General features: G+C 41.2%; 2 protein-coding genes across 5 annotated transcripts; one reads left to right on the forward strand and one right to left on the reverse strand.

Moving 5' to 3' along the window:
- The first annotated feature begins 764 nt into the window (after positions 1-764).
- On the forward strand, positions 765-36976 carry SCG3 (secretogranin III). The gene is made up of 12 exons (XM_046008784.1): positions 765-1181; positions 1868-1920; positions 2426-2471; positions 2566-2781; positions 7370-7512; positions 8543-8692; positions 11100-11286; positions 13816-13932; positions 17058-17141; positions 18822-18953; positions 31197-31277; positions 36658-36976. Exons 1-12 carry the CDS (start codon positions 1091-1093, stop codon positions 36774-36776), a joined length of 1419 nt encoding a protein of 472 aa, XP_045864740.1. The 5' UTR covers positions 765-1090; the 3' UTR covers positions 36777-36976.
- Positions 36977-39788: 2812 nt separating this feature from the next.
- Positions 39789-57355, reverse strand: LYSMD2 (LysM domain containing 2). Of its 4 annotated transcripts, none has more exons than XM_046008788.1 (4): positions 56684-56878; positions 42328-42382; positions 41615-41946; positions 39792-40318 (listed from the first exon to the last, which is right to left on the reverse strand). In XM_046008788.1, exons 1-4 carry the CDS (start codon positions 56746-56748, stop codon positions 40276-40278), a joined length of 495 nt encoding a protein of 164 aa, XP_045864744.1. In that variant the 5' UTR covers positions 56749-56878; the 3' UTR covers positions 39792-40275. The 4 variants fall into 4 exon arrangements, with proteins under 4 accessions (XP_045864743.1, XP_045864744.1, XP_045864746.1 ...); XM_046008790.1 differs by lacking the exon at positions 56684-56878 and adding an exon at positions 56490-56620; XM_046008787.1 differs by lacking the exon at positions 42328-42382 and having other exon boundaries at positions 39789-40318; positions 56684-57355.
- Between the last annotated feature and the right edge of the window lie 6988 nt (positions 57356-64343).

A 64343-nucleotide genomic window follows, 5' to 3' on the forward strand; every position in this document is an offset into this window, starting at 1 on the left:
CCTTAGGCATAATTGAATCCTGGGGAAGAATTTTACAGAATTGCAGGTTTGTTTGTTTGTTTGTTTGTTTTGTGGTGCTGGTGGTGCTGAAGACGGAGCTTTCCCCTTAATGGAGAAGGGGGAGTTTTACAATGAAACTGGCCCTTGATGCTTACTTATCCCAGACAGATGAGGACATCCACGCTTGGGGGAACAGGTAGTGATTTTTTTAGTTCTGCTTCAGCATCTAGGAGAGTGAGAATGTGTAGCAGCAATGTATGTGAAAGAACATTCCTTGAATTTCCCAATTCAAAAGACTGAATAGAGTTAAGACAGAAATAAGAGCACTGAGGGGCGAGGGACATTTTGTATGTCAACCCAAATCACAAAGGCATGGCTTTTTTAAGGATGTAAGTATTATGTCTACCTTTTGGTTAAAGGGGGTGGAGGGGAAAGAAGGGATTCTGGAACAGATATCCCAGAACTATCCCAAGACAGAAACCTTCATGCAAGGTTATCTAGCTCTCCTTGACAGGTGCAAAGGCAGGGAAGGCATTTGGTCCTTGAGGTAACATTTGATTGGGAAGTTACGACAATGACGTCCAAGCTGATAGCAATCCAGGTAACCCTGAGCACAGGAGCACCCGAAAGACTGCGGCACGGAAAATACGCTAGCCTGCCAGTCGCCCCTCCCCCCTTGCATTCTCGGGGGATTGGAGTAGCATTGGAGTCGCTGACGCCATCCCTTACCGCCTCTGGCTCTCAGAGAGCATGCGCTTCCTTCCTCTCACTTCCTCTCAAGGAGGGAGAGAGAGTAAGGCTACGCCCTAGCCGATCCGCGGCTGGCTCCGCGTCACAGGAACTTCAGCACCCACGGGGCGGACAGCGCTCTCCCCCACCTGAGGACCTGACTCCCGAGCGCCCTGAGCCTTTCTAATTCCTTATACAGAGTAGCGGCGCAGAGCTGCCCGGGCCGCTGGGTCCCTGCCACTCTTCCTCGCCTCACCCGCCCTCCTAGCTCTTCCTGTTTTTACTCCTCCTTTTCATTCATAACAAAAGCCACAGCTCTGGGAGACGGCGCCAGGCTGTTTCTGAAGCCAAGCGTGGAAGAATGGGGTTCCTTTGGACCGGCACTTGGATTCTGGTGTTGGTGCTCCAAAGCAGCCCAATTCAAGCTTTTCCCAAGCCGGGAGGCAGTCAAGGTACGTGGGCACTTTTCTTCCCACCTCTCTTTTATTTCGCCGCGAAGAGGTAAAGCTTGGCATAATCCCGGGAACTGTAATCACCTTGCCTCTTTTCTGATCAGATCGTATCGGTGCATATTGATAGAGAAATCAGTCCGAATTCGGAGACAAGAAGACAGATGCCACCGCCCCCCACACACAATTTTTGAGTGATAGAGTAATAACATGGGTTGTTTTGAAATATCTTATTTTGAAACTGGGCGAGGGGGTGGGTTTTTCCGCCTTAAAAAGTGGCATTTTCCCCCTAGTTGTCTTACAACTAGGATATTTTATTCATAATATGTGCAGCATATGATAAAAGAGCTTTTAATATACCAGTAATGTCAATCCAAATTATGCTCTATCTAGCTGGAAACAGCTGGTAAGAGAAGTGTTAGAACTAAATGTTAGATTTCTGGGCAGAAAAATAAAAGTGTAATTCTATTAACTCAGGAAGTGCACCAAGATAATAAGCAAGGCAACGTTGATAATCATTGTTACTGTATAATCTTGATTATCTTTGTTAATACATATTTTTGTTCACAGGCATCCAAAAACATTTCTCCTAATATTTGTTTTTCTTTTTTGGAGATTTTATGTAGTAAGATACATATTGTATCTTTCCACTGTACAATAAAATTTATATTTGTGTTTGGTTATTCTAGAAAAACCCCTACATAATAGAGAATTAAGTGCAGAAAGACCTTTGAATGAACAGGTAGGTCAAAAGAAAAATTATAAATGCTATTTCATTTTATTTTAGTTATTATATTTAATGTAATTAAGCTGTGACATTTTAGCCATTTTGAATTCACAAACTTCAGGAACTTAATAATAAATTGTCAGAAATTAAGATGGAAAATATGTTTTGGGAAATTGTACATCTTAACAGTTACATACATAGAATTCTGTATAATACATAGAACTAACTGTATACTAACCCAGTAAATCCAATATCACATCCGCTCTATTTTAAGACTGTTTAATTTACCAGATTTATCTTTCACCAATATTACAGGAGCAGGGAATTAATGTTTGCAGACCATCTGCCCTTTCTTTTATCTCATTTAATCCTCATGGCAATGCTTTGAAATAGAAATTATTATTTACATTTTACAAATAAGAAAATGAAATCCCACGGAGATTAAATTATTTAGCTGTCATATTTGGTAAATGCTGGAGCAATGATTTAAAACCAGATCTATCTCCAATTTACTTCCCAGATTGCTGAAGCAGAAGCAGACAAGATTAAAAAAACATACCCTCCAGGTAAAAAGAAATTATGTTGATATAATTTAAATAATGTAGGTTATGAAAATCTTAACTAAAATGGATGTGTTGGGCTTGGGGGCTTTTCTTCCAGAAAACAAGCCAGGTGAAAGCAATTATTCCTTTGTTGATAACTTGAACCTGCTAAAGGCAATAACAGAAAAGGAAAAAACTGAGAAAGAAAGACAATCCATTAGAAGCTCCCCATATGATAATAAATTAAATGTGGAAGACGCTGATTCAACCAAGAATCGAAGACTGACTGATGATTATGATTCTACTAAGAGTGGAATGAATCATAAATTTCAAGGTAAATGAGGAAATAAAACTTTTGATTCCTTAACTTGGAGTCTCCCCATTGTGGGTTAAGAGAAAGTCCTGTTTTAAAATAGCCTTTTTATATTCATAGTCCTTTATTAGTTAAGATCAAAAAGTTAGGCAAAGCCCAAATTTTTGTGTGAGGCCTCAGCTTCACAGAAGCTCAAATTTTATTTTCTCATTTTAAGGTTCCTTTACTGATTCTTTGAAAACAGTTTAAATCTGCTATCTATATTTTATGCAATTGAATTCATTTTAACATTCCAGTTTACTTTATAGTACAAAGAAAATATCATAATTCTCAAATAATTACATCAATAAAATGCTCCTTACAAAAGCTGAAATAGCCACTACTTTCTTTTCAGTGGTCTTTTCCTAGTCATATCTTTCTCCCTTTCTAACCTTTCCATGGCCCTAATTATCACCTATAGCCTGATGTCTCATAACACTAGCCCACACTTCTCCTTCTCTGAAATATATATATATGTTACCTATATATACAATAGTTTTGTTCTCTATCCTCGATCACCGCCATCCTTGTCCAAACTCTAATCATGTCTCACTTGAACTACAGCAAAATCTTCTAATGGATCTTCTAGCATCCACTCTGCCCTTCTCTAACTCAGAGCAGCCAGAGTGATCTTTTCAGCACACAAGTACAATCTTGTCACTCTTGCATAAAACCCGTTAGTAGATTCTTATTTGTGTCAGGATAAAAAACCAAATCCTTAATGTGGCTTCCATAGTCCTGGAAGGACAGATTCCTGTGTTCATCCAGCACAAATGATCTTATAGAAACCCCTTTTGTTCATGACACTTAATGTAATTTGTAATTTTACACTCCTAAGTGTGACTACCTATGATTTCACCTTAACTAAACTGGAAATGTCACTAGAACAGAAACATTGTATATCCAGTGTCTGAATCCTTATGAATTCACTGCATGAATATATGAATAAAGGAATGAGTAGTGAGCAAATAGAATAATACTCCAGGGAATAAATGAACTATTGTATCTGAGCATGGAGGAGGAGAGCGTGTTTTCTGTGCTGAGGACCACTGCTTAAAAGTGACTACAAATTTTCTTTAATATTCTTATTTTGCTCCATGGCCACAAGAGAATTATCCTGGCTATCTCTGCCAGAAAACAACTACTGATTAAATATTACTTTCATTGGATATCACAGCCTGAGGAAAATTCAGAAGTGTGTTCTATATGAATGGGGTAGGGGAGATGGTTTGTATTTTGAAACATTTCATATTGTATACTACTCAGAAATGTGTTTCTCTTGAATTCTACTTTTTAACCTAAAATATTTGGACTAGAAATAAATAGGCATTAGGTATAGCTGTGTACAAAATAGTTTAAATTACTTTGATTGAACAGACCATTTAATTTCATAAAATTAAAAAAATAATCTAATGTTTGTTTGACTACCTTTTTTTTTTTTTTTTGGTCAAACTTGTATGTGCAGGCAGAGTTATAGATCAGTTTGTATCTGACCACTAACTTGAGTAACTTATTTTTAAATTGTTTAACATTTTATTACCATCCCAAATGGGTTCAGAACTCTCAAGTCCTACCCCGATGGCTCTAGATTTACCCTAGGAGTCATTTCAAGTCCACTTGACACTACAGAGGAGACTTTTGGAGATAATGGTCTATGAGTGAATTACTGTACTCCTCTTAGACCTTGGAAATCCTGGAACCAGCTGGGTTTGGGATGACCAAGTTAACTGGAACCTCAGAGGCATGCAGACTTACATCCCAGAAGGAGTAAAAAAGTGAGGGAGCAAAACTTCTGCAGGATACTTTTACACCTTTATGAAACCTCCACATGGGCTTGTAGGGCCCATCAGGTGTCCTTTTCTATGTTTGCCACAGTATATGTGATTCAGGATTTTTCCAAGTTTCTTTTATGAAGTAGTGCTTTGGTGTTCCTGTGTGTATTCACCAAACAAATATTCATTGAGCAATTACTATGTTTCAGACTATGAGCTAGACAAAAAGTTCTGTGTAGTTAGGTACCACGCTTAAACTATTTACCAATCTGTTTCCAGTTCTGGCCCATATGAAGACTTTAATAAAAATATGTGTTGGACAAATGAATGTCAGGTGCTGTACATAGATGCCAAGGGTTCAAAAAATAACAGGGCAGATGAAGACTTGGAAGATGGTCCTTTTACATCCACTTAGCATGTTGTAGCTGCTTAAAAAAAGTTATGGATGTTGAACACATGTTTGGTTTCCCTCTGAGGGCATATGTAGGAGGGTAAAATACGATTTCATGAGCAGTAGAGAAGTCACTCTGAGTAATCCTCTCTATTTTAGAGAAGCCAGGGAAAATCAGTGAAGGTATGGAGCAATGCCCAAGTGGTCAACAATTAACACCATCTAGCAAAAGTCTGCTAGGGAAGTCTGAGAGCAGGCAGCAGTGCAGCAGAGCAGAGAGGTTGTTTCTGCCAAGAATTGCTTATGTTTTCCCTGTTATGAAGTAAATGAACTGAAAAAGAGTCATCTCAGTTATTTTCCAGCTCCAGCAGACAACCAGTGCTCTTCCTTTTTTTCAGATCCCGAGGGATTAAGTGGGAAGGGAAATAAATTTTTCCACCTCTGCATAGACCTTGGGTAGTTTCTGCTCCACATGTTCCCGAGAGTCTGTCTTGCAACCCACAAATGGAAGAATCAGACTCAAATAACAATGAGTCTCTGCTCCAGAAAAACATGGATGAAGAACCCAATTCTCAGTCAGTCAGGAGGGAAATCGGTTGTATGTTTTTTTTCTTAGGGTGTTTTCTGTTTATTAGTCACTCTGATACACAGGGGCTCCCAGGGCTCATAGCTAATGGCTTGGTCGACAGCTCAGCAATAATATACTGTCAGGAAGCTTCTAGTCCTCCATGTATAATCATTCTATTCAATTTCCTAAGCTTTTCTTTTTCTTCAAACAACAAGAGTGATTTATTGGGGTGCCTGGGTGGCTCAGTGGATTAAGCCACTGCCTTCGGCTCAGGTCATGATCTCAGGGTCCTGGAATCAAGCCCCGCATTGGGCTCTCTGCTCTGCAGGGAGCCTGCTTCCTCCTCTCTCTCTGCCTGCCTCTCTGCCTACTTGTGATCTCTCTCTCTGTCAAATAAATAAATAAACTCTTAAAAAAACAACAACAACAACAAGACAATGTTCTGCCCAAGATGGCATATCCCTTCAGCTGTATGGACTCTGAAAGGAAGGTTGGGAGAGAAATTTCTTGTTCGAATCCTCAAAGTCATGGAAGAAAAAGGACAGAATAAAAATAGAAATATGAGGCTCTTCTTTCTTTGAGTAAATATGATCAGAATTATTTAGGCAGAATTTGACCAGAGATTCAATTTCCATTTTCTCTAGAAGATAATCACAGTTGGTACAAATCTACTACATATAATACTTTTTTAGCTTTCACATGATGCTGCACACCAGCTTTCATAGAGTACTTTGCAATTTAAGAGGTACATTTACATCTTATTCTATCTGAGCTTCATAATAAGCCTATGAAGCAGATAATCCTACGATCTCCCTTTACAGTGGTCCAAGGATATATAGATAACAAATGGTATGGTGGGCTAAAATTCTGATCTGTCCAATTCATTTAGAGGTGACAGGAAGAGTTAAGTGCCTTGTAAACTTGCACATACTAATATTTGCTCGATGTGCTCTAGGTTAGAAAAGACCAGCTGTTTCCTGAGAGTTGTCTTGGACATGGTGCTGTGTTTCCTTGCCACCAACACGACTGTGCCTTTCCCTCAGGATGGGCTCTTGTTTCCTCTGAAGTAGTGCTGCCAAATGTATTCCCAGGAAAGCCAACGACACATATTTGCAAGCATCTCTGCAGAGATTTACATAGATTTACATACTGCTTTGCACAAATCTGTTGTCTCATTTTAAAATTTTAAATATCAGACACATAAAATAAGTTCCCTGTTCTCTAGAGAAAGGGGCTTATCGCATTAAGCTGTCTTCTGTAAAGGAGTTCAGACACACGTTCATTTAGAAGTAAATATTTATCCCAAATAAGTCATCAAATCTTCAGCACACCCCCTCTGATTCCGAGTGTGAGGCAGGTTCCCTCACCCTCAGGCCAGGAACTTGCCAGTGGAAGAAATACACGTGCAGATATTACCAGTCTACTCTTTGTATGGAAATGGAATATCAAATTACATAGTATATAGAAGGATGTTTTGGACAATATGGCATACTACATAAATATAGCCCACTGTAAAATTTAAAAATACAACCTTGTTTGTATTATTAGTGAGAATAAGAAAGAGGCTTTTTGTGTTGTCTTCAAATCTTCTTTTCACTTAAAATCACATAAGAAGCTTTCAGAATTTCCATTGCCACCTTAGCATCTCACCTTGAAGTAAAATTTTATTTCTAACCAAGGACTTATGTGGACCAAACAACACCATAAATGCATTCCAATCATACCTGAGTGTACAAGAGTTGTATTACATTGTATTACACTTACAGTTTGTAAATGTAATACAATCCGTGAATTAGGCCTATGATAACTATGATGTGGAATTGTGATTATGCCCTCTAGATGATCCAGATGGCCTTCATCAACTAGATGGAACTCCTTTAACTGCTGAAGACATCGTCCAGAAAATTGCTACCAGGATTTATGAGGAAAATGACAGAGGAGTATTTGATAAGATTGTTTCTAAACTGCTGAATCTTGGCCTCGTAAGTCCTGCATGCGAATAAACCCATTTCTTAGGACAGTTTGGAATTTGCTAAGAAGCCAAGCTACATCGTCCAAGTTGTAGCCGAATATTTCTATTATCTCTACTTTATATTAAGCACAATAGGTTGTGAGGACAAATAAGACAACGATCTTCTAGGAACTTAGAGTCTACCAGGGAACTACACAAATATACACAGGACCACCATGCAAGCTGCACCAGAACTGTAAAAGCAGTCCAGCATGCCAGAGGATGGGTTATATGCAGTTGGGCAATAAGGAAGAGCTTCAGAGAAGGAGGTGTTTGAAGTCAGCTTAAAAGGATGGTTAGGATTTAATGAACAGCAGTAAAAGATATGTGAGTTGTAACAAGAGACTAACAGGAGCAAAGATAAGCAACATTTGGGAAACTCTAAGCAATTAAATTAGGTCATTCCCTCAGCCTTACTCCCAGATCTTGTATAGCTCTGTCAGGCCATAGCAGGGGGCTAAATTTGTCTGTTTCAGAGGGTACCTGCCATGACCTGCAGCTGAGGGTTGAGAAAAAATGCTCGAGGGCCACCTGGGTGGCTCCAATGTTTGAGCGTCTGCCTTTGGCTCAGGTCATGAACCCAGGGTTCTGGGTTCAAGTCCCATGTTGGGTTCCCAGCTCGGCAAGGAGCCTGCTTCACCCTCTTGCCCTCTGCTCGTGCTCTCTCTCACTATCTCTCTCAATTAAATTTATAAAATCTTTAAAAAAGAGAGAGAGAGAAAAAAAATAACCCTCAAGCTGTTTCTCAAGATAAATGTTCCGTGGATTCCCAAAGACAGGCCTGATTATTTGTACAGCCCAAAGGCACTGTTTCCCAGGAGGGCTAGGGCAGTCACTAGAATGGCCAGCAACTAATAGAGGCATAAACAAAGGTATTCTAGAAAGAGGGACCACAAGATTCTCTCATCTACTAAAAAATGTATTCAACTAGAGTTTAGTCTAGATTTTTTAATCGTGAGTATGAGACTAGCAGTTATATATCTTTTCACTCTTTATAACAGATCACAGAAAGCCAGGCACACACACTAGAAGATGAAGTAGCAGAGGTTTTGCAGAAATTGATCTCAAAGGAAGCCAACACTTACGAGGAGGAACCCAATAAACCGACAAGCGTGACTGAGAGTCAGGCTGGAAAAATACCAGAGAAAGTGGTATGTATATGTGACTTCATATGCATGTTATGAATGTGTGCATATGCATGTGCATGGATGTGCGTCTGTGTGTATATAATTAACACAATCTGTATATAATTAATATCTTACTTGATGCCAAAGAAGATTTGGGATATGTGACACATTGAACCCACTTAAAATTTATACTCATGAAATACCAGTAAGTTACAAGATATAAACCAAGTCTCAGTTGAAAACGAAGATACAGGTTATATTATATTACCCAGTAAAGGTTACATCTTATACTCCACAGTAAATTAACCCATAATGTTAGGTGGAAATGTCATAACCATTCCACATAACAACTGCTTGTATAATGTCAGTGGACTGGAACCAAATATTTCACAGCTCTTTCAGTATACAAATTCTGTTCACAGAATGTCATCATCTGCCTCCAGAACCCAAAAAAAGAAACTTGGGTTGATTTGATCCTGTGCCACACCAGCCTGTGTTCCCAGAGCTAGTTCCCTGATGCTGCCTCTCTGTTATATCCTGAGCCCTTCCACCTGTTCCTTCCTCTTCACATTGGTTCAGAGGCCTGCAACCATCCTTTGCTTGGACTAGTCCTTCCCCCTTCCTTCCCCTTCCTGGCTCTATGCCTCTTCATCTTTTCTTTGGCCTTGCCACGCTACTAAAATCTTTCTCCCACTTCGAATTCCCTATAAAACTCTAGACAGAGCTGACCACAGAGGGATATAAAAAAATATCAAACTTTTCACCTTCCTTTACTTCTCCACCAGAGAACCTAGACCCCATGGCTCCTCATCCCCTCCAACGCTGTATCCCAAATATAAGGAAAAAGAGTATGTAGGCCTATCATCCTGTTTTAGAGGAGGCTAGAAAACAGAAACTGGGTCTGGGTTTTTCTTTTACTAGATAGCATAACAGCTCCCTTTTGGTCTCCCTACTTCCCATCTCCACCAGCTTCCATTTTTTTAAACAGATTTTAAAGATCTACCCATAACATTCTTGATTTATCAAAGAACTCATGACATTCACTCAAGCTAACCATCTGAACTGAAAGTGACATAACTCCTGTATTTTCCTGATCTTTCATTCCCATTTTGTACTCCTTATTCACCCATCTCTAAAACACCCATATGCTTGACCTGTTCACTGTCAATGCACTAATGCAAATGAAATATTCATTCAGTACATATTTATTGAGGTACCAATTATGAACCAAGTACTGAGGATGTAATGCTCATTTAAAAAGATAGAATCCTTACTCTCATGAAACTTAAGGTCTAATGGAAAAAGTAGATGGTTTTCTTCACAAACAGTCACCTATTTTAACTACAACTGCCTTACGTGCTTGGAGGAGAAAAACATGGTTCTATGAGACCTTGGACTCAGGGAAGTGACTTAAGCCAAAACTGAAGGCTGAATGGGAGTTAACTTGTGGATATGAGAGGTAGAATGTAGTGAAGAATGTGTGGAGTAGCCAAGTAGCTGCTACAAGGGCAAGGTGGCTGACAAACAGAGAGAGCAATGAGAGATTAGCCTGGGGATGTGGACCCAGGGCAGACCAGGCAAGACTGTGGATTCTGATCTTTATTGTAGGACCGTTGGGAAAACACTGGATGATTTTAAGCAAAGGAGTTACATGATCATATTTTTAAAATGATAACTCTAGCTACAACACAGAAAATGCAGTGTTGGGACTAGATTAGAAGTAGTTGATGTACCAGTTAGAAGGTAAGAGATGAAAGTATCTGGACTAGAGCCAGGTAATGGAGAAAAGGAGAAATGTACAAATTTGGGATAGATTTTGAAAGCAGGGCTAACAAGGCTACTGATGGATTAGATGAAGGAAATGAAGAGGAAGAGACAAGAAAGGCTCTTAAATTTCTGTCTAGTCCACTGAATGGACAATAGATCATTAACTAAGATGCAGAACACTGGAAATGGATCAGGTCTGGGAGAAAGAGTCCCATGTACCTTTCCAGATAGCCCTTAAAATTTCACTGAGCAGTCCCCATGGTGTGACTGTTCTGATGGCATTGGATATTCTGACAGGCTTTCCTGTATCCTGTTGTCAAGTCTATGCCTTCAAAGCTCCCCTCCTTGGTAAAAGGCATTTTTATGAGGAGACACTCATGAGAACTGACAGAGGGGGAACTTGGCCAAGTAGGAACCTAGAAATTCCCTGTCTATTCTCCAGGAGCAGGAGCCAGGGTCCTCAGGTGAAGCATATGTCTCTTAGCCCCAATGACCTTTCCATGTGGCTAGATGCCCACATGCCTGAAAAAGGATTTGATCCTGCAGGAGCTTGCAAAGGAGGAGGTATTCCTACACTTCACATTCAAGGACACCAAAGAGGAAAGAATCAAGATGGAGAGTAATTAGTTCTAACAAAATGTTTATTTTTTATTGATTTCTCCAGCCAATGGAGACTCCAATGGCAACAATTCAAGATGGTTTTACTAATGGACAAAATGATGAAACAGTATCTAATACCTTAACCTTGACAAATGGCTTGGAAAGGAGAACTAAAATCTACAATGAAGACAACTTTGAGGAACTCCAATATTTCCCAAACTTCTATGCATTACTGAAAAGTATTGATTCAGGTAAACACTGTGTTTTCTGACCCTGTGAAATAGAAACAGTAATTCCAGGAAATGTATGGGTGGGGTTTTTTCTTCCTGTTTTCAGTTTCTAAATGCAGTCTTCAATGACATATATTATGGCCTCAGGGAAAAGAGTCCACATCAATTTTTTCAAAAGAAGAATACTAGTTATGAAAATATTTAGGAAAGGATAATCAGGAAAGGTGGCGTTTCTGGATAATTCAATCTTCTTGTTAACAGAGGGTTCACTTATTTGTTCAAAAAACAGTCACTGGACATGTGCGGTGTTCGGGACGCTGAGGTAAGTAAGCCCTGTGCAGATGAGGAGAGAAATCAATGTCACTGCCTGACTTGCTCAGCTTCAAATCTTATTGCAAATCTTTTCTTTCTTTAAAGGCTGTATTCATTTTCCTCTCTTGGTAGGAACAGTGTGTCTAACATAATTTAATCTTTTTAAAAATAATTCAGATTTTTGCTTTTTAGACATTTTCAGCTTCAGTCTTGAAATGAGATCAAATGAACTTAACGTTGGACCACAGCAGGTCAGGAGCCCAAAACACACTTGGCAAATGATTTGTTTTTTAAAAACAAAGTCCTCATTGTGTCTTTTCTCTTACATGTACATCAAAATAGGTTAGCTGAAGATTTCAATTCATGTTTACTTTTGATTAATCTTCAAGGAAGATAATAATGAGCAAATTTTCTGTTGTTATTATTGTCCAGACAGGTGCTCTGCACTGCTTTATGGCTTTTCCTCTCTCTGTTCAAAGATTCAGCCCTGGATTGAACATTGGTAATAAATATTTCCCCAAGAAGTGACCTTAGAGTGAGCTTTCATTTCTGGAGAACATCCATTGTCCTTCAATTCCAGACATTGGCCAGATGGCACCAGCCCCTCAGTTGGTGCCTACAGGGCTGGTACATCTTGAGGGTCCATTCTCAGCCATCTTGCCCCATTGGATGGCAAATGCCCAGCTCAGAACCTTTGTCATCTTGGTGAGTCACTTCTTGTCAGGGAAGAACATTAGCATGACGCCAGATAACTTTACAGATGTGACCTTGAACAAACAGTGTGATAGCTGAAGTTATTTACCATTGCTTTTCCAGGATCTCTTCCCCATTTCTTCTCTCACACTTCTCCTCTCCCAACTTTGGAACTTTCATGGTATTTGAAAGATTCCACTCTATGGAATGTTTTTATTTTATTTATCTTTCAATTTCCTTCACCCCAACCCATTCTTAATTTCCTTTTTAATAGAATTTTAATTTAAATCCTTACACTCAGGTCTTTGATAATACCCATCTTTCTCACCCAAAGTCTGAACCAACTGAGAAATAATAAAATGGGTAGAAAACCAAAATATTTCTGATAATTGATAAAGTCTGGGTTGTAAAGGTTATAGAATGCAGCTTAGTGTGAGATCCAACAATAGGCCTGCTCATACCCTGTCCTCAGTCTAGTTCTTGGAATAGCCAATAACAAGGATCATTGGATTCTGCAAAGCAGGTACTTGTCTCAGATCTCTGCCTTCCACTGTTCCAGGGGAGGAAAAAGAAGAAAGATTCTAAATCCCTACCAGTCAAGAAATGAAGACTACTGGCCATTGCCTACCAACCCCATCTGTAGGAAGGATGAAAAGATGGTGGGGGAAAGGCCAGGAGTATTTAGAAGAGAGCCTTCATGGCAGCCAAGAGAATAGGGAAAATGGGCTCTCCTCTAGCACCTTTCTTCAAAAACAGAAATAAACTTTTTTAAATTTTAGAATTTATATATTATATATATATATATATATATATATGTATATACATATATATATAATGACTATGGAATTATCAGCTATTGTCTTCCATTGTCTTCCATTAAGATGCAGAACAGTATGTCAAATTATGAAGAGTTTCCAAGAAAGTGGTTACCTACAGGGAAGAGGAGTTGGGGTGGGGGTAGGAAGAAAATGTTATTTTCACTACTATTTACTTCTGTACTGTCAGAATATTTTTACTACATGCATATATTCTTTCAAGTAAAATAAAGTTTAGAAAGCAATATATATTACTATTAATATTAAAAGAGCAACCCTACATTATAAAAAATAAAGATACATGTGTGTTTTTATTTTCAAATATTATTTGACTAATGAAAACAGGTCATTCTTGCCCTCAAAAACATACAGCCTGAATAAAGAAAAATTGTTGGGTCACAAATTTTCTAACTTTCTTTTTGAGTTCCTATTACCTCAGGTTGTAAACTGCCTCTTTATCATCTACTCTATTAATAAAGTATTTTAGATTAAAGTAAATCTTTTTGGAGAAGTTATAATTGATTGCCCATTTCTGGAAAAGTTCAGTGTGCCTGTACATTATCCTGTATTCTGAATCAAATCTTAGCCTTTCTGTAAATTAAATATATGTGGTTTCAGCTATAAGTGTAGGGAGAAATATTTCAATAAGATGCCTGCTTCATAAATTGACACTGAAAGAGGAAGCTATACTCCACTAGTTTTTTTTTAAATTATTTTTTCTTTTATAAAGAAAAAGAAGCAAAAGAGAAAGAAACACTGATTACTATCATGAAGACATTGATTGACTTTGTGAAGATGATGGTAAAGTATGGCACAATATCTCCAGAAGAAGGTGTTTCCTATCTTGGTGAGAGTCTTATCTGTTTTGTTTTCACTGTAACAGCTTTCATTGTCCAAAGTGAATTAGGGATTTAGCAATAATTACATCACAAACCTGATCATTTATGCCAAAATAGCCTGAAACATCTGAGTAACCGGAATTGACCAGCTTGATAATGCATAGAAATAAAATTAACCAGAAATTTTCAACTCTTTATAGATACGGCTTGAGTGCAAACATTTCACATTTAGTACATTTTGTCTTATTAACATTTTCCAAATATCTCCATGAGAAAATTTTATTAAAATTCAACCCCTCCTTTTGTTTTTTTTTCAATTGTGTTTGCTTTTAAGCAGTGAGGTTTGTGTGTGGTAGGAAGGAAAGATATCAGGACTGAGCTGCAGAAGTGATGCCCCCTGGTCTGGCTCTGCCAAAGACCAGCTCAGTCCCATGGGACGTCCCAAGCATTCACCTTGCTTGACCTTAATTTCTGCATCTGTAAAATAAAGGACTGTGTGATCAGTGATAGGGCTGGTGAACTACAGCCATGGAACCAAATCTGATCCATTGCCTATTTTTGTATAGCACACAAGCTAAGAATTGCTTTTACACTTTTAAAAGGTTGAAAAAAAAAATGCAAAGAGGAATCGTATTTTGTGACACAAGAAAAGTATATACGATTCATGTGGCAGTGCCCATACGTGAGGCTTTATTGGCACACAGACGCACTTGTTTCAATGCTGTCTCTAGCCCCTTCTGTGCCACAATAGCAGAGTTGAGTCATTCCAACACAGACCACAGATGGTCCCAAAGTATTTATTATCTGGCCCTTTACCAAAAAAGTTGGCTGAACTTTGATTCCTTGAACTTTGTGATAAGCTTGAATGTTCTCTGTGCATGCGGGTTGTTTAAAGAAAAAAAAAAAGCCTTTGGTTTTCCTGCTTGGTTTAGTTAATCAACAAATACCATTTATCTCTGGTGTCCTTTGAGCAAGATGACCTCATGACCCCTTACTCTGATCTCTAAGAGAGAAGGAAGAATTAGAAGAGAAAAATCTTGGGGCACATGGGTGGCTCAGTGGGTTAAGCCTCTGCCTTCGGCTCAGGTCACAATCACAGGGTCCTGGGATCAAGCCCTGCATTGGGCTTTCTGCTCAGAGGGGAGCCTGCTTCTCCGTCTCTCTCTCTCTGTCTATTTGTGATCTCTTTCTCTGTCAAATAAATAAAATCTTAAAAAAAAAAAAAAAGGAGAAGAGAAAAATCTCATAGGATAGGATGATCCAGAATTACTCTCTACGAACTCCATTTTTTTCCACATGAAAATAATTTTGCTGGTTTTGTCCTGGTTGGAAGGAGCATATTTATTTTTAAAATATAAGTCAATATAAAACGATGTTAAAAAAGAAGTAAGAAGGGGTGACTGGGTGGCTCAGTCAGTTAAGTGTCTGCCTTCAGCTCGGGTCATCCTCCCAGGGTCCTGGGATCAAGTCCCACATGGGGCTCTTTGTTCAGTTGGGAGCCTGCTTCTCCATCTGCCTGCTGCTCCCCCTGCTTGTGCTAGCTCTCTCTTTCTGACAAATAAATGAATAAATAAAGTCTTAAAAAAAAAAAAGAAGAGGAAAAGGTAAAAAAATCACTCATAGTACTGGCACCCAGGTGACATTCTGGTTTATATCCTTCCAGATGTTTGTCTGTGTTTGCACACATATATAACATGGTTCTTTTTCTTTGTTTTATCTTGTTTAACAAAAAAATGGGCTCATATTATACACAATCCTTCAAGGCCTCCTTTACTCAGTAGATCAAGGTATTGTTTCAGATCAGTCACTATTTCATACCAATACCCTGTGACTCAAATTCCATACTCATCTTTTATCCAATGAAAATAGACTAGAAATGCCACAAGTCTTAGGGGCAAGGTAGGTGTTTCCACTCCTGTTCACAGCTGTGCTATCCAGTATAGTAGTGGAAAGGGAATTGATTGCCTCATGTCACTGAGGAGTCCAGGGGTGAGGATGATCTGACGTTGGGTTTGTGAAGTCTACCAGTAGTGTGAGGAATCTATCCCTCCCCTTGTCCCTGCACTGATTTTCCATGTGTTGATTCATTCCAGAGAAGCTGCCTTGTTATAGGAAAAAGATGGCTGGTAACCTCCATCCTCACAGCACAGCAAACCTGGCAGGAAAAGATCCTCTTTCCCCGTGGTCCTAGCATTGAATCTCATGGTCCTGGCTTGCGTCGGGCTCATCTTTGAACCAATCACTCAGCCCAGGGCGGTCGAGACCCTGAGGAACCAGGCCTGGATTATTAGGCCCCGCCTGAGCCAAATGTGCTGAGAATGGTCTTTTTCCCCCCCTTTTTTAAGATTTTCATTTATTTATTTGACACAGAGAGAGAGAGAGCAAGAGCAGGAAAACAGCAGGGGGAGTAAAAGAGGGAGAAGGAGGTTTCCCATGGAGCAGAGAGCCTGATGCGGGGCTCAATCCCAGGACACTGATCAGATCACAACCTGAGCAGGCAGACCCTTAATGACTGAGCCACCCAGGCGCCCCTAGTCTGGGTTTTCTTTTTTCTTTCTTTTTTTTTTAAGATTTTATTTATTTGACAGAGAGAGATCACAAGTAGGTAGAGAGGCAGGCAGAGAGAGAGAGAGAGGGGGAAGCAGGCTCCCCGCGGAGCAGAGAGCCCAATGCGGGACTCGATCCCAGGACCCTGAGATCATGACCCAAGCTGAAGGCAGCAGCTTAACCCACTGAGCCACCCAGGTGCCCCTGATCTGGGTTTTCTAAAGGAAAATCAAGGTGTAGTTACCAGAAAGTGTTGATGAAGCCCAAACTACAAGTGTCCATTAAAGGCTTCAATCCTAGACATGTTCTAGCAGTGGCCCCAGAGACGAGGAAGAGACTTCTGCAATTAACTGAGTAATTAGGAATTAGACTTCCGTAATTTGCTGAGTTAAGGATCCCGAATAATACAAAATAATAGATTCCTAGAAATAAGATCCATGCCAAACATCTTAACCACAGTGTTAATATTGTGGAATGGCTTTATGATCTGTCTGGTGAGGTTTAAACAGTTGTAGTAGAATTCTGTTTGGTATCATCTTTCAGGAAATAAAATTATATTTCATATTTCTTCCCTTCCTCCCTCCAGAAAACTTGGATGAAACTATTGCTCTTCAGACCAAGAACAAGCTAGAAAAAAATGTTACTGACAATAAAAGCAAACTTTTCCCAGGTATGATTTATTTCACTATGTTTCTACCTTTAGCACAATCATCCTTCATGTAAATAATGATTTCAATAAACATTGATCAACAATTACAGATTTCAGAACTTTTGGAGTCTGGAATCCAAGCATAGGATTAAGTAACTGTAAATTTTGCTATTCTGTGGGTGGTCTTTGCATAGATATCCGATCCCAAGGAGCACTGAAAAGAAAATTCACTGTGAAAAGAAATTCACTCTTCCCTGAAGGTTCTTAACAGGTGGCTGGTGGGACAGGGGGGTAACTGTATATCACAAAACTGAGTCATTCTTCCTGAAATTCTCCTTCAGGCATTTTTTTTTCTCTCCCAAGATCACCATTTCTCCAGAACACTCTCTCTGATCATCTGTCCACTCTGCTGCCCCTCCACTGGTTCTCTCCTCCCAAGACTTCCTCTCTCCTCTGAGAAAGTCTCTGCCCCTAGGTAGTGTGATTTACCCTCTCCTCTTGGTTTTTTTCCTCCTGCATCTCCACCCATCACATCCTGGAACCAAGTGGTACAAAGAAGCCTGCTCTGAGGGAGGAGGGAGAAACAAAAAGAGAAAAGATCACACGTTCTTAGGTGTCCCTGTCACAGAAGTTATGTACATACATTTGATGGAATATTATGCAGCTTTTTAAAATGATGTTTCCAAGTAGTTTCTTATGCTCTGGAAACATCTTTCTATCATGATGTTAACGACAAAAGCAAGGAACAAAATTGTACTGCAACTATGAAAAGAAATTACACATCAAAAAATATATTCAGACCACAGCACTAGAAGCAGATGTTTTCATAATGAGGTAACAACTGACTTCTTTCTTCTTTCCTCTTTTTTTCTATAGTAATAATCCTTTTATTGAAAAAACAAACCTTATGGTTAGGCTGCTTGACATTTCCTATTTTATTTACAACAGGAATGCATTACAACATTTTCAAGTGGTCAGCTACTACAGGGTGTATGACATTTTTAATTCAATAGAAGATTGCTAGAAGGAAATAGAGTTTTTTCCCCCACTCTTGTCCCCTCACTTTTTTTTTTGACGTATAATTGATACAGAAATTAGTTATTTTTAAGTGACAAGTGAACAACTCCCATTCTGACAGCAGGGGTTCAGTTCTCTTCTTTGTATTAGGGTGGCCAGGGATAAGGGAATATGAAGAAAGAGGCAGAAGGAAAGAGTCTTGCCAGAGCCCCAAATTCTTAGGTGCTATCTCTGAGTTCTAGAGTGTTCTTCAAGAGTACATCATGGAGAGATTAAACAACTAAAGAATTACTTTACTTTGGAATGAAGATTCAAATTTACTTTGGGACCTGGCATGTCCTACTTGATTGCCTACATTGATTATAGTAAGGAAAATAGTCTATGCTTTAATGACACAGTAGCAGAAGGGAAAGAACACTAAACCAAAACCTGGAAAGGTGAGGCTTTGTCCCATCTCTTTTGCTCACTCAGTGCTCATCTCTTCCCATTCCGGGCCTCAGTTTCCTCTTCTGTGAAAGAATGGGTGGAAGAGGAAGTTGGACAAGATAATCACTAAGGTCCCTTTCAGCTCAAAAAATGATCTAACCTTAAACAGTACCTTTACAATAAAGTTTATTTCTACATTCTGAATTAATTAATAGATAGGAAATAGAGTGATAACAACAGTACACAATCTGATTACAGCACCATCAGAAAAGAGTCATGAAGAAACAGATAGCACCAAGGAAGAAGCAGCTAAGATGGAAAAAGAATATGGAACATTGAAAGATTCCACGAAAGATGATAACCCAAGAGGAAAGACAGATGAGCCAAAAGGTATGGAATTAACAGCTCTAAGTTGGCAATGAAATTGGAGGAGCAAAAATTGTCATGACACACGGGCTGATCAAAAATGCAAGCCCCAACTAAATCAGCACCATCTGTATAGAAAAGATTCAGCACATGGTATCTTTCCTTGAATAACAATCTTTTTTAATGGTCTTGAGTCTCCTAGAATGGCAAATTGGTTCTGTCTTCTGATGGTCTTTACTGTCCAATGGACTTTTGCACTTGGAGAGGAATACTTGTGACCATTTGTTTAAGGTCTAATTTATAATTTATTAAACACTTTTTTTTTAAGATTTTATTTATGTATTTGACACAGAGAGAGAGATCACAAGTAGGCAGAGAGGCAGGCGGAGAGAGACGAGGAAGCAGGCTCCCTGCTGAGCAGAGAGCCTGATGCGGGACTCGATCCAAGGACCCTGAGATCATTACCTGTGCTGAAGGCAGAGGCTTTAACCCACTGAACCACCCAGGCGCCCCTATTAAACACTTTTTAAAATGTAATTAACATTCCTCTAAATATAATCATATGCTACTATTCAAGAAAGTCATCAATATTTGTGGATTTAGCCGAGCATATTCCCTTAATCATCTATAGTGACTGAAATGAGATAAGCAGTCTTAAGGACCTGATTAAAAATCATAAATCCAATATATCAAATTTCCTTAAATAACTTGAATACCTTAAAATGCACAAAGGCACACATTAAACTAGCCCAATAATTACAAAACTTACGTTTTTATCCTTATTCTTACACATTCCTGTGGTCCAATTTCTACTGCGCCTTACTTAGAGGGTCTATGTCATATAAAATTTACTTTTTCCTGGGATTTTAGAGATTTTACTACAGCATTGAAGAAAAAACCCTGTGCGGGCGAGGGTGGAGGTGGTAGGGAGAAAGAAAAAAGAAAAAGGCCCTATGAGCATGCAAGTTCCAAGTTGCTAACCCTTCTATTTCAGGTCGGGATGTGGGATCTGGTTGCACGGTCCAGTGGTTCAAAACCCTTTTATGACATGGACTAGTTACATCATGGAAAATGTATCTTCCCCTCAGATAGATATTCTTCTTCTGAAACTCAGTGTCTTTACTCGAAGTTGTGAACAGATGGCTTAACCTACATTATTTTTCTGTCATTATGGTATATTTGACCCTTATGGTATAATTAGAATGTCACCTATATCTTATCAGTGTCTTATTAGCAGGGTCTTCTGGAGGTTTTATTCCATAGAAACTGGGGGAGTGGGTTAGTGCTCTTTCGGGGGCAGAGGAGGTGTGACACTCAGTTCATCTATCGTCTGAAGAGACACTACTGGGCTCTCTTGTCATTACTTATTATGTACAATCCTTACTGTCAATGAACGGATGGACTTCGCTTTTCCTTTTTGGATGATATGAGACAAAAGCTGATCGCGTTCACGGTATAGCTCTTACTTTTGAAGGGACTGCTTGGCTACTCACACAGGTTCCTAGTCTCTTCTGTTCCTACAGACAGAAACAAGTTCACATTCCTACTTGATAATAGATCCTGCTTAACAGAGTCTGTATATTAAATCGAAAAGAAGCAAACTAATTATTTAATATCTTCTAACGTCTTAACAGCAAAAACAATTACAAACTACTTTCCATTTATATCACAACTACCTTTGTTAAGACTTACTATCAACCTTTTCCATTTATGTAGGATGTTCTCCTCAATGATGATGATGATGATGTTGATGATAATGAAGATGATTTTTTGCTTGAACTGTTGTAGCTTGGGAGCAGGAGCCCCCGAGCCTCCTTTATCCTTTTTTTTTTTTTTAAGATTATTTATTTATTTATTTGATAGAGATTACAAGCAGTCAGAGAGGCAGGCAGAGAGAGAGAGGAGGAAGCAGGCTCCCCGCTGAGCAGAGAGCCCGATGTGGGGCTTGATCCCAGGACCCTGAGATCATGACCTGAGCCGAAGGCAGAGGATTTAACCCACTGAGCCACCCAGGCACCCCTCCTTTATCCTTTTAACACTGTGCCCGGTAGTTTTTGTTTATTTTGTTTTTTATGTTCCAAGTTTTTATTTAAATTCTAGTTAGTTAACATATAGTGCAATATGGGTTTCAGGAGCAGAACTCAGTGATTCATCACTTACATACAACACCCAGTGCTCATTGCAACCAGTGTGCCTGGTAGTTTTTAAAGCATCTTTGCTCTCTGGCAACAATAGGATATCCTTGACTCACTGAACTTTCTCATCCCAAGACCTAAAATCAACTCCTCTTCAAATAGTTCTACTTCTTTTTTGTAGAGAATACAGAGACCTGAACCTGGGTTAAATGGTTCAAATGAGTAGTAATATGGGCCAAAAGTACTACTTCTAGTTCAATTATCGAACTTTCTTGAGACAGGAAAAATATATTTTTTATTAATATATCAAGTTCATGTTGATTTTTCCAATCTTGTAAAGCTTTATATTATTGTATTTTTTTCCTCTAGTATAGACTTTGTAGACCATCACATTTTTCTCCTACATCAAAAGAACTGACATGTCAACACTAATCATTTGATGTAGTAACCTATGTTGAGAAAGATTATGATGTTGCATCTGGGCTCAGGAGGAAAGAACTTGGGAATGATTAATTGATAATGTTTGTCATGGGCATAAAGAAGGGAGAATTGGTAATATACGTCATGTTTGCTGACTTTGTAGACCAACCAGTCTCACTGCCTTGACTTCGTTAGGTCTACTTTGGATGAGTAGTAAACTCTTCTGAATGTTTTTTCTTTTTTTTTTTTTTCAGTATATAGTAAAATATAGATAACATAAAAATGATCACATTAACCATTTTTAAGGATATAGTTCAGTAGCATTAAGTCTATTCATATTATTTGTGACCATTGCTACCATCCATTTCCAGAACTCTTTTCATCCTGGAAAACTGAAACCCTATACTCATTAAATAAAATTCTCCATTCTGGGGTGTGTGGGTAGTTCAGTCATTAAGCTCCTGTCTTCGGCTTAGGTCATGATCCCGGAGTCCCGGGATCGAGCCTCACATTGAGCTCCCTGTTTAGTAGGGAGTCTACTTCTCCTTCTCCCACCCCCCTTGCCTGTGTTCCCTCTCTTGCTGTGTCTCCCTCTGTCAAATAAATAAATAAAATCTTTAAAAACAAAACAAAACAGAAAACCTCCATTCCTATCCCTCTTCAGCCCTTGGCAACCACCATTCTACATTCTGTCTCTATAAATCTGCCTATTCTAGATACCTCAAATAAGTGGAGTCATATAATATATAACTGGCTTACTTCACTTAATATCCTCAAGGTTTATCTATGTTATAGCATGTGTCAGAATTTCCTTCCTTTTTAGGGCTGTATAATATTCCATTGCATTTATATACCAAATATTTTTTATCTCCCCATTTTTCTATGGATACCTGGGTTGCTTCCACCTCTTGGCTCTTATAAATAATGCTGCTATCAATATGCACGTACAAGTATCTCCTCAAGACCCTGCACTCAATTTGGGGGTGAATATTCTAAGAAGTGGAATTGCTAGATCATATGTTAATTCTGCTTTTAATTTTTTAAGGAGCCACCATACTGTTTTCCATAGTAGCAGCACGTTTTTACATCCCCCCCCCAAAGTGTGCAAGGGTTCCAATTTCTCCACATCCTCATTTATACTAATAGATGTGAGGTGGAAGAGGAGTGGTAAACTTTTAAAAGATAGCTAACCAGAAAAAGAGTGGTCCTGTGGCCTGAGATACAAAGCCAGGAACTAGGCAGCACAGAGCACTGTTGTTCACCCCCACAGAAAACCAGTATGCTTAGGTCATCTCCTCTGGGAGCAACCCATGTGTGATGATTGTTTTTCCCAAAGACAGTAGCCATCATCTAAGACCTTTGACTTGCAGGGGCAGCATGCTCTGTGCTTAAGACAATACCTTCTACTGCCACTATCCAAATAGCCATGGGAATGGATGCTGCCAGGTGTCTTTGCTTATTTTAGGAAAACGTTGTGTAAAAACGGAATATGAAGGAGTTGATTCCTGGTAGCCTACTATCCTGTTCAGAATGTGAGTGTTTAGAGACTAAGGATGAGGTTAGATTTCTTTTCTCCTTAAGAATTCCATCAGATACTAATAGGGAGAGAAGAAAGTAAAACTCCATCCCTGTAGTGTTACTGTTTGTAATGGCTTGCCTGAAATATTAGGAGGAGTGTAGGGATTTGGGACTAACATTATTTCCTTCTCCATTATTTGGAGATTTAATTTATTCATGCTACCCCGACTCCTTTTACTCCGACATAAGGAAAACTAATTTTAGTACAGTTTAGAACACTCCAACCTCAGCATGAGCCAAGGCCAGGATTTCTTGAAAACTATGTCATCCCCAAAGGGCATATTATGTCATATACCTTTGTATTGACAATTGCTTTGCTTTGCTTTGTTATAAAGCCCCCTGAGACAACACGTATTGTCTCAGGACAGAAAAATAAAAGCATCCATGTGGGTAAAAGCAGGATTTACTGGGCTTCCTGAGACATTTATCCAGCTATAAATAAGCATTTATTCTGATGGCATGGCTGGCATCAGGTTCAGGAAGCAGACCTCTAGAAGTAATATAAGAAGTAATGCTTCCCTCCGAGGACTCAAGCGAGCTTCGAAATGATTTGAGAATGATTCTTAACCCATATGCAGCCCAGTGTAACACAAGCTACATATGTGTGCACGTAGCTCCCTGATTGACGAGTCAAGAGTACGTAGAACAGAGAGGTTGGAAGACAGTACAGGGCAGAGCAAAGAAATGAGATAATGGTCCAGCTAAAATCACTTTAAAATATAATTATAAGCAGAACACATTGTCAGGCATATCTGTAAAGAATCTGTTTTGGTCTGGCAATGTGGCATGATGGCCCCCACCAAACCACAGCAAATACTATCAACCATGCCAAGCATATGCTGGATCATCTGAGGAGTAGCGATAATAATGGGAATAGGACGAACAACAATGCCCTGAATTTATATCGCCCTTAGACTTACAGAGCGTCTTTCCATGGCTCTCTTTTTAGGTTTAATGTTAAACCAAAAAATCTGATTTAATTACCAATGATGAAAAATGGCACATCCACCTTTGAATATAGTTCAGTTAGACTATTTGAACTCTTCTATGCTACAGAGACTCATATTAAGAATAATCTTTTAGGGGAGCCTAGGTGGCTCAGTTGTTAAACGTCTGCCCTTTGGCTCGGGTCATGATTCCAGGGTCCCATGATTGAGCCCTCATCAGGCTCCCTGCTCAGTGGGGAGTCTGCTTCCTCCTCTCCCAAATCCCCCTGCTTGTGTTCCTTCTCTCTCTCTGTCTCTCTGTCAAGTAAACCAATAAAATCTTTTAAAAAAAAAATAGAATAATCTTTTGGGGCGCCTGGGTGGCTCAGTGGGTTAAGCCTCTGCCTTCAGCTCAGGTCATGATCTCAGGGTCCTGGGATCGAGGCTCGAATCTGGCTCTCTGCTCAGCGGGGAGCCTGCTTCCTCCTCTCTCTCTGCCTGCCTCTCTGCCTGCTTGTGATCTCTGTCAAATAAATAAATAAAATCTTTAAAAAAAAATAGAATAATCTTTTAAAATACTGATTTCTAATTGGTATAGTCATTTGAATGACGCAGTAATTCTTAAATTTAGGAATATGCCAATGAAATCAAATTTATTCTGATTTCAACTGTATTTATAAAGTTACCTAATTTTTCAAGTAAGTTGCTCTCTGGAGACTAAAGAAAATGACTTTAAACCTTTATTCCATGATCTCAATGTGGGTCTATTTGCCAGTTTGATGTTTACTCATTCACTTTTGCTCTATGAGTCACTGAAAATCTTTTTTTTTTTTTAACTGTCCAAGGGATAAGATAAGCATTATCATAACTCATTCCAAAGCTATCCTCTGTCAAATTTATGGCCAGATAATGGAAATAGGTGAAAAAAGTGATCTCTAAGACACCTTTCGCAGAAATATTCAATCATTCCCTTATCTTCCTAACAGAAACCAGAAAAGAGAAGGTAGCCTGTTTAATTAATAAATTGGCTAACTCATGAGGATGCTGTTATTTTTAAAGCAACACAAGAGGAGAAAAAATCTGTGCCTTTATTCAAGCCCCAAGGCATTCTGCTAAGAATGTCCAAAAATAGTAAGTCCAGTCTTCTCCCCTGTGAGTCAGCAAGTATGCCAGGAGCTAAGCACAGGCACAGGAGACCCCCCATCAACAGAGGTTTTTCGAGGATAGCAAAGGAGAATTTCTTTTTATATGTAGAACCCAGGGGTCTTCTTTTCAGAATTCATCCTTAAATTATAAATAAATAAGCTGAGACTCAGAGAATGAAGGGACTCACCCAAGATCTCCCAGCCAGAGTGGCACAGCCAGGTCTTGAACCCATGCCCCTTGACTCCCATCCAGTACTCCTCTGAGTATTTCTTTGGGGCAGATAAAAATGTCAGCAATGTACTGAAATTCTTGAAGTGAATGGCTCTGAGGCCATGTTGGCATCCATGATACCGTTATCACTGACTTGACTTTATGCCGTTCAAAACTATAATCATGTCATCTTCACAGAATTTTAAGGGTATCAAATTAATATTTTAAAGATTTTTTATTTATTTATTTGACAGACAGAAGTCACAAGTAGGCAGAGAGGCAGGCAGAGAGAGAGGAGGAAGCAGTCTCCCTGCTGAGCAGAGAGCCCGATGCGGGGCTTGATCCCAGGACCCTGAGATCATGACCTGAGCTGAAGGCAGAGGCTTTAACCCACTGAGCCACCCAGGCGCCCCTCAAATTTAATTTTTTATAAACACTCTTAAGCTCTAATATCTTTAGTATGTCCAGTATTCAATAGGTTCTTTCTATTGATTTCTACAGGTTTGTTGTTGCTGTTGTCTTTACGAGGCTGGGGGGACAGATCAGGTTAGCATTTGTGTATAAAAAGGGGTATTACTTTTGCAGTGCTGAAAACCAGAACAGCCAGAAAAGCAGGGCTGCTTCTTGATCCTGGCCCTCTTCCCATCTGCTTCAGCATATGTTTTAAAGATTGTGCCATATTACCTCAGCCATGAGCTATTTGTTTCCAAAGGAAACTGAAATAAATTTGAAAAAAATAGTCCATCTTTCCAAAGTGGACTCCCATGGGCTTTTACTGCACACTGTGTAAATAAAAGATTTGCTTTCCAGCTCCCTGGAAAAGAAAATGTAAATAGAAACCATCTGCTCCTCTTTAAGAGCAGAAGACACCTGATTTCATTCACCTGTCACCAGTGCTCCAGTAAGTGTGTGGAGGGCTCAATGCTGGTGGCAGTGGTTCCCAAATCCCCCCCCCCCCCACACACACACACATGGGAACCTCAGGAACATTTCTTAAAAATCATGCTTGGCCCCTACCCCTGGATAGTCTCATTTAACTGGTATGAGGAGTAACCTTGGCATCAGGATTTTTAAAACCTCCTCTAAGTGACTCTAATTTGCAGCCAAGTTTGAGAACCACTGCCTTGTTGGCTAGTTTGGTAACAATAACAACAGGGACTAAATTGTTTTAGTCTAAAAGGTGGATTTTACCCAGGTATAGTCTGTAGAGGCTCCAGATTCATTCTAGCTCAAGAGCAGGTCCTGACCTTTACTCCAGCTGTGTTCCTTTGGGCGTGTCACTTAACTTCTTTGAGCATTAGTTCCCTTGTGAGTAAATGGGAATGAAATGCTAATTTTTTAGAGTTCTGTGAAGATTAAATGACATATGGATATAGTATGTCTAGCACATTTGTAGGTATTTTAAATTGTTTCTGCTATAACTGTCATTTCAATTCAGAATTCATTATACTTCAAATCTTTCAAAAAAAACTTTTTTTTTGTTAAAAACAGAAATCTGTACCATTTATACTTCTAAAAAGTTAAATTCTTCTGATTACAATTCGGCATCTAAGAAGCCTTTATCCACTCATTTATTTGACAAATATTTATTGATAGACTACTACATGTCAGGCTTTATCAGCAAATAAGAAATATTTCTAAGGGAGGAAGAAAAACAATAAACTTGCATAAATTATATAATTTGGTAGAAAGTGATAGTGTTACAGATAAAAATAAAGCAGAAGAGGAGGATGAGAGTGCTGAGGAAGGGTCTATTTTAAATTAGAGAAACTGTTGGGAACTTGGGTGGCACAGTCCATTGAGCCCAAACTCTTGGTTTGGGCTCAGGTCATGATCTCAGGGCTGTGGATTGAGCCCCGCACTGGGCTCCACAGTTATCACAGAGTCTGCTTCAGGATTCTCTCTCTCCCCTCTCCCTTTACCAACACACCCTCCCACTCAACCTCACTCTCTTTCTCTCAAATAAGTAAATCTTTAAAAATAAATAAATTAAAGAAACTGTCCCAGTCATATGTGGTTATGATCCACAAGATAGTAGTTTAGTTTTAATGGATTACAGAATAGATTCCTTTAAGCTACAGTAAACTCATTTTCGGTTATGGGTTGGTAATATCAATATAGTGGATAAAATTACCTTAAAGCAGTTCATAATTTTTATTTATTTAAAAAAATTTTTATTTATCTATTTGAGACAGAGAGATACAAAGAGAGAGAGAGAGAGCATGATCAGGGGGAGAGGCAGAGGGAGAGGGAGAATCAGACTCCCCGCTGAGCCAAGAGCCCGATGTGAGACTCGATTCCAGGACCCTGGGATCATGACCTGAGCCAGAGGCAGACATTTAACCATCTGAGACACCCAGGCACTCCCATTTCATACTTTTAAAAATTTAACATTTTTTTATTTTTTATTTTTTATTTTTTTTTTTTTTTTAGATTTTATTTATTTATTTGACAGAGAGAGATCACAAGTAGGCAGAGAGACAGGCAGAGAGAGAGAGAGAGAGGGAAGCAGGCTCCCTGCTGAGCAGAGAGCCCGATGCGGGACTCGATCCCAGGACCCTGAGATCATGACCTGAGCTGAAGGCAGCAGCTTAACCCACTGAGCCACCCAGGCGCCCAAAAATTTAACATTTTTTTAAAAGATTTTATTTATTTATTTGACAGACAGAGATCACAAGTAGTCAGAGAGGCAGGCAGAGAGAAAGGAGGAAGCAGGTTCCTCGCTGAGCAGAGAGCCCGATGCGGGGCTCAATCCCAGGATGCTGAGACCATGACCTGAGCCAACGGCAGAGGCTTTAACCCACTGAGCCACCCAGGTGTCCCAAAAAATTTGACATTCTTATAGGAAATCCATTCCTGAGCAAAAAGTAACTAACAAGATGATGCCAGGTCCTCTATTTCAAATTGCCTTAGGCTGGGTTCCTTCTGAAGCAGATCCTGAGAGAAGGATTTGAGGTCAAGTTTGATAGGGAGATGACCCCAGAAAATACTTCTGGGGCTCATAGGTACATGAGACAGGATGAGGAAAGAGTCCCATATAAGTTGGGTTCACAAACTGGCTTCAGTTGTAACTGGAGCACAGTCCTACGGACGATCTCTGGGAGGCTGTGTGGAATGTTCCTGAAGCAAAAGGAAACTGGGTATTTATCTACCATTCTACCTATCATTAGGTGAGGGCCCCTCTATTAGCATATGTGGAATAAAGCAGACAGGAAGTTGGGGAAGCAACAGTTTCTGCTACATTGTGGCAAAAAGCCCATATTTATTCTGTACTCTACTAGTTTCAAAAATAAGGATATGCTTTTTAAAAAGATTTTATTTATTTATTTTATTTTTAGAGACAGCATACGAGAGGGAGAGAGTGGGAGGGGGAAAGAATCTCAAGCAGACTCCCTGCCCAGTTCAGAGCCCAATACGAGGCTCAGTCTCATGACCCCGACATCATGACCTGAGCTGAAACCAAGAGTTGGATGCTTAACCAACTGAGCCACCCAGGCGCCCCTCCTAATTCAGAGTGTGTAACACAGTATTTACAGAGACTAAGCTCAGGTTTTCTTTTTCTTGAATAAGCTTTCCACATTATGCTACATCATAAATAAGATTGTGGGGTGAATGCTTAACATGATTTAAAGAACAAGATCATTTTCTTTTCTTTTTTTTTTTTTAAGATTTTATTTATTTATTTGACAGGGAAAGAGAGATCACAGGCAGGCAGAGAGAGAGAGAGAGAGAGAGAGAGAGAAGCAGGCTCCCTGCAGGGCTCTATTCCAGGACCTGAGATCATGACCTGAGCCAAAGGCAGAGACTCAACCCACTGAGCCACCCAGGCACCCCAAGAACAAGATCATTTTCAATCATTCTTAAAAGTTTCAGAAGCCCTGATTACTTAATGTGCTAATAAATTCTCTATCTGTTAAAGCCCTATATGAGATCCACTAATTGGATTTAAATGCTTTAAAAACAATGAAGCCGTGTTCTTTAGAAATAGTCTCTACTAAGATTTCTTTCTTTGTTCAAAATGCTTTTTCTATACAAATTAATTTGAAATAGAATACACTGTTCTTATGCTACCAAATCCAACTGACCTCAGCAAACAAGCAACAGGCAATGAATATCACTATGTTCATTGTATTGTAACATTATAACTTTAGCCAGGAGGACTTGGTCTTTCATTTGCTCCAACATTCTTAAAAACAAAACACTGAAACCAAGACTTCTTCCGCACAGGCGATTACAGTGAATTGGGGGAGAAAAGTGTGAATCTCTTCTCTTGTCCACTCATCCCTTTGGCACAGGAACTTCCCTGTGCTTCTTTGGGTCCCGGTAACATGAAGCCCCAGTGGTGAGGCAAGAGTTTGGGCTTACAAGATTAGGAAGAAAGATGCCCAGGAGGTCACTTAGGTCAATGCAGAGGCGGAAACTGGAGCATCAGCAGATCCTTGGGCAGTGTTGTCATTCATGGACTGTAGTCAGATGAACCCGGGTTCAAGCTTGGCTCCACAGCTGACTAGCCATCTGACCTTCAACATGTTACTTTGTCTCTCTCTGCATCAGTTTCTTCATCTGTAACATGGGGAGGAAATGGGAGCACCTGAAGAGGGTGTGGTGAATAGTGAAAGGGATAGTGCATTTTGGAGCACAAAGCACAGCCCTTGGCACGTCCTAAGCATCCTAACTCAGCCAGGAAGTCCGGGCAGTACACTAGAGGTAGCAGGGCTAGACTAGACGAGGCTAGACTAGACTTCACTAGAGGTCTCAACAAGGGGCTCGGCATGGGTGGTCACCATTGAGCTTGGGCAGCGTTATTTCTTGCAGAGCTCCAGTACTTTGAAGGCATCTTTTCTCAGTCTATTCAGAATTCTGTAGACCACCTGGTCCCTTGGTGCAGACACTCTGAGCCCTAGGGACTTCCTCTGCTTTCAGGTGTGGTTGATTTCTTTGAGACAGAACAAGGCTACATCAGTGTCCACGTCCCAAGACAGATCTTTCAGATGATGCAGGTAGCAGAAACTTGGTAAGACCAGCGTCTAAATTCTACTGCTATTTCCGATGTGGTCTCAGCCCAGTCACTTAGCCTCTTTGAGCCTTAGTTTCCTTATCCCGCCCACTTGCAGGCCACAATGTATATAAAGGTCATGGGGAGCAGGTGTTTCAGTGATGCCTAGTTTCCTCTCACCACAACTGAGGAGAATGTTTACCCCCGGGGAGCTTTACTAGAATGAGTTCTAAGGTTCACATCCAAACCTTGAAATGAGGCCCAGGTCACCTCTTCATCTGAGTTTTTACACACCCCCTACCAGACTGGGCAGAAGACTTGTATGGCGGCCTACACAAAGTCACACACACGGACGTACTTAACATCATTCATTTAGTGATGGAGTCTTTTCAGTTTGGGAGTATCACCACTCCGATTTAGTTCTTGACCTGAGAATACTCCCCAGTTTGGAAGAACCAGTGCTAACCAGAGATGATGCAGTCTAAGAATTCAAGGCCCCTACCTATCCAGTGAACTGAATCAAAACTTTTCTGTCAGGACAACAGATGGGTGTGTGTGTGTGTGTGTGTGTGTGTGTGTGTGTGTGTGTGTGATGGCTCCTTGACACTAGCCTGGTCCTGTCTCCTGGAATCATCCCTACCCACTCTCCTCAGCAGCCAACCTCCTCCCCCCCGCCACACACACACACACACACACACACCATGAACACAATTATGCACACTACTTCATGAGGGATACCGCCTCACAAGTGCTCGACGAGTCCAGGGTTTATGGCTCTAAACAAGAGTGTAGTCTTTAAAAAGAAATGCAGTGATATTTTATGAGTGTTTCATAGGGATTCTCTGCCCTTTTTCAGGGAAAACAGAAGCCTATTTGGAAGCCATCAGAAAAAATATTGAATGGTTGAAGAAACACAACAAAAAAGGAAATAAAGAAGGTAAGGATTTAGTACGGTTGCAAACTGCCAATTTTACCCATTTTCAGGCGTTCTTGTTAACTGAAGTTTCCCACAATCAAACCGGTGTAAAAAGACTCCAGGAAGAAGGAATGCCAGTGCAGGAATAGAATCTCCATTTTTCTTACTTTTCATAGCAGCCGCTCAAGCAAAGGCCTTTTCTTTGACATTTTATTATGAAAAATGTCAGACAAAAGTAGAGAGAATAGTATAATGAATCCCCATGTATCCATCAACTACCTCCAATAATTATCAACACTTTGTGCTTTCCTTGGAGTATTTTTAAATTTTAAAAGTATTTTTAGTTTTTTTTAAAGATTTTATTTTTTTTATTTGACAGAGAGATAGAGATAGAGAGCACAAGCAGACAGAGCGGCAGGGAGAGGGAGAAGCAGGTTCTCCACTGAGCAGGAAGCCTGATGCGGGGGCTCATCCCAGGACCCTGGGATCATGACCCAAGCCAAAGGCAGATGCTTAACTGACTGAACCACCAAGGTGCCCCTACTTACTTTTTTTAGAGGGAGAGGAGGCAAGGGTTGGGCAGAAGGAGGGATAGAGAATCCTAGGCAGGCTCCACACCCAGCGTGGAGCCCAGCGCAGAGCTCAATCCCTAAGACCCCATGATCCTAAGATCATGACCTGAGCTGAAATCAAGAGTCAGATGCTTAACTGACTGAGTCCCCCAGGTGCCCCTCCTTCGAGTATCTTGTTTTTTTTTTAAGATTTTATTTATTATTTATTTGACAGAGAGAGATCACAAGCAGGAAGAGAGGCAGGCAGAGGAAGGGAAGCAGGCTCCCTGCTGAGCAAAGAGCATGATTCGGGGCTCTATCCCAGGATCCTGGGATCATTCCTTTGATTATCTTAAACAAAGGCATTTGTGACCGCATATTAGATGTACCCTGCAGTCATAAAAGCTGTCAGTCATTTACTTAAAATAAAACACAGAATAAGACTGTTCTGTTCTGAGTACCAGAGAAGTGAGAATGGAAGCTGCAGCCTCCCCCTGTCCTCCCCAGCCCCCCAAGGAGCGCCGAGCATCACTCAAGCTACAGATGGCCCTCATATCTTTACAGGGAGATATAGCACAAGGAGAAAGGTCCACAGGAAAGCCTTTGCTGGAAAGCTAAGGGACGAGAGTTGGAGGCAGAGGAAACACGGGGTGCCAAGACAGAAAGAGACAAAAGAGTCATGCGTTCTGGGAACTGGAGCTAACTCGGTTTCCCTGGGACAGTGGGTGTCTGTGGGACGGTGGGTAGCAGCCAGGTCAGGAAGGAGCTTGTGCACCCTGCAAAGGAGGTAAGATTCAGCCAGAAGAGCCTAAATTAGGGCTTAATTAGGTTAGGAGCTGATTGAAGAAATAGGACCCCAGAGGACTGGGCAGAGATTGGAGGATCTGGAGCAGAAATGATGGGGCTTACACCGAGGCAAGGCAGCAGAAAGAAAGAAGGGAGAAACTTGAGAACAACGTGGAGAGAGAGGAGTCCACCATGAGTGCCAGGTATCTGACCAAGCAGTTGCCAAGTGATGCTTTTAAAATGAGATGAAGGACACGTGGGTGGCTCATTCGGTTAAGCTGCTGCCTTTGGCTCAGGTCGTGATCCCAGGGCTCTGGGATTGAGTCCTGCATTGGGCTCCTTGCTCTGCAGGGAGTCTGCTTTTCTCCCCGCCTCTGTCTGCCACTCTGCCTGCTGGTGTGCTCTCTCTCTCTCTGACAAATAAATAAATAAATAAAATCTTAATAAAAATAAATAAAATGAGATGAGCGGTATTTTCAAATTTGAATGTATATTCAGATCACTTGTGGAGCCCCTCAGGGTCTTAATGCCCAGGTTGCATCTCAGAACCACTAAATCAGACACTCAAGTGGAAGGACACAGGCATTAATATTTTTAACCCCCTCTTCCATGATTCCACTGTGTAGACAAGTTTGGGAACCACTGAGATAGAGTACAATGGGAGGAAGAGATATTTCTTGCCCCTCTTTAGCTTGTGATCTTATTAAATTGAGTGAGATGGAAACAATTATAGCTTTTTGCACATATTTCATTTTATTTGGTTCAGAATGGTGTGAATTTCCACTCTGTCAGTTCCATTCAAATTCACATGAACCATATTTCATCACATCTGTCATTGATTGAAAAATGCACCATTGTTTCATATACCACTAAGGAAGAAAAATTATAATGTGCCATCAGTGACTGTGAAGACTTAAAAAAATGTTGATCTTGAATGAGTGTAATACAGTAAGTACCAAACGCATTTTGAAACCAATATTCATTTTATGGTCCAACAGTTTAGAGTACTTAACGTTCTTTCTTTTACTGATTAACATAAATCAGACCCTGGTCATGACCCGCAACATCCTGCAATTTAATTTTCCACTTCCAGAAATGACCAACATAGTGAAGCGTGGACCCCTAGTGCTTGCATCTCAAAGGACTGTGAGCAAATTGCAGAATGATAGTGTTGAGTTCGAGGCTCCCCTCTGCCTCTGAGCAGTGGAGGCGACCTGCCTTACACCCTCCTGAAGGCAGACGCAGAAAGTCTTTCTTCCATTGCCTTTGTATGTGCTCGGCTTGACCTAGCTCACCTCTTTAAGCCTGTGGGGATCTAGATCTGGGACCTTGGAGTGGCTGCAGCTGTGTGAGCAGCAAGTCCATTTGCTCTAGGAGTTCTGACCTTCCTTAACCTCTGTGGATGCCCTTTGCTGGGCAGGGGTCTGGGTGACCTACGTCTCCTTCCCAAATCCAGGAAAGGGAGGTCCCTGTGATGTGATACTGAGGAGAAGAAAAAAACTTTATGCACCCTTAAAGTCTGTATTTTTAAAAAAGTGAATCACAGCCCTTTTCTCTTTGGAGTGTTAACAACCTTAAAACCTTAAGGTTAACAAGGTGGTTCCTGACTTGGGTGACCTAATAGGCAGCCAGCAGCCTTTCTTCTGCACCATGCTCGTTTTCCCAGGCACGCATGACAGCTACATCTTAACGATACCGTTTTCCTTTGCATCCATTCAAATCACCTGGACCCCTTCACATCTGTGCTTGGGCTGCCTTTCGTCCCACTAAAGATGTGGACCCTGCAGCGAGCTCGGGAGAGCCGATATTAATTTGAACCAGCAATCATCAGGAGGGGCCTCTTTGTGCCCTCCGAGTCGGTCAGCAATCTGCTGGTGAGGTGTGCACAAAATGTATGTTCAGCTCCGTTCTGTTTTGTCCTGACAGCAAGGGAAAGTGAAAAAGAACACCAACAACAGAAACCCCAAGCACTTGCTGAACTTGGGTTCTATACCTGTTCGTTACTTCATGTTCCCTACTTCAAGGCTGTAGATGGCCAAAGCAGGAACTTCGGACAGACTGGGGCTCAGAACCGGACTCCGCCACGACCTGAGCAAGTGACTTACCTCCTTTGTCCTGTTTCTTCGTCTCTGAGATGGTTATTAACGCTTACCTCATGGAGTTCTGTGAGGAGCAAGACAGACGACAGTTGTGAAGTGCCCGGGGCTGCTGTAGTCTCTTTAATCTTCATGGCCAAGCCCTAATGGGAACAAACGCCTCTTTCCTGGAGGGGAAACAGGTTTTCTCTAAACCTTGGCTCGTTTGATATGATAAACACCTGGTGCTCACAGCAATGTTTTTTATAGTTTTCCTTTCACCGGAGCTCTGAGCTTTTGTTCCCCACTCTCTCCCTTTTCTTCTCCTTTACAAACTGACAGAAGGCAAGTCTCTGTTCCAGGGGCTGCCATAGCCAAGTGGAACAGCACTGTCCTCAAGGAACACAGCCTCAGGCAACTTGAAATCTGGGTGGGGGGGTCTTCCCAAGTATGCTGGGGTATAAGAAGACCCACGCGTCCAGCCCTGAGAGACGTGAGTCGCGGATTTTGGTACCACCATAGGATGCACTGCTTGTAGCCATTAAAAGAGTTTCTGAAGAATATTGATGCTCACTGGGTAAAGGGAAAGGAGCTCATTTATAAGGTTGTCTATATACCGTGATCTCAATTCCGGGTCGAGATAGATATATTTGAAAAGCAAGAAAGGAAAACAAAAAACCATCTGTGGTTATTTACGACTGATAGAATTCAGGTGATTTAAATTTTATTTCCATGTTTCCGTATTTTCCATTTTTTTAAACAATAAGCATCAAGGAGGATGTGGGTTTTCTTTAAGCCTTTAGAAAAATGCCACAGGCAGCCTCCCTACTTGGGGATCTTTGTTTTTGATGGGTGGTTTTATGGTTTACATAGGTTTTTTTTTTTAAGATTTTATTTATTTATTTGATAGAGATGACATGCAGGCAGAGAGGCAGGCAGAGAGAGAGGGGGTAAGCAGGCTCCCTGCTGAGCAGAGAGCCCGATATGGGGCTCGATCCCAGGACCCTGGGATCATGACCTGAGCCGAAGGCAGAGGCTTTAACCCACTGAGCCACCCAGGCGCCCCTACATAGGTTTTTTTTATTTAAGTAGGACAGAAGACCCATAAAGAGGTTTCTCCAAAAAAAGAAAGCTCATACATATAATTTTTTGTTTTGTTTCATGCATATAATTCAGATAATGTAAAAAATCATGGCAATTCTTAATTTGGAAAAAAAAAAAAAGTGGGTTGTCCCATCAACACTGACTTAACCTGTATAACAATTGCAGAAAACCAAAACACCTGGTTCTGTTTGTAACTCTTACTACCTTTGTGAGCCTGAACAAGGTACTTAAGCTTTAGGATCTTGTTACCCCAAAGTGATTCCTAGACTGACAGCATCGACATCTCCCTGGAGCTTATTTAACATGCAGAACCCAGAGTTCCACGTCAGACCTACTAATACAAACCTACAAGAGCCCTGGGTGATTGGTATAAACATTAAGTTTGCGGGGCGCCTGGGTGGCTCAGTGGATTAAGCCGCTGCCTTCGGCTTGGGTCATGATCCCAGAGTCCTGGGATCGAGCCCCGCATCGGGCTCTCTGCTCAACAGGGAGCCTGCTTCCTCCTATCTCTCTCTGCCTGCCTCTCTGCCTACTTGTAATCTCTGTCTGTCAAATAAATAAATAAAATCTTTAAAAAAAAAATTAAGTTTGCAAAGCCCTATGAGCCTGTTCCCTCCATGGTCAAATAAGGGTGGCACTCCCCACCTGAACACCTTGCAGGGGTGATGGACAGCAAAAGAGATAATTTCATACACACACACACACATGGTTTTAAACTCTAAAGACTGAACAAATGCCAAGAACTGATATGTTTTCCAATGTGAAAGACAGGGACGGAATGGTACTTGTGTTGTTGCATTAAAAGCTTCTTAGCTAATGGTAATCATTGTAATGGGAAGTCTCTTTCCTGATCATTGCTCACGATACGCTAACAATATTTTCCAGATTATGACCTTTCAAAGATGAGGGACTTCATCAACCAACAAGCTGATGCTTATGTGGAGAAAGGCATCCTTGATGAAGAAGAAGCCGATGCCATCAAGCGTATCTACAGCAGCCTGTAAAAGTGGCAGAAGATCCGGGAGTCTTTAGACTGTCCCAGCAAACGTAGCTTAAAACACTTCTAATTCTGTCATTAAAGTTATTTGACCCAAGGATTATTAGAAAGTGATGCAATTGCAGTAGTTAACCTTTTAGAAGTGGTTCAACATAGCTTTCTTGCCATAAAAACTGTCTGAAAAGTAAAGTTGTATGTAAGCTGCGATTTTGTATATAGAATCTTCATTTCCTTATAGATTTACATTTTATAATCAGAGATATGTGGCTTCGGAAAGCCCGTCATGGACAGAACTTAAAATTGAAGGTTTTTCCCGCTGTGTCACACCCACAGGCACCCCCCGCAAAGAATTAGGGGGTTCTGTTTTTGAGGCATGCTGGGTACCAAAGCACCTCCTAGACTCTGTCTGTTACAAGATGTCATTTCCAGTTCCCTTCTGGGAGTTAAAATAAATTAACATTTCCTCCAAGCCTCTCTAGCTTAAAGGATAACTCTGCTTTTTTGGCTGTTCCTGTTGGCTCTTTATCAGGCCCAGTGGTGCAAAAAGGAACCTGAAAGATAAGCATAGGGTTTGCTGGACTCATCAACACTTTCTCCCCGCTCTTGACATTTCCAGACATCGAGTTTGTTTATTGATAGGGATAACTATGTGCTCTCCAAGGAGAAAAATGAGGTCATAAACACTGCAGAAGCAAAGTAAACATGTCTGCCAGACCTGAGTTATCTAAACTGAATTTAATCCAGGCCAAGGTTTCTCAACAGAGAGCAAGAGGGCCAGGCAGTAGGACCGAAACAGAGAAAACAGTCCCTTCTTCGTGGACCAAAGCTTTTAAACGAGTTTTCCTGGAAGAGAAGGTTAATGAACTTGGGGTCCCTGCAACTTCTCTTCCTCAGCTGCCATCACAAACACAGCTCTGGAAACAACACACAGTGGCCCAACATCCTCCTGAAATGGTTGGTAATGGGCAATGCTCCCAAGCCAGAGAATGCTTTGAAAATACATTATTCAGCATAAAGTTATAACATTTTTCTATTTCAGTTAGAAATGTTAAAAATAATATAATCTTTATGTATTACCTGTCATGTCTTCAAACAGCCTTCTGATACTTGTCTTGAATGCTCCTACTTGGTATCTACTTTTTGGTGAGGGCTGGGGAACTTACAGGGGAAAGTATTAAGAGGTTATTTTTCTCGGGGAGGAAACCACTGCTGCTCCTCCCCATCCTCTCTAGAGTTGTAAAAATAAACAAAACCAAAGCCTGACACCTACAAAAACTAAACTTGGTATGTTCTAGAGAAGTCATTACTCCCTGGCGAGCAGTAAGAGGGAACTAGAAACACCTCTGCCCAAATTACCCTTGCCCAACTCAATGAGTCAGACCCTTTTAATGTCATCTTTGATAACATGACCGACCATTCACCCATGTCCTATAGTCCAAGTACAGGACAAAAAAAAAAAAAAAGTCTGGCTGCAATTAAAGCATCTTATCCATTCATTTTTCTATAATTTATCTAGATATCTATGTAGTCCATTTTTAAATAAGACATTTATGCAGGGAGTTTATTGTAGTTTTCTGACACATGGACATTCATTAGCTCTGAGCAGTAACCAAGACAAAAGAAAAGGGAGATCATTGGCCTTGTTTCAGAAATGAGGAAACTGGTTCACAAGGACACAGAGCATACTCAAAGTCAGATGAGCAAGAAGTGGTTAAAAGTGGGCCTTGAGGCCTCGAAACCGGTTTCTTGTGGCTCCGTCTGCTCCTCCAAGGCAGCACTAGAGTACTCTGGTCCAAGACAGTTCAACTGGGGCCTCAACAAATCCAGAGCTTTTAATTACTTGAAGGAGAGAGATGTCCTGGCCAGAAAGTGCTAAGAGTAGACCTTAGGCAACAAAGAAATACTCAGAAGAATCTTTTTAAGATTGTGGTCTGAATTTTACATTTCTGCTTGTATTACATTTTTTGGACAGCATTTTTGGATTTATGTCTTTTGGATTACTCTCAAATTTCAGATCATGTCACGTTAAACATCATGATAACTTTACATTTTTGAAAGTTCCTGTGCCTCTGGAGGCCTAGACCTTGTCTTATGTACAGTGTTTTCCCTTCCTTTATTTTTGTTTTCTCTTCTTCCAACTAACCCCCCATAGGTAGTAGCAAAGCATGATCAAGAGATCACCCTATATCAAAGATGGTAACAGCATGAGAAAAAAAGAAACCCAACACATCAGGGAGTGTGTATGTTATGAACAAACAAGAAATTTGAGACAAGGGCAGACGACCAGTGTTTCCCAGCGTGCACCTGTTAGTCACCCTCAAGGGCTAGAGATGTGCAGTTCTGGTTCTGTAAGCTCTGCTCCATTGATGCCTAAAGGCACCTGTTTCCTGCTTAGTGGAAGACCTGGAGGAGCAGGACGAGGAAGAGAAAATGAGGGGAGAGTCTTGTTTGCCCCCACAGAAAGCAGATTCCTTTGGGGATGCAGGGGAGAGATAAATATGGGAATTTTTGTGGGAGCTTAATTATTTCTTTAACCTGGTATTTGAATAAAAACTGAGACCAAAAAGAGTTTAACTCTAAGTAATATTTTGCTTAAGATTTATGGCTGTAACCTATATATATGATAAAAGAAAAATTATGTGAATAAAAACTTAATCCTCAGTTGAAATGAACACAGTGACTATGAAACACTCTATAAAGTGACATAATGAAATCTAAACTAGAATTCACCAATGTGTCAAGAGCATGGCATTTTTAATTTCTCCTTCTCATTGTATTCTATGTTTATACCATATCTTAAACAAATCAGGAAAAATATTATGAAAATGTAAAGGTTACTAACACCCATAATCAATTTGCTTTTACATTACTGAAACTTTTTCAAAATTCCAGTTATAATAATAAAAGCATTTAAAATGGAGAAGCTGTCACCATTTCAAAAACAATTTAAAAATCAATTTTACTTTTCCATTTGTTGAAAAAAACCGAAGACTCAAATATGAAAACATAGTTTATTTTCTCATTCAGGCTTTTGTAGTTTATTTTTACAAAATAGCAGACAAAATCTGGTTCTTTATATTAATACAGAATATGTAATGCATATCGAAATATATAGCACTTAAGTTATAAACACATAGCAAAATCAGCATCACTTCAACAGCAACCATGGGTGTCACATAATTAGGGTTTCTCAGAAGATCAACATTGTTTTCAGCTTGAAGATGTATATAGTCTTTGATGCTTTATGTTAACTAGTATTTACAAAACTAGTCTAAAAACTACCATCACCTACAAAAGTGATGAGCTTTAGGATATAATTTTGCTTTCATGCCATAATAGGGACTTAGAATTATAGAAAGCCAGAGGGAAATAATCACGTCAGTGCAACTGCAGGAGGTGGACCTACTAAATTGCGATTTAACGATGTACGCTTTCGAATCTTCGGTTGTTGGTTTCCTTATGATCCAGCTATCTCTTAATCCAGGTTAGATGATCACCCCGATCATCTAACTGTGATAGAGGGAAGCTGCATAGGGGCTCTCTTCATCTCTGAAAAAAATACATTCAGTATAAATCAGTGCTTAAAAATGATATTCAAAAAACTAATATACATACTTATTATATAAGTTAATATCCACTTGCCAAAGAAGGGCAAGAGTATATCAATTTGTAATATTTTGCATGTCCTGGAAGTTATATGCGATGCAAATACTCATTAGGATGGACCTTATTATCTGCATTTTATTGGCATCTCAGTTATTGGAATAAAGAAGGGTACTTGTAAAAAATATATATCTATTCTTATATATTTAATTTTTCTATTCCATTTAAATAAAACATTTTAAATTATAAAATGATTATATTCATATTTGCTTATATTTATTATATTCCACCTTTTCCTCAAAAGAACTCGATGTGCCTACAACAAAAAAGCATACATACAAGATGAGTTAGATAGAAATAGAAAATCAGGACTAAGGAAAGGAGAACAGTACGAATATATTAACCATAAGAAATACTGTAGTAGCTGAACTGAACATCAGTTTTAGTTGTTAGCTTCCTGGAGCCAGGGTTAAAAGGGAAACACAACAGCTTGTGCCATTCTTGGATTCAAAAAGGAAAAAGAAAACCAATTCTGTAGGAGAGAGAAAGATTTGCCCGGGTACCAAATTAAAGAACAAAGAAAACAGCTCACATGAAAAACACCCAGTAACAAATAATGGACAATGTCTTTGACAAATTACATTAGGATCAGTATTTCACAAGGAGCGGCCCTTCCCAGGGCAGTCCTTCCTTTGATGGGATAAACTAGATATTTCTGCTTGGCTGCTATCCAGAATTGCTTGCTGGACAGTTATGCTACTAGAGCAAAGAAGCAAACTTTTTATAATAAATAACAGGGACAAAAGCAAGTATACTGCAACAGACAACGCCCTGTGCAGAATGCAGGAGCTCTCTTTACACCTCACATACTGAAAATCACTTTCTAGAATTAAAATATTTTTTATTTTTTTAAAGATTTCATTTATTTATTTGACAGAGAAAGAGAGAGAGAGCACAAGCAGGTGAAGTGGGAGGCAGAGGGAGAGGGAGAAGCAGCCCCCACCCAGCAGGGAGCCTTACGCGGGACTCGATCCCACCACCCGGGATCATGAACTCAGCCGAAGGCAGACGCTTGACGGACTGAGCCACCCAGTTACCCCCGAAATATAGTTTTTAAAGCAAAAGGAAAAAAAGGAGAGAGGAGAGCAAAGAGAGAAAACAAAACACAACAAAACTTAGCCAAGCAAGGACATCGTAAGAGTAATTTATTCACCCTCTGACATTTTACCAGCATATTTTTACCTGCTCTCTTCTTTTAGTTTCTTGGCTGCCTGTGTTGACAACTTAATCTGCAAGTCTAGTCTCTGCAGGAAATCTCTAGCTGACACTTCTTCAGGCTGTACAGGCTGAACATCGGTTTCTTGAGGACTGGGAGGAGAAAGATCTTCCCCAGCTGCTACAGGCTCTTCTTCATGAGAAAAACTGCTACCAACAGTTTCACTTTCTGGAGAATCTATTGAGTTAAGTCCATTAAACAACAAAGGTTTCTCTGATATAACTGGGATGTTCAAAGTTTTCTTCAGAAATATACAATCATTGGTAAACAGTTTATTTGCCCTTTTAATCTGTTCCATCTAAAATATAAAAAGGGAAACACAGAGTTAGATGTAAGTAAATCCATTAGTAGTATTACATAAACAGAACTAAAACTATCCAGGTTTAGAATATGTGCAATGCTTTCTCTGGATTTGAGTCTTAATTTGGGTTTAGTCACTTCCCCAGGTACTCCTGGTTATTTCAAGAGTAGTCGGGAAATTGTTTCCCACTTTAAGGAAAGATTCATTTTCCCCCCACTATAATACTTCCCCTACAAGGCAGCTTTTACCAAGCAGTCTTAAATCCCTGAAGTTAAAGAATGTGGAACTTTTAGCTCATCTAATAATTTCTATTCCTGTTTTAACATTTCTGTTATTTGATTAAAAAAAAAAAAAACCGGGAACTATTCTTTTACTTACGGAGTGCTTCTGGGGTTTCTGGAATTGTGTCTGGTAAATATAACGGAAACAGGAGCTGGTACAGGGATAAATATGAGCATTGGTTAAGAATGGTGTGGACTGGGGCTGCAGGCATTAAGAAAGGCCTCACAGAGAAGGTGGGGTTCTAATTTGATTCTTTTGACTTTAGATGGGCCCTGAAGAACAGGTGGAAGTGGTACCGGTAAGGCAAGGAGGTGGGGAGTGAATTATATACACTATGTCCTGTTTCCACCCAAGGAGCAGGCATTTGAAGATCCACTTTACAAATAAAAGGAAAAAGGTCAGAGAGACTACAGACCATGGAACGATCATACATTGGCAGATGAAGAAGCTAGAGTTTAATAGTTACTACCCCCCGCCCCCAAACTCTTTCCTAGCCTGCGGATGCCTCCTGCAGACCTCAGCGATGGGGACGGGAGGCGGGGGTGGGAAAGGAGAATGGAATCTACACAGGGTCTCATGTAACCTCCACAACAGTTCTGCCATCCAGACACTGTCATCTCCTTTTTGCAAATGAAGCAATGGAGACTCCAGAGGGGTCAGTGGCATGCCCAAGTCCACAGCGCTGCGAGTCCGCTGTAGAACCTGGGCCTGCCGACCTCCAGGCCTCCAGCTGGATACCGTGCTGCCCTGGGCTCCGCGTGGGCCCCACAGCCGGTCAGTCTCAGTCCAGTGAGGCAGGGAACCGAGATGGTTTGGAAAGATTGCTGAGCTGAGCGCGCGGGCTTGGGAACTTGACAGACCTGGTTTCAAACCTCAGCTCCACTGACACCAACCACCTCCACGTGTGTCAAATAGGTGTCACCCACCCTTCAGGGGGGTGTGTACACACACTCGCACAGAGGAGACGGAGAGGTAGATAGGTAAGCAGGCAGACAGACACAGAGACAGACAGGATGTCTAGGAGAGAAAGAATACTGAGCAGAGCCCCTGGCAGCAGATGATACTACTATTTTCCAGTGCAGAAGCTAAGGCACACAACAGATGACTGCTTTGACCAAGTGTCTAAGGCTCTTGAAATGTGAGAGCTGGAGGGGCGCCTGGGGGGCTCAGTGGATTAAGAGTCTTTCGGCTCAGGTTGGGATCTCAGGGTCCTAGAATCGAGTGGGCCCCGGTAGGCTCCCAGCTCAGCGGAGAACCTGCTTCTCCTTGGCTCTTGGCCCTTCTCCCCTCATGCTCCTATGCACTCTCTCTCAAATAAATAAAATCTAAAAAAATAAAAAATAAATGTGTGATCTGGGATTTCTTTTTTTTAAAAAGATTTTATTTATTTATTTATTTGACAGACAGAGATCACAAGTAGGCAGAGAGGCAGGCAGAGAGAGAGAGGGGAAGCAGGCTCCCTGCTGAGCAGAGAGCCCAATGTGGGGTTCCATCCCAGGACCCTGGGATCATGACCTGAGCCGAAGGCAGAGGCTATAACCCACTGAGCCACCCAGGCTCCCCATGAGCTAGGATTTCTGTCTGACTCTTAAGTCCCTACAACAAACAGCAGGATAAAAGTGCATGACTAATGGGACCAAATTATGCCAAATTGTGAGTGAAAAAATTAGATTCTACATCAAAGAGCCTGAAAAACAAGAGTCGATCACTAAATGAACCCTACATCTCCTGATTTCTTTTTTTTTTTTTTAAAGATTTTATTTATTTATTTGACAGAGAGAGAGAGATCACAAGTAGGCAGAGAGGCAGGCAGAGAGAGGTGGGGGTCGGGGAAGCAGGCTCCCTGCTGAGCCTGATGTGGGGCTCGATCCCAGGACCCTGAGATCATGACCTGAGCCGAAGGCAGAGGCTTAACCCACTGAGCCACCCAGGTGCCCCCATCTCCTGATTTCTTACTGTAAGTTGAATCTATACAAATGGTACACGTAAAGCTTTTTTTTTTTCTTTTAAAGATACTACATAAAAGTATCTTTTGTGTGGCGTGGGTAGTCTTTTGTGTTCTAGCTTCTGATTAAAAGAGAGAAGGTAAGGGTGAAGAAGAAAGGCATGAATAGGCCAATGCATTTAGGAGACAAAATCAAAATCTGAAAATCCTAAGTATCTCTGGTCTGGTCAGGCTTTTTTTTTTTTTTTTTTTTTCCATTTTATTTATTTTTTTCAGCGTAACAGTATTCATTCTTTTTGCACAACACCCAGTGCTCTGGTCAGGCTTTTATTTAAGAGATTTAAATAACTTGAATAACTTATCATAACAGGTTCAGGTGTATTCTACTCTGCCTTTAATACCCCTTATTTTTTAATTTAATTTAATTTTTTTTTTACCAGCTAGCATCTACCTCCTCCATCTTAGTATGTGGGCTTCCAATGGCACTGAACAACTCCCCCCAACACACACTCAGGGGGAGCATATGACTCATTCTTGCCCTTTGGAGTGTCACAATGTCCTGGCTTTCATGATAGGTCATGAAATTCAAATTCAAATTCAAAGACAGAGGCAGACTTTTTTGCTGGGTCTGGGGGTGTGTGTGTGGGGGGGGGGAGATCCTGTATTTTTTCTGCTGGAAAGAGCTGCCATCCTTCCACCTCATGGAACCTGAGGCCATCTGGAAGGAGAGCAATCAGTCCTCTGAAGCAAAGCCTAAAGCCAGAATTCCCTGGGGCCTTTCATGACCCAATAAACACCATTTTTTGTTTGTTTTTTGTTTTTTTGCTTAAGCTAATTTGAGTTAGGTCTTTTGTCACTTGTAAGTCAAAGACCCTTCCTTGATACAATGCCTTTCAAAATGCTTATTGGCAGGGGCCTATAATTTTCTGACAATAATGATGGGGGACAGAAATTGACATGAACACCAGCTCTGAGTGCTGAGGCAGGGCTGAGAATATCAGGCATAAACTGTGAATTCCTTCAGGACAAGCACTTTTATTTCTATATCTTCCCTGGGGGTAATAAAGACCTGGTACACAGTAAGTGCTTAGGATAGAAGGATGGAAAGATGGATGGATGAATTAATTAAAACAGGTCAGAGGAAGGACACCAAGTGGCTCAGTCATTGGGCATCTGTCTTTGGTTCAGGTCATGATCCCAGGATCCTGGGATCAAGCCCTGTATTGGGCTCTCTGCCCGGCCAGAAGCCTGCTTCTCCCTCTCCCATTCCCCCTGCTTGTGTTCCCTCTCTTGCTGTGTCTCTCTTTGTCAATTAAATAAATAAAATCTTAAAAAAAAAAAAAAACAACAACAACAAACAGGTCAGAGGAATAGGTATAAAGTTGGTTAAGTGTCTGCCTTGGGCTCAGATCATGATCCCAAGGTCCTAGGATCAAGCCCCATGTCAGGCTCCCTGTTCATCGGGGAGTGTGATCTCCTCTGCCTCTCCCCGTGGCTTGTGCTCTCATTCTCTCTCTAATAAATAAGTAAATAAATATTAAGGAAAAAAAAAAAAAGATGAACTCAGGGAAGTAACCAGAAAGGGACCGTGAGTCATCAGTTGTGTTAGTGACTCTCCCTTTCAATCCATCCCCCCACCCAATCCATCCCCAGCTCTTCTTGAGCCTGTTCTGAACCCGGGAGGTTGACCTCTTAAAAACTGCTTTACCTAAGCCCCCTTGTCCTTGGAATTCCAGTGGATGTTCCAAAGGAAGTCATCAGCAGAAAGATATAGCACCATGTCTCCAGGGGCTGCACTCTTCTATAGCAGAGTTGCTGCCAGGTAACCATTCCCTCGTCCAAGGCCCCAGCCCTCCTTGTGTGGGGTACACCATGTCTTCTTGCCCTTCAAGCCTTGGGGTAATGTCTTCTTGCTGTAGTTAGTCTCAGGTGCTTCACCATCCCTTGTTGGTTCCCTCAACCCTGCTCATACTTCTGTAAATGTTCCTTCAGGAAATTCTCTTTGGCCACACCCCCCATGCCCACTATCTGTTTCCTGTCAGAACCCTGACCCATACATCCATCATTCAAAACAAGGCAGCCCACCACAGCTAAGTGAAGGGCCAATGACAGGGACCACAAGATGAGGCGACTGAGTCAACAGCTGGGTGTGGTCAAGGAGCACAGGGAATGAAGGGCAGGATTCCCTAGTTCTTGTAATCCTGAAGGCAGGATTCCCTAGTTCGACCCATTGTTTAACCCATAGAACTGCCTCTTTAGCCTATGAGCTTCCTGAAGTCAGAGACTACGCCGCCTCCATCTCGGTATCATCAGCAAGCATTTAAGGTGTACATTCACCCTATAGACTAGACAGGATATCCAGACATAGCATCAACGTGGGGACCAACCTAAGGACTGGTAGATCTGAGTTTAAAGATGAAATGAGCCTAATACAAAGTAGTTTGAAACAAGGGCTCCAGGGCCATACTTTCTGAGTTCAAATCCTGGCTTTGCCACTTTCTAATCATTCACTATTCTGTTTTATTTCCTGTAAAGTAAGGAAAATAGTACCTTCCACACAATATGATCATTATCAGGGTTACACGAATTAACTCATGTATTTAGGATAATAGGATAATGCATAGCCCCCAGGAAACCCTCCAAAACGATAATGATAATAGCTGCTATCTTATTATTAAATTTGCTTAAAAGTGATAAAGTAACAAGTAAGGGCAGATTCTAACATGTATTTAGCAAATGAGAAGGAACGAGGTAGGAATTTCTCACAATAAAAAATATTTCTCCTACAAAGTAAGAAAATATAAACCAAGCCCAGATAATTAGCCTCATATGTTGTCACTGCCCTGAGGTGTGTGAGCTCTATATTGTTCCCCCCCTCCCGAGGTGATAAATTTGATCTTAACTTATTCTCCTTTACAAGTGGTGGCTCGAACCTACAGAACAGGCTGCAAACTCTGGACTTATAGTAAAGTTAAGGAATAAATCAGTCATGCAAAAAAGCCAGGTGCGGGGGGGGCGGGGGCAGGAAGCAGCATTCCAGTGGAAAGAGCAGATGCAGGACCCCAGCACAGGAAAAAAAAAAAAAAAAATAGTGTGGCTGAAGTATAGGGAGTAATGAGCAAAACTCTAGACCACATAGGGCCTTGGATGCCAAGGTTAAAAAAAAAAAAAAAAAAGGATTTTATTTTATTTATTTATTTTTTTAGGATTTTATTTATTTATTTTAGAAAGCTGGGTGGGGAGGACAGAGAGAGAGAAAGAGGTATACGCATGAGGGTGGGGAGGGGCAGAGGGAGAGAGAATCCAAAGCAGACTTCCTGCTGAGCTCGGAGCATGACTCTGGGCACAATCCCAGGACCCCAAGATTATGACCTGAGCTGAAATCAAGAGTTAGACACCCAACCATCCAAGCCACCCAGGAGTCCCCAAAATTGGTTTTTATTTCAAATGTGATGAGAAGCCACTGGAGGATGAAGAAAGGGAGCAACACAATCTGCTTACAGTTACAGATCATTCCCGCAGCTTTGTGGAAAATGGATTAGCAAGAAAGAGGCACTAGAGGGCGCCTGGGTGGCTCAGGTCATGATCTCAGGGTCCTGGGATCGAGTCCCGCATCGGGCTCTCTGCTCAGCAGGGAGCCTGCTTCCTCCTCTCTCTCTCTCTACCTGCCTCTCTGTCTACTTGTGATCTCTCTCTCTGTCAAATAAATAAATAAAATCTTTAAAAAAAAAAAAACAATTAAAAAAAAATAAAATTTAAAAAAAAAAAAAAAGAAAGAAAGAGGCACTAGTGGAAACAGGAAGCCTAGTCATGGAGAAAACCTCACCAGCACAGATAAGAGATGAGATAATCCCAAACAGTGAAATGATGTTTTAGGAAAGTTTTACACTTTTATCTGAACATAGATAGCTCTAATGCTCTGGGAATGCCACCTCACATAAAGCTAAGAAAAGTCATGATCCAACCCAAGGGAAGAGCTGGAAAGCTCTGTAACTTCCCCACCTTCCCTCTGTTCAACACTTCCTAATACCCAATTTTTATTTTATTACTTACTTATTTACTCAAGGACAGAAGTAGTTCAGATGCTGTCCTGTGAAAGTTTGAAATTCCTCTGAACTTTGGTCTCCTAGATTTAGAACTAGAAACCTGGTGTTGAAAGATCCTGTTTAAAAGTTAAAATTTTTCAGGTCAACTGGGTGACTTAGTATGTTAAGCATATGATTCTTGGTTTTGGCTCAGGTCATGATCTCAGGGTCATGAGATTGAGCCCTGTGTGGGGCTCTGTGCTAGGCGCTATGGAGCCTGCTTAGGATTCTCTCTCTCCTTCTCCCTCCGCCGCTCCTCACTTCTCTCTCTCTCTCTCTCTCAGGAAAAAAAAAGTTAAAATTTTTCAATACAAGGAGGGGGTGTCTACAGAGTTCTTCTGTAAATTAATGAGCTTCCTGGAGAAATAAAGAGGTGCCCTCATTAAATCTCATCCAGTGCACACACACACTTGTCAGGAGCTACAGAAATAACTTAAACACTGAGGCTCCGGAATGACTCTTTTTTTTTTTTTTTTCCGGAATGACTCTTAACCCTGGAAGTCCACCGTTCCCGAGGCTCAGTGATTACATGAATGTTCAATGTCGCAGTGTGTTCTAATTCTAGCACGCTTAACCGCCATTGTTACAGAAGGCCATCAAGTTTTGTTGTTAAACACACACACAGAATAACTGCAGCTTCTTCAAGTTTTGGATATCATAAGGATTTGATTTGTTACAGGCTTTGAAATTGCAGTTTTCTGGCATAGTCCCAATGCAGACCTGGGTTGTGTTAGGAACACATAAAGCTGGGAACAGTACATTAGAACTCTTAAAAGACATTTTGATCCCTTTCCTCCATCCTCCCCAATATATACTCTTTCCTCCACTCTATTGCTAGATTTATTCTTCTGCTAAAAAAAAAAAAAAAATTTATTTTATTTATTTGACAGAGGGAGAGAGAGCAGGAGAGCACAAGCAGGGGGAGCAGAAGACAGAGGGAGAGAGAAACAGGCTCACCTCTGAGCAGGAAGCCCGACATGGGGCTTGGGCCCAGGACCCAGGGATCAAGACCTGAGCCAACAGCACTCGCTTAACCAACTGAGCCACCCAGGCACCCCTAAAGTTATCCTTCTAAAACAATTTTGGATCATACCAGGACTTGGGTGGATGGTGGAGAATGGATTACTTTTGGGGAAACCGAAACCCAAAACCAAAACAGAACCCAACTCCTTAGGCCTTTTAAAAAAATTATCATTCAATTTATTCAAACAAAAAAAAAAGTTCACCTATTTCTCCCACCCCTCTGTCCAACATTTCCTAACACCCAATTAATGTTGAGAGTAGACAGTATGACCTTTTTAGAGTGACACAGAACTACCCTCTCTATTTCTTGTGGGCAGACGAGTAGGAGGTAGGTATAGCAATTGAATTGATTTCATTTCAAAAGTCTCTCTCTGGGGCACCTAGGTGGCTCAGTGGGTTAAAGCCTTTGCCTTCGGCTCAGGTCATCATCCCAGGGTCCTGGGATCGAGCCCCGCATCGGGCTCTCTGCTCATCAGGGAGCCTGCTTCCTCCTCTCTCTCTCTGCCTGCCTCTCTGCCTACTTGTGATCTCTGTCAAATAAATAAATAAAATCTTAAAAAAAAAAAAAAAGTCTCTCTCAATCAGGATTGAATAGCATGATTCAGTCAAATTGACTGGTCCCCAAGAAACAGATTACAGAATAATTAAGAGCTAACAAGATGGTCACAAGATCAACCATCATGACATTAGGTAGAATGAGCGCCACTGATAAGTTAAAAACAACTTCTTTACAATGATTCCCCCGTAAATACATTTTGTGAAGGTGAGCTGAGTCCTATAAAAGTATCTCAACAGCTGCTGCTGGGCACAGCCAGGAACCTTCCACAAAGGCTACCCTGTACAGCCTCATCAAGCCACTAACCTAACAGTGAAAACAGCATTCAGAATTTGTTTCTACCCCTCCCTCCGCCCCTTAAGAAAGACAAATCTTTCCAACAACATTTCAGGATACATGATAACTAACACTTACCCAGCACTGTGTGGCTTACAGAATATATTCATACACACATACAACTGTCATTTGATTATTATTTTACAGAAAACTAAAGACTTACATATGAAAGGACTCTCTCAAGGTCCTTTTCAGTAAGTGCTAGATTCACCAGTCATGCCACTGTCTTACTCTCACTCTTAAGTCCTAGGTGTTGGTGGCAATCGGATTCCTTCACTGCCACGTGCTAATAGGGAAAAGGATTTACTTCTTTCCCACGCTATCTCAGAAGAAATATGAGATTCCATTTATATGAAATGCCCAGAAAAGGCAAATCTATAGATTAGAATGTATATCTGGGGGCTACCTGGGGCTAGAGAAGGAAACAGAAGTAAGGTCAGTGGCACAGGGATCTTTTCAGAGCAATGGCACTGTTCTAAAACTGGATTGTGGTGATGATTGCGCAACTCTGTAAACTCACTAAAAGTCCTTGAACTGTACACATAGAATGGGTGAATTTTGTGGTATGTAAATTATACGTCAGTGAAACTGTTTTTTGTTTTTTTTTTTAAGATTTTATTTATTTATTTGAGAGAGCAAGCATGGGGGGAGGTGAGAAGCAGACTCCCTGCTGAGCAGGGATTTGGACGTGGGGCTCCATCCTAGGACCCTGAAATCATAACCTGAGTGGAAGGCAGAGGCTTAACTGACTGAGCCACCCAGGCACCCCGAAATTGTTTTATAAAAAAGAAAACCTGAGGATTCTTGGGATTCTCCCTCTGTCCCTTCCCACTAAAAATAAAATAAAATAAAATAATAAAAAAGAATATGTGAGAATCTATTAAATCCCAAGCTACTAAAGGCCATTTTACCATACTTCTCATTACATGTTGCACTATTAATTTATGGTTCTTTTGCCTTTGATCAGCAAGGATCAACAATTTCTATCAGCAGCAGGGCCTAAAGTTATGAATACAAAAGATGTACATATACTTACATTTTTAATTCACAACCTTGTCCCTAAAATGACAATCATTTCACTTTGTCTCAGCAAGGTGACTTCTGTTCAGGGAAGTGTAAAGAAGCAACTAGGTTTAGCAGCTCACTGGAAGAAAGTGAGAAGACTCTGGGAATAAAACTGGACAGTAAGTAATTGAGGGCATCAGAAGCAAGGTGGCCTCTGGAGAGGGGAGAGGATAGGCAAGCTGCCAGGAGGAAGCAAAGAGACAATGAAAAAGTTAATGCAAATAATAGGTCTCCTCACTGCCTCCTGCTCACTTTTGTTTGTATACTGTTCTCTAGATGTTTTTTTAGGGTTTCCAAACAATAACTTCACAGTGGCTGCCTGGAGCCATGAGCTTCCTCCCAAAGTTTGCATCCAACTGAGAGGAGCTAGGATCACCACAAACATCACAGCTAAATCTAGAACACTGGGTTAGGGCAAGGACCTTAAGTCTCAGGAGAGACAGGCACAGCCAGGGAAATTCCAGCCCAAGCAAATTCAAGTCTGAGATCTACATCGTATTTAGTAGTTTCTCAACTTAGCCTAGATAGTTTCATTTTCCCAGACCACTTCCTCAAATGCCTCTTTGGTAGAGATGCTCAAAAGTAAACCTATGTTTATTTCAATGTCAAGATTCCCTGCCAGTAGAAGGGGAGAAAACCAGCACCAATCTTGCTGTAGGCTTGAGAGCCACTCTCAAATCACACTTCGCAAATCCAGTCACTCAACTCCTACTTGGGCTCTGTCTTTCAGGGTCTGCTCAACTCCAGGGCCCAGCGATTTCACACCAGGCAGGCCTGTGGATTAGGTCCATACATATGTGGAGGGCCTGCATGTGCCAGACTCGGGCTAGGCACGGAATGTACAGAGATGAGTTAGACAAGCAACCTGGCTTCTCAAGTAGCTACAGGCTAGTGGAAATCAGCAGTAGACAAAACTCATCATGAATAACAGGAGAAAAGCATATATCATCCTGTAATCCCTGCATGTAGCACAAGGACGCAAACAAACCAGGCTCAATAAAACCAAGTAAAAAAAATAATAAAAAATGCTAGTTATTAATAACTAAAATGACTTTAAAACGGATGTGGGAAAGGTCCTTTAGATATTTTCCAAGGCACTGGCCGAACAATTTCAGTCCATCAGGTGTCAGGCCTGGCCAGGATCTCTAACATCTGCATTCTTCTTTCCTATAGAGAAGCCTTCTGGATGCCTGGGCCCGTCTCTACAGCAGAAATGCTCAAATGAAAGAGTAAACAAATAAGCAGAAAATATATAGTATATATATAGTATCAACAAATCATCTAGAATCAACCCCTTCCCACCACTTCCTTTTCTGCTGCTTTGGTCCAGACTGCCATCCTCTCACCTGCGTTATTACAAAGCCTTTATCCTATCTGGCCTCCCTGCCTTGGCACTCCCTGGGCTACAGCCTGTTCTCAAAGCAGCAGCCAGAGTGATCCTCTTAATGCATAAATCAGATCATGTCATTCTTCTGTTCAAATCCCTCCACTTTCCAACTCACTCAGAGAAAGAGCCAAAGTTCTTACAATGGCCCTCAAAGCCCTAAGTGATCTGGTTCAAATACAACCTATTGCATTGTAAACACCAGGTACACTATTCCTGGAACTTCCCAATTATGCTCCCACCTCAGGGCCTCTGCATCACTTGCTATTTCTCCTGCCTGGAATGTTCTTCACAGATATCTGCGCATCCCCTACCCCCTTGCCTCCTTCTCAGTGAGGTCTTTGTGGTCACACCATTTTAAATAACAGCCACCTCCACTAGCCCTCCTTCTCTCCTTTCCCCGCTTAATTTTCTTTCATTTTGCTTTTCAATACCTGACCTATAACATATTTCGTTTGTTTACTTACTGTCTCCACTAAGCTATAAGCTCCATGAGGGCATGGATTTCTATTTATTCACTAATGTATCACCAAAAAGATAGAAAGTGGGGGAAAAAGGAAAATAAGATGAATACTGTTGGAAAGACAAGGCAGGGAAGGGGAAAGAAAGGGGGTATGGAGGAGGGCTGTAATTTGACAGAGAGTAGTCAGGAAGGCCTCATGGAGGAGACATGTAAGCAAGTACTTGAAGGCAGTGAGGGAGCAAGTCACACAGCCAAGATCAGCTACATAATTTGCAGAGCCCAGTGAAAAGTGCAAATGTGGGGCCCTTGTTCAGAAAGTATTAAAAATTTCAAGATGGTGGGGCACTTGGCTGGCTTAGTCAGTTACGCATCCGCCTTTGGCTCAGGTCATGATCTTTGGGTCCTTGGGACTGAGCCCTTTAAACAATAATTTAAATATGCTTATGACCTCGGCAGTCAATATTAGGAACTTAACTAATTCAACTTCTTTCTGTTCAATCATGGAAAGAAAAAAAACTTCTCTCCCTTTTTAGGTCCCAGGTAAAATCTCAATTTACAATGAGTAAATCTAATTAATAATTGCCTCCATTAATAAAAGCACGAATGTCACTTCACTGTTACAGTAACAATTATCACTTCCACTGTTTCTACATAATCAGTGGAAGAGTCTCTAAAAATTTCATCAACTATAGTTCAGGGCCTAAAGTAAATGATATACATGTAATAAACCACTGGTTCTTGATGGAGAGTGAGTTTCTTCCTAGGGAACATTTGGCAATCTCTCGATGGGGGGGTGGGGGTCCTACTGGCATCTAACAGGCAGAGGTCAGAGATGCTATTAAACACCCTACAATGCACAGCACAACTCCCACAACAAAGAATTATAGGGCCCATAGTATCAATAGTGCTGCAGTTGAGACTGTGGCCATACATTATAGTTCCCAATTCATTATACCTGAGCTTAACATCTTAAAATCAAGTCTTTTTGAAAGTGGTGAAAAATCTAGTTTACACCTTAATCATAAAGGGTGATAAGGTTATGAGTAACAGAATCTACAGTGAGCAGAAACATAGATTAGAAAGCATCTGATCAAAGGTAGAGCAGCATCTGAGCAGATGTTTAGGAGCTCTAAGCCACTCAGGTGCAGCCAAGTAGGGCACTGGCCTGGAGAGACTGCTGTGGGTAGGGACCAGGGAAATAACACTTCTCTAGAGATCATGGGTTTCTGGTACAGTCACCCTGGCCCAGTAGGTATGACATACAGAAACCATACAGAAGAGACCTACCTTCCTTTTTCAATGACCAAGATGCTAAGAGAGCTCTTGATAAGACTAGGATAGAATCAACGGTGAAAATCCGAAGTAGTATCTAGATAAAAGCAAATGCTTTATCACTGTGCTAACTCAAGCTGTTTTCAATGAAAAAACATACTCAGATAATATCTTTACCTCTCACCCCTCTTCCCATCTGTAAAAAAGTTAATTACACCTACCTCCAAGGCTCATTAGGAAAACCAAATTGAATAAAAACAAGATGGAACAGGACAAATGTAATGCCTGGCACACAGCAGGCATTCAGCAGAAGGTAGTTACTGATATGCCCCAATTCTGCTTTCCTCTGGCCCTCACCCAAACCAGGCCTTATTGATGTACGTAACAATGGCAGTTCTATGTTCACATTTAAAAACTCCCAGGCAGATGGAAAGGGACTATCCATAGCATGATAATATCAGTATATGCCTGCATAGCAAGATTCCTGGTCTCAAAATGTTTAAATGATAATGATGAGGGAGCAGGAGGTTGGCTGAAGACAAAGCAAAAGCTGGCATCTTGCACCCCCTCTCCATCCGCTCCCCTCGGTAGTGTGTGTAACATTCCTCAGGCACCCCTGACCACCATAAACGAGAAACAAATAGTTCCCCTTGGTTTACAAATATCCTAGAGATCTACAAACAAAGAAGTTACCTTGCGCTATTGATAATTTCCAGAGGTAAATTAACTCAGTTCCTCAAGCCTTAAGGTCGCCCTCCCCTCCATACACAAAACTGAACCAGGCTGAGGTAGAAGGAAATGTAAATATAGTTAAATCTCTTCTGAACCTAAATCTCACTAACAAAGACGCTTGATAGCAGAATTGTGACATCCCACCAGGAATCTCCCAACTATCTTGATATTAATGGCTTGCCAAAAGACAACATTGATCAAGCCGGAAGACCTCCGGGATACTCCCGCACCTCATAGGCCCTCTTAGCATATGAAAGCTCCATTGAAACCTCCCTTCTCCTCACCTTCCCCCAACCGCAGGGTACATAACCTGCCATCCCTCACAACCCCGGGCAGCAGCTCTTTCTGCCCACGGGTCCTGTCCCCGTGCTTTAATAAACCACCATTCTGCACCAAAGATGTCTCAAGAATTCTTTCTTGGTCATCGGCTCCGGACCTCAGCCCACCGACCCCCCACCTAGGTTCTAGAACTTCATCAATAAGACCTGCCAGGTAAACATACAGTACCAACTTGAAGGTGCAAAATAAATTAGTCTCGGGAGGGGAAGCGAACCATAAGAGACTATGGACTCTGAAAAACAACCTGAGGGTTTTGAAGGGTCAGGGGTGGGAGGTTGGGGGAACAGGTGGTGGGTAATGGGGAGGGCACGTTTTGCATGGAGTACTGGGTGTTGTATAAAAACAATGAATACTGTTACGCTGAAAAAAATAAATAAAATGGAAAAATAAATAAATAAATAAAAACATTTTAAAAATAAAAAATAAAAAAAATTAGTCTCTGTCATTCTGTGAAGGGCCAGAAAGAGTTCCACTTTAAGAGAAAGATACAGGTAAGATCGCCTTTCTTCCCATCAGTGTCTAAGGTGTTTCAGGAAAGAACATTGAAAACTGATACAGAACTCAAATGTAAAAAGGCCATCACACGTCTCAGAGTTAATTATAAGTAATTTTAATGAGACAATATGCTCCCTCAGGTTTCCATGTTCTTCCCAGAGGTGTAATGCAATATATCTAGGACACACACACTTATAAATTTATAATAAACACAGCTCTCCAGCTCACCTAGACCCCAGTTCTGGGCTGCTGCTTGGCGACAGGTGTCACATTCACAGTTGCCCGTGAGCCTAGGGGTGTAATTTCACTTCTAAATAGAGCATCATCATCGATAAAACCAGAACCATCCTGCGGAAAGAACTGTACCACCCCTGACTCAACGCCGCACTTGTTTACAGACAAAACAAAATTCTCTGCCCGAGTCCACACCTCAGCTCGGCTCTGAGTAAATATGCACTACAGCAATGTGATCTGGGCTGAAACTCGGGTGAACATGGCTCCCTGGTCGGCTCTGGCCTGCCTCGCCGAGTCCGGGCAGGACGCCGAGAACTCGATGCACCTACCTGGGGAGGGAGCCTGGGCGGCCTGCCCCTCTGGCTGCAGAACCATCTTCCGCGACCCCTGCGGCTGCCCTTAGTGCGCCCTTGGCGAGCGCCAGGGGCCGGAGAGCCGCCCGCGCGAGCCCCCAGCCCCCGGCCCCTCCCCGGAGCCCCCGCCCCCGAGCCCCCGCCCCGCGGCCGAGGCGCGCCCTGCTCACCGTGACTCCGTACTTGAGCGCGATGCCCTGCAGCGTATCGCCGGCGCGGACTCGGTGCTCCACATGGCGCTCGATGACGCCGGCGCCCAGCGGCGCCCGCACGCTGGCCGTGCTGCCGTACGAGCGGGTTTTGGTGCGGGCCAGACTCAGCGACAGCTCGGCCTCCTCAGACTCGGAGCCCGAGCGCGAGCGCGGCGGCGGCGAGGGGGCCGAGGGTCGGGGCGCCCGGGGGCCGCCTTCCCGCAGAGACAGCGTGGGCGACGAATCCGCCATGGGTCCCGCGGAGGCCGCCAGGTCGCGAAGCTCGCCAAGGGGGCGGTGCCTCGTGCGCCGCCGCCTCTTCTTCCTCCTCAGAGGGGCTGCGACGGGCCGCTTCGCGGGGGCGGCAGGCTGGAGGCCGCGATGGGGAGCTGCGGGCCGGGCATGGCGAGCGCCACCCTCCTGCGCGTCCCACCTTCCCCGGGCGCACCTGCAAGCGGAAGAGTGAGACGAGATCCCGCAGCCGCCGGGCCGAGCGCCGCGGCTCCACCCGGCTTGCCGGCGAGGGGCAGGCCCTGCGGTGCGGGGAAGCGGGGCGTGCTACCACCCGCGGCCGCGGGGGCTAAGGGGGGCCCACCCTCAGGCGTCCTCGGCGCAGCGGAACCCTGCGGCACGCCGGCAGATGCTAGTGAGAGCCCTGCCCCACCACGGCGAAACACCAGAGCTTCACTCGGCTTCCTATATCGATTCCCAGCAGGCGCCCGCCTTCTCAGACCTCCAAGCTTTCCCAGGAAGGGTACTTCCCTCCCCCCACCCGATCACCCTGATGACCTCAAAGTCCACGTCACAGAAAACATTAAGGCCATTAAGTACACAGTTTCTCCAGGCCCATCTCAACAGCCAGGAGGGTCCGGCCTTTCAACGTTACAGCAGGAGGGATAGGCCTTTGAACATTACACCAGGTGGGTCACCTCCAACCAACCCTCCACCTCTTTGGATTTCACTCCTCACTGCAAAGCCGTGCCAAACTGAGTCCTGAGCTGCTTGTAACGAGTGACCGGTTACGGTCAATTCTCCGGGCTCACTAGCTACATCCCATTCTCGTGGCTCACTAAAATTTTCTATCTGCACCCATCCTTTTTTTCTTACCCGTTTTCTCTTTAAGACGCTGAAATCATAACTCCACAAAGTGTTATCATTAAATCCCCGGTTGACCTCATCTGTGTTCTTCATCTGAACACTCCCTCCTCAGCATGCTGGCTTCTGACAGTATTCTCCACAGAGTGGGTATGCATTTACTAGAGGCTGCCGCCACGATTTCTCTTGTACTCTGGACAGCTCTACGACAGGAGGTACCCAATATGCAAGTCAGGAGACTGGAAGTTTAATTCATTGGCTGAAGTTTCTCTGTGTCGCTGAGCTGGACAGAGGCAAAGGCACTAGGGCTTGGAGACACCACAAAGGATGGTAGAGGAGCAAGTGGTCCTCACAGCACCCTCCCACTCAAAAAATTCTTCAATGGCTTCGTGTGGACAGCAGCATTAACACAACTCAGATTGGCACCCAAAGTATTCTTTCTATTTTTATTATCCACGCGCTGGTCATATCCCATCTACAACTTCTGTACACATCCCGCCAGACAGAGCCAGTTGAACCTGCCCCTCTTGCCTTCCTTCCTGTGTGCATATGCTATATACCCCCACCTATAATGCTACTCCTCTATATCCTGTTTGTATTTTTTTTTTTAATTTAAGACCCATTCCAAATGATACATCCTCCAAGAAAGCCTTCCTGATTCTTGCCATGTGTCTCCCCCAAGGCAGTTGATACCTCTTGTTTAGCACTTTTGTTTTCTATCATGTACTTATTGCCTCTACATGTTCGACAGTGAGGCGTAACTAGATCTTACTCATCTTTTTAGCACCAGCATTGCTTAGCCCAGAGCCTTCAATAAAGCATCAAATAAAGCATCAAAAGTAGCTGAATGAAGGTGTGGTAAAAAGATCCCAAAAGCTAAATTGGATTATTTAGCAAGCTTGTGCCATACATGAACTCTTGAGTGGTATCCATTGTGCCCATCCCAGGAACTATAAGAGAGGAAGAATGCCCGAGTTTCAGTATATTATGAGATCAGGAAATACTTCAAGAAAAAGAAATTGTCCTCAAAGAATTCACAACCTAGTATTGAGAGCGCATATACCATGTCTTCCAGTGAGGAAAAGTTTACAAGAACTGGAAGTTTTTATTTGAAGAGTAATGAACTGGGTTATGGGAGGTGTGATTTGGTGCTCTTTGGGAAAAGGTCAATGATCAATTAATTGGGGAAACGCTAACAAGCTATATTTCCCTTTTGGAGGTTCACAATGCACATTAGAATACTGAAGGTTCTAGAAGGCCTGTAAGCTATTAAAGTAAGCTATTAGGTTTGGCTTAACACTGTATTTCCCAAACTCATTTGACCACAGAACCCCTCTTTCTCAAAATTTTAGCAGTTTGGGTAGTGCTAAATTAAAGGGGTGAAAGACAAGCCTATATAAGAAACCAGGAAGATGACTTGAGAAATCAAGAGAATACCAAAAGATAGAAGAGTTGGTACCTAAAATAAGGGGGAGAAAATGAGCCAGTTGGAAAAAGGCTAGGTGATGATCACTTAATTACATTATAAAATGACCAAGGCCTCTCTAAAAATGCAAAAAAAAAAAAAAAAAAAAAAAATACCACCACAGAGAGATTCAAAAGCCATCCCATCCCCCTCTCATAAGGATAAGTTTCGAAGCCTCAGTTGTTTTCTCTTTTTCCTCCCTTAAGAAATCCTGGATCATAAAACACCTCCAAAACAGTTATAAAATGCTCTGAAATTAAATTACACAATTCTCAGAATTTTCTCCATGATTCCTCTTTAAGATCTTCACTAGAATTTCCTATAGATTTCAGGAATTAATCAGCTTGAATTCATACTTATTTGATATTTTATAGTTAGGGTCCTTTGTGAGGTATTTTCCTTACATACTGGGGCTATTTCCAAATATTTAATCTTCTTTAAGTTTTATATTGAATTCTCTATAATCTAAATAATATAAGTTAATATCTACAATTTATGGCTTAGAATGAAAATTTTTAAAGGTTTTATTTATTTATTTGACAGAGAGCACAAGCAGGGGGAGCAGCAGGCAGAGGGAGAGGGGAGACCAGGGAGCCCAATGTGGGTCTCAATCCCAAGACCTTGAGATCATGACCTGAGCCAAAGGCAGATGCTCAACTGACTGAGCCACCCAGGCACCCCAAGAATGAGCTTCAATATTGGCGTTTTGTGTATCTACATACAACACAGAGCAAACCTCACAATTAATAGTAAAGCATTAGAAGCATCTCCTTTGGGGGTGCCTGGGTGGCTCAGTTGGTTAAGTAACTCTTGATCTCAGGGTTGAGTTCAAGCCCTGCATTTGGCCCCCTGCTGGGCATGGAGCCTACTTTAAAAATAAAAATAAAATAAAATTTAAATTTAAATTTAAAAAAGAAGCATTTCCTTTGAGGTCAAGAATAAGAAAAGGAAGCTTTTTTTTTTTTAAGATTTATTTATTTATTTTAGAGAGAGAGGGAGAAGACACAAACAGGGGAAGGGGCAGAAGGAGAGAATATACAAGCAGACTCCCACTGAGTGCAGATCCTGACATGGGGCTTAGTCTCACCATCCATGAGATCAGAACCTGAGCCAAAACCACAAGTTGGATGCCCAACAGATTGAGCCACCCATGCACCCCAGAAAAAGAGGCCTTCTATCACTGCTTCTATTTAATTCTGTAGTCCCTAGCCAATGAGATAAGGAAAAAGAGGAGAAAGGGAAAGGAAAATTAACAAGAAATAAGCTGTTTATTGATAATAGATAACACTAAAATGTTTACAGGCAATACAAATAACATCTACACTGGGACTGTCCAAACTTCAAAGTTTTAAGACTGAAAGATCAATATGCAAATATCAATTAATCAACCAATCAGAAAATATAATTGGGAAAAAATTATCTAGATACCAAAAAAAATTTTTTTAGGAATAAAGAAAAGGAAAGCATGCTTTACATCAAAAAATTATAAAATTCTACTAAAAGATACAAAAGAAGATGAAAATAAAAGCAGAGATATACCATGTTTATGGATGGGAAGATGAAAAAAATGAAATATAATTTCCTTCCCAAACTAATATATGAACTCATTGCAATTCCAAAAAAATCTCTAAGACATGACAGTTTTATTTTAAAATAAGATCACTATCTAAGAAGAGCAAGACATTTCCTGAAGAAGAATGAAGAAGACGGACTTACCTTCACACAGCCATCAATACTTAAAATGCAGCAATGAGAACTACACCACGGCTGTAAATACTGCCAGGACAGATAAATGTAACAAAGGGACAACAAAAGAAGCCCAGGAACAGGCCCATTCCATATCAGAGAAAGTTAATCTATGGCAATAAATGCTGTTGGCACTGTTACCATGTGAAAAAATAATCAACTTCGATCTCTCTTCTACCATACCGAAATCAGTTACAGATTGAGGACATAATTGAGAAAAACACACTACACTCTTAGAACAATATCTTTATAACCTTGGGATAACAAAACATCTCTCTCTCTCTCTTTTTTTAAGATTTTATTTATTTGACAAAGAGAGACACAGCTAGAAAGGGAACACAAGCAGGGGGAGTGAGAGAGGGAGAAGCAGGCTTCCTGCTGAGCAGGGAGCCCGATGCAGGGCTCCATCCCAAGACCCTGAAGTCATGACCTGAGCCCAAGGCAGACACCCAATGACTACCACCTAGGCGCCCCACAAGACATCTTTTAAGCAAGATACCAAATTACAAACCACAAAGAAAAAAGACTGGTGAATTCTGTATACCAACATTAAAAATTTCTGTGCATTAGGGGCACCTGGGTGGCTCAGTGGGTTAAGCGGCTGCCTTCAGCTCAGATCGGGATCCCAGAGTCCTGGGATTGAGCCCGGCATCAGGCTCCCTGCTCAGTGGAGAACCTGCTTCTCCCTCTCCCTCTGTCTGCCGCTCTGCATACTTTGCTCTCTCTCTCTCCATCTCCCTGCCAAATAAATAAATAATGTTTTTAAAACATTTCTGTGCCTTAAAGGGGCCCTTAAGGGCATCTGGGTGGCACAGTTGGTTAAATGTCCAACTCTTGGTTTCACTTCAGGTCATGATCTCAGGATCATGAGATCGAGCCCCATGTTGGGCCCTCACACTCAGTGCAGAGTCTGCCTAAGATTCTCTCTCCCTCTCTCTGTCTCTAAAATAAATAAATCCCTTTTTTTAAATTGCCTTAAGATTTGAATAGAAGGGTATAAAATGGAAAAAAATATATTTGAATACACATAGCTGACAAAATATTACTATCTAGAATATATTAAGATGCCTATGAGTTATAAAAAGACAAACACTAGAAAAATGGTCAAAAATTTTCAGAAGATAAAACTCAAATGGCCAACAAACCTAGGGGAAGATGCTGAATGCTACCAATAAGCAGAGGAATTCAATTTAAAACTACAATTTCATAAGCACGAGGTTGGCAAAAATTAAACAACTGGACAATTCTAAGTACTGGTGAGATTGTCAAACAAAAGGAAATCTCAAACAGTGTTGGCAATATAAACTGGTGCCACCACTTTGAAGAGCTATGAGACAATATCTAGTAAAGTTGAAGAAGCACATATCCGGAGTTCTGGCTCTAGCAAGCTAGAAGGGCTAAAACTTAAATGAAGTCCTCCTACTACGAGTATTTTCAATTTAGGTTAATTTTTAAAATGAAATTCATAACAAAGCTGGCCATTTAAAGAAGGGACAGCCTTATGCATCGAAACAAGAAGGACCTGAAAGCTAGAACCGTAAATAACTTGCTGAAATTAATATATGAAGACATAGAAAGTCTGAATGGTTCCAATAACCATTAAGAAACCAATCAATACAGGGCACCTGGGTGGTTCAATTGGTTAAGTGACTGCTTCAGACTCAGGTCGTAATCCCAGGGTCCTGGGATTGAGCCCCGAGATGTGTGTCCAACTCTCTGCTCAGCGGGGAGTCTGCTTCTCCCTCTCCCTCTGCCTGCTGCCCCCTACTCCTGCTCTCTCTCTCACTCTTTCTCAATAAATAAATAAAATCTTTTTAAAAATGGATGTAAGAATCTTAAGATACTATGAAGCCAAATCTAGCAGTGCATACAAAAGATAATCCATTATGAACAAGATGACTTTATCTCAGAAATTCAAGGGTGACTTACTATTAAAACATTAACAGATTTTAGGGTAAAATAGATAGAACCAAGTAATGAATCTAAGAAAAATATGAGCAAGGCCTTTATAAAGAAATAAATTTTAAATTTATTAAAATACATTAAAGAAGACAAATGAAAAAAAAAACTATGCCATGTAGTTTTAGTATTAGACAGTATAGTAGTATAGACAGGAAAATTCAAAATCATAAAAAAATGTCAATACTCTTCAAATTGACCTGTATGTTTTATGCAGCATCAACTAATATCCCAATATGAGTTTGCAAGAAACATGACAGGCTAATTCTAAACTTGATATGAAAGAGCAAAGAACCATAGACAGTGAAGATGCTGAAAGGGAAGGGCATATGGGTGGCTCAGTCAGTTAAGCATCTGCCTTCGGCTCAGGTCATGATCCCACGTCCTGGGATCAACCCCCGAATTGCACTCCCTCCTCAGTGGGGAGATTGATTCTCCCTCTTGCCCTCCCCCTTCTCATGTGCACAAAAATAAGTAAATAAAATCTTAAAAAAAAAAAGAGGAAGAAGAAAAGGAAACTGCTCTACCAGTTATCAAGAATTATTATGAAGCTATAATATTTAGGACAGGATGTTATTCATGCTGGGAGACTAATGAATACCACTAGTGTACCCAGAACCAGAATCACAAATGTATGAGAACTCATCCATGACACAGGCAGCACTTCAGATCACTGGGGAATGGTGTATGAAATACATGATGTCAGGACAAAGGATCATCCACATGGTAGACCTCTATCTCCTACCATACACAAAATCTAATTTCTGATGGATTACAGACTTCAAGATGAAAGATAAAACTCATTAAACTTGCAGAAGAATATATAGAAGATATCTATATGATCCCAGGATAAGAAAATACCTCTTTAGCAAGACAAAAGAAGCATTCTTCATAAAGATGGGTAAGCATGACAACTTTAAAATTCAGAACTTTTGCTAACAAAAAGATACCTTAAAGAAAAATTAAATTAGAAACTAGAAGAAAATACAGGCGACCCAGGAAACAAGAATACTTGACTGGAATCTTTGAATTATACTTTATCATTCGAACTCCAGCTAACTTTTATGTGAAAATCAGGAATCGAACAGATTCTGAAATCTAGGTATTCTTCCTTATTTTAGCTCAGCTATCTGAGCTTAAAAACTGCATAAACACTGATAACAAGGAATGTTTTATTTGCAACATACACAACCAACTGCACATTAATATCTAGAATATTTGAAAAGCTAATTTCTACATAACAAAAAGAGAAAAACAAATAACCCGATGGCAAAACTAGAATTTTATAGAAGAAAAAAAATATCCAAGTGCTGACTAAAAATATGAAAAATGCTCAACCTCATTAATAATCAGAAAAATTCACCTTAAGGTCAC

The sequence above is a fragment of the Meles meles genome, chromosome 6 (assembly GCF_922984935.1).
Source record: "Meles meles chromosome 6, mMelMel3.1 paternal haplotype, whole genome shotgun sequence".
NCBI lineage: Eukaryota > Metazoa > Chordata > Mammalia > Carnivora > Mustelidae > Meles > Meles meles.

Excerpts from the sequence above, each read along its gene's own strand:
- SCG3 (XM_046008784.1), top strand. The coding sequence starts at position 1,091 with ATGGGGTTCCTTTGGACCGGCACTTGGATTCTGGTGTTGGTGCTCCAA. Across the intron at positions 1,921-2,425 it reads AAAGACCTTTGAATGAACAG|ATTGCTGAAGCAGAAGCAGA; the intron begins GTAGGTCAAAAG and ends TTTACTTCCCAG. Across the intron at positions 13,933-17,057 it reads AGAAGGTGTTTCCTATCTTG|AAAACTTGGATGAAACTATT; the intron begins GTGAGAGTCTTA and ends TCCTCCCTCCAG.
- LYSMD2 (XM_046008787.1), bottom strand. The coding sequence starts at position 56,956 with ATGGCGGATTCGTCGCCCACGCTGTCTCTGCGGGAAGGCGGCCCCCGG. Across the intron at positions 41,947-56,683 it reads CGCTCAAGTACGGAGTCACG|ATGGAACAGATTAAAAGGGC; the intron begins GTGAGCAGGGCG and ends TTTATATTTTAG. Across the intron at positions 40,319-41,614 it reads AAACTAAAAGAAGAGAGCAG|AGATGAAGAGAGCCCCTATG; the intron begins GTAAAAATATGC and ends TATTTTTTTCAG.